General features: G+C 33.4%; 8 protein-coding genes across 12 annotated transcripts in view; 6 read left to right on the top strand and 2 right to left on the bottom strand.

The window, feature by feature from the left end:
• The window catches only part of LOC107468105 (receptor like protein 29-like), a gene marked incomplete at its 3' end in the record, with an annotated part of 1208 nt that extends 535 nt beyond the window's left edge, over positions 1 to 673 (bottom strand). Inside the window, exon 1 of the mRNA XM_016087340.3 lies at positions 1 to 673. This exon is cut by the window's left edge and continues 535 nt beyond it. Coding sequence (XP_015942826.3) covers positions 1 to 659 — 659 coding nt within the window.
• A 9194-nt stretch (positions 674 to 9867) lies between these two features.
• On the top strand, positions 9868 to 10907 carry LOC107468085 (uncharacterized). Its single transcript, XM_016087323.3, has one exon. The coding sequence runs from the start codon at positions 9932 to 9934 to the stop codon at positions 10802 to 10804; it is 873 nt and encodes a 290-aa protein (XP_015942809.1). The 5' UTR covers positions 9868 to 9931; the 3' UTR covers positions 10805 to 10907.
• Positions 10908 to 12730: 1823 nt separating this feature from the next.
• On the top strand, positions 12731 to 15823 carry LOC107468192 (protease Do-like 5, chloroplastic). 3 transcript variants are annotated; one of them, XM_016087447.3, is made up of 8 exons: positions 12731 to 13004; positions 13073 to 13198; positions 13292 to 13354; positions 13868 to 13957; positions 14178 to 14300; positions 14420 to 14507; positions 14590 to 14664; positions 14890 to 15818. In XM_016087447.3, the coding sequence occupies exons 1-8, from the start codon at positions 12786 to 12788 to the stop codon at positions 14994 to 14996; spliced, it is 891 nt and encodes a 296-aa protein (XP_015942933.1). In that variant the 5' UTR covers positions 12731 to 12785; the 3' UTR covers positions 14997 to 15818. The 3 variants fall into 3 exon arrangements, with proteins under 3 accessions (XP_015942933.1, XP_015942934.1, XP_015942935.1); XM_016087448.3 differs by having other exon boundaries at positions 12822 to 13004; positions 13063 to 13198; positions 14890 to 15823; XM_016087449.3 differs by having other exon boundaries at positions 12856 to 13004; positions 13104 to 13198; positions 14890 to 15823.
• A 564-nt stretch (positions 15824 to 16387) lies between these two features.
• LOC107468084 (uncharacterized) lies at positions 16388 to 17055 on the bottom strand. The gene has a single exon (XM_021132771.2). It carries the CDS (start codon positions 16993 to 16995, stop codon positions 16693 to 16695), a length of 303 nt encoding a protein of 100 aa, XP_020988430.1. The 5' UTR covers positions 16996 to 17055; the 3' UTR covers positions 16388 to 16692.
• A 548-nt stretch (positions 17056 to 17603) lies between these two features.
• On the top strand, positions 17604 to 23042 carry LOC107468145 (KH domain-containing protein At4g18375). Its single transcript, XM_016087388.3, has 8 exons — positions 17604 to 17764; positions 18257 to 18867; positions 19086 to 19577; positions 20180 to 20419; positions 20492 to 20764; positions 21425 to 21480; positions 21610 to 21706; positions 22465 to 23042. Exons 2-8 carry the CDS (start codon positions 18280 to 18282, stop codon positions 22594 to 22596), a joined length of 1878 nt encoding a protein of 625 aa, XP_015942874.1. The 5' UTR covers positions 17604 to 17764; positions 18257 to 18279; the 3' UTR covers positions 22597 to 23042.
• Positions 23043 to 33699: 10657 nt separating this feature from the next.
• On the top strand, positions 33700 to 36117 carry LOC107468157 (F-box protein At5g46170). The gene is made up of 2 exons (XM_016087402.3): positions 33700 to 35263; positions 35643 to 36117. Exon 1 carries the CDS (start codon positions 34051 to 34053, stop codon positions 35233 to 35235), a length of 1185 nt encoding a protein of 394 aa, XP_015942888.1. The 5' UTR covers positions 33700 to 34050; the 3' UTR covers positions 35236 to 35263; positions 35643 to 36117.
• Positions 36118 to 45901: 9784 nt separating this feature from the next.
• LOC107468108 (ABC transporter C family member 2-like) lies at positions 45902 to 59552 on the top strand. The gene is given in 28 exon segments (XM_016087343.3): positions 45902 to 46067; positions 46573 to 46994; positions 47203 to 47381; positions 47522 to 47561; positions 48542 to 48698; positions 49012 to 49126; positions 49213 to 49293; positions 49655 to 49679; positions 49814 to 49870; positions 50003 to 50068; positions 50335 to 50409; positions 50678 to 50785; positions 50893 to 51027; positions 51310 to 51416; positions 51508 to 51601; positions 52196 to 52507; positions 52711 to 52911; positions 53512 to 53610; positions 53723 to 53875; positions 54358 to 54737; positions 55054 to 55234; positions 55442 to 55765; positions 56447 to 57134; positions 57697 to 57818; positions 57954 to 58199; positions 58332 to 58670; positions 58673 to 58754; positions 59073 to 59552. Coding segments are annotated over 27 exon segments (4797 nt in total). The 5' UTR covers positions 45902 to 46067; positions 46573 to 46661; the 3' UTR covers positions 59171 to 59552.
• A 4118-nt stretch (positions 59553 to 63670) lies between these two features.
• The window catches only part of LOC107468107 (pentatricopeptide repeat-containing protein At3g09040, mitochondrial), a 9903-nt gene continuing 1887 nt past the window's right edge, over positions 63671 to 71686 (top strand). The window contains exons 1-3 of one of the 3 annotated variants that reach the window (XM_052255301.1): positions 63671 to 64310; positions 67657 to 70670; positions 71609 to 71686. The exon at positions 71609 to 71686 is cut by the window's right edge and continues 79 nt beyond it. In XM_052255301.1, coding sequence (XP_052111261.1) covers positions 67715 to 70670; positions 71609 to 71616 — 2964 coding nt within the window. In that variant the 5' untranslated portion in view covers positions 63671 to 64310; positions 67657 to 67714 and the 3' untranslated portion in view covers positions 71617 to 71686. Of the gene's footprint in view, positions 64311 to 67656; positions 70671 to 71503 lie in introns of all 3 variants that reach the window. The other 2 variants (XM_052255300.1, XM_016087341.3) reach the window with 2 other exon arrangements.

Below are 71686 nucleotides of genomic sequence, written 5' to 3'. Positions count from 1 at the left end.
GAGCTCAAATCCATCTTCTGAAGTTGTTTAAGTTGTCCAAGAGAATGAGGAAGATTGCCTTCAATTCCATTGAAACTAATGTCCAAAATGGTCAGACTCTTCAACCCTCCAATTTCCAATGGGATTTGACCACTGAAGTTATTGTAACTGAGGTCAAGTTGCTCTAGACAAGGCAAAGAACCAATCTTTCTTGGAATCTTTCCATGAAAGCTGTTCTGGGACAAGCTTAGGACCCTAAGAGAAGACACTTCAGCCAAACTTGAAGGTAGTTCTCCATTGAGGGTTGGATTAGACTGCAAGGCAAGGTGTTCCAAGGAAGAGAAAGAACCAAATAGTGTTGATGGTAGAGTCACAGGTGAATCAACAAAACAGTTGAAGATTGAAAGAGTTTTCAAGTAACTCAGCTTGATCAAGGATTTGGATATGTATGCAGAAGATTTGCAAGGTGGTGAAACTATATCAGGACCAATGTGGATCTTTGTGATATGAAATATTGGATTTTGAGGGTCATCAGTGCTAACTTCACACTCAACACCAGGCCATGGAGTTTCAGTGCATGGTTGGGGATGTGCTTGTGACCATTCAGGATCATCAAGAAGAGCTTCCATCACTTCAAACAACCCCAACAACTCTTCCTCTTCCATTGCCATTGCCATCATTTCAGCTGAAAACAAAAGGAAGCATACAAGGAAGAGAGGCACGGATGCCATTTGAGAAAATGCCACAATGGTAGCCCCACAAATGGAATCTTGAAGACTGTAGATACTTTTGAAGGGTATTGGAAGAAAAGGATCAAAATAAGGTTTTTCTTGAAGGGTGGTGGTGGCAAATGAGGAGAATGTAAAGGTAACGCTTAAGCATCTCATTTTTTTGTTGTGTCAGGAGTGAAGGATGCAAAGAAAGAAAGTTAGAGTGAGTATGACAGTGTTGTTGGTTTTGCATGAAAAAAGGAGTTAGTGTAAGTTTTAAATGGTTAATTCAGAATAAATGTAACATTGATTAGACATCACTTTGTGGCTGATCTTCTGGGACAATGTTATTTCTTCTTCTTTTCTCACACTTCAATCCGTGAACTCAGCCAACAACCTTTTTCAGAATTTTATTTTTTTTCACTGTTCAACAAAATTCATTATCACTATAATTTCTTAAAGTTTAAACCTTCACAACTAGTAGTAGTAACCTGTAAAGGTACCATTACCATTGATACCTTTTTTCTTAGGATTTTTTTATTTTAATATTGAAGACCAAATGGAATTTTACATTAATGTTATAAAAAATGGAGTTTTACAGAGTTTTAGAGGCGATGCTCTGTATAAGCACAACACGCACAACACATATTGCACACAATATGCAATCTGTGTATTGTAATTTAATATTAAAATATTACAATAGTAGTCTGTGTATTATCTTTATAAATTAAAAAAGGGTAAAATACTAAATTGGCCTCCTACATTTAGGCGTAATTCTGTTTTGATCCTTAAAATTTAAAGTGTCATATTTGAATCCAAAAAATTTTTATTTTGCTTCAATTTAGTCCCACCGGATGTCAAAGATAAATAATTAACGAAATGTCCAATAAAGTCGATAATCTAGAGAATAAGTTCAAGCTCCAGAGGTACAAAATCAACCGTAAATGCATCAATATATTTATTAATTATTTTTTTATAATTAAAATGAAATATTTTCTATAAAACTATAAAAAATGTTAAATACATGTATTGATGCATACACGGTTGATTTTGTGTCTCTGGAACTTATACTTATTCTCCAAATTATCAACCTTGTTCTTATACTGTTACCATGTAGGACATTTTGTTAATTTTTTTTATCTTTGACCTCATGGTGAGACTAAATTGAAGCTAAATGAAACTTTTTTAGATTCAAATAGAATACTTTAAACATTAACGACCAAAACAGAATTACGCTCAAACGTAAACGTAAGGTACTAATTTAGTACTTTACCTATTAAAAAAAATTGATCTAACAATCCGCTATTTGCGAATTGTACAACTCTCATAATTTTGCAAAACACTAATAACTTCTAATATTAAAGGATCTTATCCAATATCCAAAAAATAACCTTTTTCTTATCCTAAACAAAACTCTCAATATTAATTTGAGTGTGTTGTGGGTTGGGTTATAGAACAACGAAGACCAAAGACATAATGGACAACTTGGATTGGTCCAACTACAACAACCCAAAAGAAAAAAAAAAGAGGAGCTTAGCAAAAAGTGCTTAATACTCAATCTTTTATTAACAACTATAAACCAATTCAGAGAAATATAGAAATTAAGAGAGGTAAAGAAAAATAAAGGAAAAACATTTGTCACATCCTTTAAATGACTTGTAGTAATGGAATCATTTGACCATGCAAAATGTGAAGGAGGGATAAAAAATAATTTTACAGTTAAAAAAAAAACTAAAATAAAATTTTTAAAAGAAGGGCTAAATCAGATTTTATGTATAATAATGTTAGCAAAAAATTGATGGTGGAGAAGATCATTACCCCTTATCTTATATGAGAATCCACCTTGGCCTAGATTACTCAATTCTACCATGCATGCATGTTTAGCTTGTATCATTACTTTTATAATATTTAAATTGATCAATCACTTTTTTTTTATTGAACATAACACAAAGAAAAAGATTTAAGAGAAAGAGTAGCACTCTTCTCTAATAATAATGTCTAAATTATTAGGAGGTAGTAACCACTCTAGATACACTTGCTTGTTTAAAGCAGCAGTCTTAGCCATTAAATCAGCCGCTCTGTTTGTTGTGCGCTAAATGAGAACTAAAGTAGCTGTCCAATTGCGCTGGAGCATCTCTTTGATTTTGTCAAGCAAATCAGAGTCATTCCTAATCATGCTGGTTGTGCCTCGCGAAACAAGAAGGAACGCATCAAGATTATCAGTTTCACAGATGACCTCTTTGCACTCGCAATCCCAAGCCATAACAAGCCCTCTCCAAATAGCATGAAGCTCACAACAGAGAACACTAGAAAGAGGTATACTGGCAGAACAACCTTTTATCCAAATTCTCATGCTGTCTCTAATAATACATCCAAATCCAGCTAATTGCTCATTTTCAAAAACGCTTGCATCGCAGTTCACTTTACAAACATTCATTGGAGGTGGTTCCCAACTATATTTCAAAGAAGAAGGAATAATATATTTTTTTGTTGGTAACAACATTAGAGAAATCTCGAGTAGCATGTTTAACCAAGTGAACAATTTTCTCCTTATTCCATGGATCATCTTGATGGAAGATGTCATTGTTCCTATCCCTCCAAATCCACCAAAAAGCCGCTGCAAAGAGAAACTCATTTTTGTTGAGGTTAGAACGAATCCAAGACACAAAATTCAAACTAGAGTCCTCAGCGGTCATTCCCAAATTTAAGCTAATCCAAATCTGACGAGCTTTTTGACAAGTCCTAAAGCAGTGGTTAATTTCCTCTTGAGCAAGATAACATCTCTGACAAAAATCAGAAATAGCAAGACCTCTTTGAAAGCGGTAACTAGTTGTGGAAACTCCGTTATTGAGGCAAAGTCAGAGCAGACACTTTATCTTCTCCGGTATTCTCAAGCGCCAAAGCCAAAGCCAATTTTCATTATCATTCCAGCCAAATTTCTTCTTCAATAGCCATTCATACCCGCTTTTAGTCGAGTAGGTGAGAGTATTTGAGTTTGTCCAAAACTAACCTATTTTATCTCCTGCCTGCTTGATAGAATCAAAGAGCATCAAATCAAATTTAACTTCTTCCGGAATAATTGTGCAAAGAATATCCTACCGTCAATATTCATGGTGCCAAACATCTTAAGTATCAATATAATTATTAAATTAAAATATTAAATTTATTATAGATTATTACATAACATGTAATAATCTTTGTTTAGTCATATTTTAGTAAATCATATTCTTTAGGTGGTTTAGATATTATATTCCACAATTAAAAAAGAAAAAAACTATAGTTCAGTGATTAAGAAACAGGTAGAACATTGAAAGGGATAATTAATTAAATTGCATAATCTAAATATATCATATTCGATTTTCTTTGTACAAATATTTTATGAGAAAGTATAGGGAGTTAATGGAATATCTGTACAATATGTACAATGAGAATTTAGGGATATTCGATTCAGTAGGATATCAAATGTTTATTATTTTTGGTACTTAGATGGTTATTCTAAATAGTATGAGTGTATTGTGTTTGAGAAATTAATAAAATTTTACTTTGGATGTTCATTTTCTAACTCATAATGAACCAAATAAATAATCTATTATACACACATTATACAAATATTCTATTAGTTCCATAGCGAATACTTTATGACCTCCCTAACGAAATTTTAATAATAAATATTAATGATTATTGTATGTAATTAAGCAGAATAATACACAGCAAAAATATTAAATATGGAATAGTCATTTGGTTTTTTAGGGTACCAAAAACCAAATTGTCCTTGTTAATTAATGAAGACAAAGAACTTTATCAAGGATGAGACATAATAATAAAATTCATATAATATAGATAATAATCTAATCGAAATCATATTAATGATGAAAAGACTACACTCAAACAATATTAATTCGATGAGACGTAGATTTTTCCTACAACAAAACCGCTAATTTTAAGGACCCCCAACCTTAGTTTGTGAGCCCCCTTAGCTTGTTCACGGAAATTGATTCATTGAATTCCAAGCTAAGCAAAGTTACCAACCCTAAATATCAATGGATCCAATTAATTAATTATACTAGCTATATAAATAGTACGCACCACTATTTTATTTCGGTTCCGTTTCATTTGTCACTTTAACTATATGCATATTTTTTTCTACGGAAAAAGACTTGAACTTGTAACATTTTAGATGAGTATAGAAAGACGATATCATTTGAGTTATAATTCATTGACTTAACTATGTACATATTTATAACTAAGTTGGGTTGGTCTAATGGTTAACTCACTAGTCTGCTTAAGCAAGTGTCGAAGGTTCAAATTCCATCTTGTGCATGTAACAGCTCATTGGCTAGCGACAAACCATTAAATGAAATTCAGTACCGCGATGGATTAGTTATTGTCCTATCGGACTAAGAGACACCGTAGGAAACAAAAAAAATTTACCAACAATAATATTCAAATGTGAAATAATCTTAAAATAGTTGCACCCTAAAGTTCTTCAAAAATACTAATAGTAAATTAAAATTCTCATTATTATTGTGTTATTTTCTTATACTTCTCACAGTATTTCATATATTTATATATCATATAGTTTAGCGAGGCAAGGTAATTAAACCACAAATACAAATGATGATGATGATGATGATGATGATGATGATGATGATGATGATGATGATGATGATGATGATAGGGTAAACATGAACGAGACAAAGGAAGTTTCATCGTTATCTGGTTGTTCATGTAGTGTTCCTCTCATTACTACAAAACCCTATTCCAAGGGGGTTTTATAATGAACATATAATCTTGCAAGAAAGTGATAATTATCCAATTCTAAAATGACAACTCCTTTTTCCATTCTTGTATCCCACCAATTCTTGTTCCCTCTTTATCGTAAATAAATGAATTTTTTTTTATGACCAACTTCATCAATCAATCTAATTAATATAAGCATTTTCAAAATTAATCAAGAGCATATCATGGCAGAATTAAGGTGAAGTTATATAGGCATTAGGCTACGAATACATAAGCTTATAAAATGATGAACCAACCCCATCTCTGCCGTCAAAAATTATTTTAATATAACAAATATCTCGTTATTGTATTCATCATTATTGTTACATTGATTCTGGATCAAAATTGAAATATTATGTGCGCCACACAATCCTACGTCACCATCTTAGAATTGGCTATAATTATATAGTAAAATCTAAACATGATTAGATTAGTGCCACACACGATTGAAAAAGACCAAGCTAATTGAATTGGGACCCAAATTTCAGAGAGGCTGCACAAGTAGAATTTGCCACTTGTTCAATATGTCATGGCCTAAAGGTTTCATGATACATGTGTTAAACTTGGAGCATTACACAAATGAAAAGAGTAGTTAGAGATGGACCCCACAAAACGACGAAGGTATATATGTATTTGTAAAAAAAGTTATATGTCGCATTATTATTATTATTGAACATATTAATGAATTGATTATTTTTAAATTTTTTAATAAGCTAAAATAAAATTAATTTTTTTATAACAATAATCATAAACTTAATTGTTATTAAATTCGATTGAATCGACCAATTTACATAATCTACTAAATCGTAGTTTTTTTTAAAAATAAAAATCAAGAATATATTTATCTTTTTATCAAAAAATTTAAATATTATTCGATTTAAATTATATAAATCGATCAGATCAAATCGGGTCTAATAATTATGTTGCGGACAATTAAGTTTATTATTATTACTATAATAAACTAATTTTGTTATGATTTATTAAAAAATAAATTATTAACTGATTCAATAAAAATGGATAATAATATCGTAACACATATAAACGTGTTTAAAAAAGGACATTTTTAGTATTTTTATCGAAGTGGCCTCTATTAATTAATTTGATTATTTAACTAAGACGCGTTTAATTTGTTTCAATGATATAAAAATTAATATATATTAATAATTTGAAGGAATACTTTTAAAATTCTTGAAAACAAGTTAAAAAATATATAATATGAAGTCTTCTCAATATATATAATTATATGTTATCTATTGTTATTATTGAAAAATTTTTAATAAGCTTACATCCAAAACCTTATTATCGTATCATGAAATAAGGTTTTTAGGTACATTAGATTAGTCTGAGATAATATAATAAACCCTAAACATAAGTGGTTGAAGTAAGGAGCGAGGGAAAAAAGGAGTAAAAACCAAAGGACCCACAAGCACCATTATTATGGTATTAATTATATGTTGTGCCTAAGATTCAGCAAAGAGTAACGCAGACTTTTGCATTGATGATTTCTTGTCTTTGGTTGTGTGATTTTGGTTTTTATTTGTTCAATAATTTAACAAAGATATACAGCTAGCTAGACAGAAGCTATAACTAGTCATGTTGTTAATCATTCAAAGAAAACTTGAAATTTTTCGTTTCATCGCACAAGTGTCCATGTACCTCTCTCAAATTCACACGCGTTCATACATTTGGTTCAATCATATTTCGTTTCACTTTCCACATAGCCACAAGTTACTCTATATATAACAGAACATACATGCTTAGGAAATAGTCATATTTTTATATATTTTCTTTTAATAATAGAATATTGGGCCACACATTTTATATTAATAATAATACTTTGTATATATGAAAACCAAAACAAACCTCAGGAGTAATGTTAAATGCACTGCACTTATATATATTTAGGAAAACTTTTAGGAAAACCAACATATTATCCGCCAATTTCTGCTAACTCTTATTTATATTTGTGTTTCATGGAAGTGTGTTCGTAAATGTGTCTAATAATTAATATATTTTAAATACATATATAAAGAGACACATCCAAAAAATATATCTATAAAGACACTTCTATTAAACACAGTTATAAAAAAAACATTTTTATTAGACACATCTACGAACACACTTTCATGAAACACAATTATAAATAAGAGTTGGCAGAAGTTGGCAGATATGTTGTTGGTAACGTAGCAGAACCGAAACTTTTAAGTGTATCCTCTTACAGTAATTTTTAACCGTTGATTTTAATTATAAAAAAATATATAATTAAGATCAACAGTTAAAAATTACTAAAATACCAGTATAACGGTACACTTAAAAATCGTCCGTATGTTTATATCCTAGGAAAAAAAAATTAACACTAAGAAGGTTTCTCAATTGTGCCAATAGCATGCAAAAGTTTAGAAATACCACTTTAAAACAAAATAAAATAAAATTTTACATTAACCTCTATAGGAATATTGTTACACAATATTTTAATTGATATATAGTTTGCTAATAATATATATTTGAGGGGAATAATGCTAGAAGTTTATAGAAATGTATGTATGTAAGCTTTAATTTAATTTCATGTTTAGGGACAATTAACGAAATAGGAATATTGCACTGCCATTTCTATCATTATTTAAGTTCGCTATTAGCTAGCTCTCTTTAAATTTGTAAACGAATTTATTCACAAACTTTAATTTAATCACATTATACAGAATTAAGAAGAATATAGTATGTAAACTATTGATCAATTGTACATTATATTAATTTTGATATAATTATGATAAAAGCTAAGTAATTATTTTGAAGGTGTTTGCTAAATTAAATGATTCTATATAATATATATAGAGCAATGCTATGGGCCAGCAATTTTTGTGATTGTTAGCCATCAATTAGTCATCAATGATGATTTGATGGTGTGAGATTGGTGTGAGATTTCATCCAATGGCTCACCTTCCTCTGCTGGTTACATGCTGACCAAAATTCAATAAAACTGCTGGTCCCTAGATTTTTCCATATATATATTCTCTTAAACTAAATAAAAATAGAAAACAAGGATACCTATAGAGAGTACTGTATAGTCATTGTCCAAAAATGGTTTTCATTATATATATAGTACAATAATTGAGCAAAAGATTTGAAATCAATCTTTTCCAAGTACAGATTCTAGAGATTTCGAAAAGGTATATACTTCCCTAGAAAGAGTACCGCTACGCCTATCATTAATGTTTCTGTTTATTCTAATGTTTGAGAAGGGTTACGGTCCATGCAATTGCAATGAAACAAGTAACTTAATCTTAACTTAATAATAACATATATGTAGAGATCGACATTTCAGCATGCCGTATACAAATGGGGTTTGATACTTTGAGTTTGATGGCACGCACATGATTGTGTTCCATCAATGATTTATTATTATATATTAAATTCAAACTATTTATTCAATTCTTATACTTTATAATAATCACTAATCAGTAATTAGGCGCTGAATAATGAAGATTACTATGTGGACAATTTGCTACGTGTTTGAAAAATGCCAATTTATCATGACGTTTAAGGATCTTTTGACTTTCCCTCCTTTCTTCCCTTTTCATTTTCATGCATAATAATTTTTAACTTGCATACCTATCATTGTAAATAAATTAAAATAACAAGCGGAAAATGAATCCAACACAAACACACCAAAATGTCTTTTGATTAGTGTTAGTGTTCACTCCCTCATTCCACCTAATTAATAATTTTCTCCTCTCTCAAATCTCGTGAATGAATCTTACTAAGTGCATGACTTTTTTTAAAAAAGGGATTACATCTAAATATGAGAGCGAAAAACTAAGTAAATTTAGCGACGATTGAATAAAACTGCCGCTAAATATAAATATTGATTCGATAATTATGTGTGTAATTTTGTTATATTTAGCAGCAATTAATTCTAACCGTCATTAAATATAAAATTGATAGCAACTCCAATAATTAACGGTTGCATTAACTACTGTTATTTTTTATTTAGCAGCGAATTTTTATAACTGTCGTAAATCGATCGCCACTATCTGCTGAAATTATTGTAGTGTTATTTTTATTTCGGTGATTTAATTAGCCCATAAATTTGTCTATGATAGAAAAAGTAAAATAATTAAAATACAAGGATTACCAAGGAAGCAAAGATTCAACACAAATACATACATCATACAGTTTTAATTTAATGTACAAAATATTAGCTGGCACATTTGTGTTCAATATTTAGTATCATTAAATTAAATGATGAGATAGAGACCTTGCCACATAGGCACATATTGAGAATAATAGAGAGAGGGGCATGCTTGTAATTGTGCAATATCAATCATTTGCAACCTAATCATCAATCATACCCATATATAAAGGCCCATGTGAATCATTTAGAAACTCCCCACCAAAATCACATTAACAAAAAAACAAACACATACACATTCTCTCTCTCTCACATAAACTATACTATATACACTATGGCCAAACCATATCTTGAGGAAGATTATAATTATGATTGCATGAAACATTACAAACCAAAACCTCGTTACTATGCCCAAAAACAACAACATAGGAAAGCAAAGAATTTGAATTTATCTTTCTTTGCTTCTATATTTTCCCTTTTCATATACATATCCATCTTTTATATTTTCAACCTTTCTCCCTATGATCTATTGAACAACAATATCTTTTGGTTCTTCATGTCAAACACCTTAATCCTCATCATAGCTGCTGACTATGGAGCATTTTCTTCATCAAAAAAGAAGCAAGATCATCAAATTTATGAAGAGTATGTAAAACATAGCCAGCAGCAAGAAGAAGCAAGAAGCTATGAAGCTGATAAACAATGTATTATTATTAGTCCCAAAGAAACTGTGGATGACGAGAAGAAGAACAAGAAGGAAATTATCATTAATCATCATCATCATGATAATGAGATTACACAAGAACGTGTGTTGGAAATTGTGGCATACAATGAACCAAAGAAGAAGAAGCCTAGTGAAAAAGGCTCCAATAACAAGAATGAGAAAAACACTAAGCCTCTATTTCCATTGCATGGTGATGAAGAAGATGAGAAAGAAGTTGGTATTGGAAGGAGTTACTATAAGAGAAGTAAATCGGAGAGAGGTGATAGAACTAAGCGTGTTGTGATTGATGAGAGTAAGAACAGCAGTGTGAGGATTAGGAGGTCAGGGAGTGAAGGAGCAAAAGTTGAAGAAGAAGAAGAAGACAAAGAAAATGATGAGTTTTCTAAAATGTCAAATGAGGATCTTAATAGGAGGGTTGAAGAGTTTATTCAGAAATTCAATAAACAAATTAGACTTCAGGCAGCAGCTAGAAATAATACTTAATTAGATATATAATAAGGTATTATATATAGACATGTAATGTATGGGAAGGTGATATGCCAGAAAATTTTGCTATATCTTGTGTTTAGCTTGTGCTTATTTTGAATGGTGCATTTTCATCTTACCAAACAGATCGTGCATTTTACTCTTTAGATTAAATTACATCATAGTCTTATGATTTTTTATCGGTGGAAATTTAGGTGCAGTCGACCTTACGTGAAGTTAATATTTGAGAGTCGTTAGATAATTTGACTGATTTGACTAAATTTTCATCTAACGGCTCTTAAATATTAATTTCACGTAAAGTCAACTTCATCTGAATTTTTACAATTTTTTATCTATTTTCTTTCTTTTTTTTTGGGTATATATATATATACTAAAAGATTAGGGGAAAAGAATTCAGTTATTGAAAATAGAAAATTAAATTAAGGACCTTCTTTACAGAAATGAAATTGCAACCACAAATTTTTCATTTATTTTTTCTTCTTCTTAATTTGCGATCACAAAATATATAGATCCTTATATTCTCTAGAAACAATTAATATATTGTGTCAAGAAATTATTATTATTCTTAGTTTTTTTTTGTTATTAGAAATTATTATTAGCTAGCACTGAGCACCTTGCTTAATTTTGTGGGCTAGATTGTATATCCGTACAAAAGGCAAAAGCAATTATCAAACGTGTTGTATGCTTAATTTGTTTTCTTGTTCTTTTTTTTTTTCCGTTCTAATAGCAATTGATGTGAGATTAACTTTTCTTACTAAAACATAATTAAATTGATACTTTAAAAACTTACTAAATGATGTTAAAATATTAGTGAAACTATTTGGTAATATTGTGTATATAGACTAGTCCTGTATAAAGATAAACATTTAAGCGTTTAAAATTTAAATAAAAATATTTATATTTTTTAAATCGCTTTTAAAAGGTTATTGACTACTCTTAACAAATGGATTCCTTTGTGTTGATGATAATGAGTGTCCTATCTTTTCTAAAACAAAACATATAGAAGCTAGTACTATTGCTCCAATGGGCATAGAAAGAAGGCCCAAGGTCATGGGAGATAGCGGGTAAAGGTACCTGTCTTTGTAGACCCAAAAGAATAGGAATAATAATAAAAAAAACCCACCTGTCTTATCTCTAAACCAATTATTGTCGTGTCCGAAAAAAAAATATATTTTGTGACTATTCATTGTTATTACAAATTTTCATAAGATCTATTTTTCTTGGAACATTTTCCTTTTATTAATACTTTTAATATTTGAATGATAATATTATTCCGTGAGTGCAATTAGTTTGGCAAAGCCCATGAACAAGTTTCTTAGTTAAGCTGCTTTTGTTTACGAGAAAAGGACAAAACAAGCTACTGAGAACAAGATACAAAGGATAAAGACACAAATTTTATAATTTTATATTTTATTTGGTGATAAACTAGAATAAATTATGAAAATTTAATTTATTTTTTATTTAAAAAATTTGAGAAAAAAATATAATTATAAAAAATTTTACGAGAAAAGGACAAGACAAGCTACTGAGAACAAGATACAAAGGATAAAGACGTAAATTTTATAATTTTATATTTTATTTGGTGATAAACTAGAATAAATTATGAAAATTTAATTTATTTTTTTATTTAAAAAATTTGAGAAAAAAAATATAATTATAAAAAACTAACAAGAATAATAAAAGAAAAAATAAAAAATAAGTTATATCTCTTATTAGTGTTTCTGTGTCCTTTTTGTTAGGATGGACACAAAATACACTAATTCAGTGTCTTTAGACACAATATTTCTGTCTATATCTCATCTCTCAAACACGATTTTGTATCTCTATATCCAAATCTCAGTGTGTCCTGTGTCCCTGAAAACAAACACGCAGCCTTAGTTAACAGTAGAGTTAAAAGTAACGGAAGCAGTAACAGAAGGAGGGTGATCCGTTATTATGCTATCCTGTGTGTGAAATCTGAATTGGTAGGATTGAAGGCATGGCAGTGTTTTGTATCCAAAGCAACTTGTCTGGGTTGGCAAACCCAATTCCCTCAAGAAGAATTAGTAGGCGAGGAACCTTAGCTTTTGTCTCCTCCATTGTTGTTTCTTCTTGGCTTGGCCTTGCTAATCTCAATTCTACACCACCTGCACTTGCTCACAACCTGCTACAAGATGAGTTTCAGCAACAAGAACACCTTCTTGTGCACCTTTTTGAGGTCAGCAATCTACTACCTTGTTGCTTTATTACTTCTTTTGAATTTAACTTGGGGATAGATTATCACAGGAAACATCACCATCTGTTGTTTTCATTAAAGACATTGAATTGAGGATGCTGGATGAGGATGAGGATGCAGATGCAAAAGTCCAAGGCACTGGTTCTGGCTTCATTTGGGATCAATTTGGTCACGTAGTAAGAAAAGTCCAAGGACCGATCAACTTTGACAAGGAATTTCATTTCATTCTCTCTTTGATTTTCCTCATATTACTTCTTTTGATTCAACAGGTTACTAATTACCATGTTGTTGCCAAACTTGCTACTGATACAAGTGGTTTACAACGTTGTAAGGTATTTCATAATTCTGTTGCCGTTTTGGATTTAATTTGTTTGTGTGGTCAATTTCTAGCTATGTATCAAGAGTGTTTCCAATCATTCAAACAAGGTTTAATTATTCTGCTGGTACCTATAGTTCTACCAAATTTTTAATTATATTTTTTTTTTCTTTCAATTGGGTCTTCTAATTTTGTAATTACTTCCTTTTCATGTTAAAAATGTTAAAATTAACATAATATTTTTACTAAAATATATGCGGTCAAAGATTTAATTAAATTTTTAATTATAAATACCTTCAATTTGTAAAGAAATATTCAGTTAACTCTAATAACTTTTACACTAGAAATGACTTAATTACAAAATTAAAGCAGTGTAGGGACTCAATTGAAAAAAAAAAATATAAAGATCTAAGTAAAAAATGGTAAAACTATAAAAACTAACAGAATAATTAAACCTTCAAACAACCACCCTTTATCTGAGTAGCAGCACACCACTACTATTACTGCAAAATCATGATATTGTCTACAGGTTTTCTTAGTTGATGCCAAAGGGAATAGCTTCTATAGTGAAGGCAAGATAATTGGGTTTGATCCAGCCTATGATCTTGCTGTTCTCAAGGTACATTCTAATCCTTTTTTTTCCCTCAACAGTTGATTTCTTTATTTTTCAATCTTATAGGATTCTTCTTTATATGCCAATAACAATGATCCAGAGTTTCTTTTCTCTTGATCATGTTGATGTTGCATAGGCATAGCTGACATTTTTCCTTAACTTGAGGCATCAACACCTACCTTCTAAGGTTCTAAAAATTAACAGACAATAATTTTTCTATTTGCAGATTGATGTTGATGGGCACGAAATCAGGCCTGTGGTTCTTGGTCAATCTAACAAGTTACATGTAGGTCAAAGTTGTTTCGCAATTGGGAATCCTTATGGATATGAAAATACTCTCACAACAGGGGTAATTTTTCATGTTGTTTCCTAGATAGAACAAAATGTGTTGCACCTTATAGGTGTTACTTCATTGTATTGAAAGAAACGGATGTTATGATGGTGTATTGTGTGGTGTAACTTTTGCAGGTGGTGAGTGGTTTAGGGCGTGAGATACCTTCACCAAATGGAGGGGCCATTAAAGGAGCTATTCAAACTGATGCAGATATTAATGCAGGCAAGCAACACACCTCATTTTCCTGATGTTTCCAGTGCCAATGTTTGAATTGTGATGTTATGTATGCATGGATGGAAAACAGGAAACTCAGGGGGACCATTGATTGACTCATACGGCCATGTTATTGGCGTAAACACAGCAACCTTCACCAGAAAAGGTAACTGTTATGTGTATGCTATTCTTCACTAAAGTGAAAACTCAGGTGAAGTCGACTTCACGTGGAGTTGATACCTAAGAGCCGTTGAATGAAAATTTAGTCAAATCAGTCAAATCATCTAACGGCTCTCAGATATCAACTTCACCTGAAGTCGTGAGTTTCCACCTTCACTAATGTTCCAACTCCCCAAGAATACTTATTTTGCTATTTTTCACGCAATTTCAGGGAGCGGAATGTCATCAGGTGTTAACTTTGCGATTCCCATCGACACTGTTCTCAGGACTGTACCATATCTTATTGTTTATGGAACACCTTACAGTAATAGGTTTTGATCAACCATGTTCCATATCTTGTGTGACATTTTTTACAGTAATAGGTTTTGGTAACGAATGAATAACATGTTTGATTGATGTTCAAACAACAACCTTTACAAGCATGCTAAATTACTAGCAATATTAATCTCAAATATAATAGCATGACTTGAGGTGCATAAATCAACTATTCTCATGTATCAATATATCAATTGAGAAATCAACAATGAATGTGTGGGAGTTTTTCACTATCTTTCATTAAAAAAGAAATTGCTAATTGATGTCGAAAGTGAGTTGCTTTGTTAGAGGCAGGTATATGATCTATGCTGATTTTGTGATTTAGCACAAAATTCGACAATACAGATAGTTCGACTAAGATCGTTTGACCTAAAGGTGAGTCAATAATATGTAAGTCAAAATGTCATAGCATGTGAGTTGTTCCACGAGAATGTAGGTCGAAGTATCATAAGGGTTGTTCCATAAGAACTTAGCACAAGGATTCAACTTATCATAAAAGAAGCTGAGTCGATCACTTCTAAATGTTGAAATGAGTAATTAAACAAAGGTTTTATCCAAAAGCCCTTTAAGAACGTGGGACTTGAAGACTAATGTAAAAAAAGACACAGGACATCAACCTTAAAGTCAAGATTTTTCATGGTCAACCTTAAAGTCAAGATTTTTCATGGTCAAGGCAATATCATAACCTAAGAAATAGGAGGAAGTTAGCTCGTGGGAAAAAAAACACTGCAAATTTATCCTTTTGGACTATAAATAAAAGAAAGACATAGGTGAAAAAGAGACTTCAATGTGAACATCACACTATCACACAAAACTCTACAAAATCCAAAATTACACTGACGCCATAAATGTAAGTGTCCTGAAATTTACCTTTATTCTTAATTTTTTTCTCTTTTATTTTCAGTTTCTTTTGTTTTATTCCCTTTTCATTTCTTTGCGAATATTTTAATTTCTTTTATTTAGTTATTTTAAACTTTAATTTACTTGTTATTTAAATTACAGTTTGTATTTAGTTCTTTCTCTTCATGTTCATTTTATCTTCACATTGTTAATTTTCTTTTCTTTCAAGCATTTATTTTCAAGTTTTCACTTCATTTTATCTATTCCAAGATTTGGAGACTTAAACTAACCTATTTGGCTATAGTTTTAATCAAAACAAGATTTAAAGGGTTAAGTAGGGCATTGCAGTTTTAGGATATTTGTTCTGTGATTGTTAGTATCTTGTTTTGAATGTATTTACTTTTTGTCATGTAGGTGTTCTATCTGCACATGGAAGCATTGCACGCTTAATGCCCTTGCCCTCTGAAGTATTTTATCTTCACTGTTTAGTCTTATTTTATCACAACATGATTGCCACTGAAACCATAGTACCTAGTACAAAATTGAAGATCAAATTCTCAACCAAAAGGATAGAAGTTGATTCTGGAACAACATGTGAGGCTGCACAGAAAGTTTCCCTAATTGATCAAAGTGAGCTCTCTAGTACAATACCATTAATGAAGGACGTCTTAATTTGACTACAATTAACGATCAATAAAATGAATACAAGTAGAGTAGCCTCTGCTTTGAACATATATGCTTGCGTGACTCGCAAATTTAGCTGCTTCTTCTTAATAAATTATAATAGTAAAGTTTGAAGCAAGAGTTTTAATAAACATACAAGAGTAAAATGCAAGAAAGAGAAGACAATAATAACTAACTAAGTAAGAGATAGAAGGGACAACTGTTCGTCGATAGAGCAATCAACATGACACGTGGCGCGACAGGAAGGAGGAATGAGAATGAGGCCAAGGCACCTCTGTTCGAGGGGAGAGGGAGAGGATCGGCGAGTGGTACGATACTCGACGGCATCCTGGAGAATGATGTTGCCTTGCTTGTCGATGCAGTAGAATCCGCCCAAGAAGAATCTTCCATCCTTGATCCCCACCAGCATTCGCCGAAACAGCAGCTTCCTCGCCCGCCCAACCGCATCCGACCCTTCTCCAACTGCTTCTTCTTCCATCGCCCCCAACCACACACTATTTAGGTTTTCAACTAAACCACGACTTCCCCTATATCATTCTTCTTTTCGCAAATTACATACAACTCCCTTAACAACTTATAATAATTGTGTAAAATAATCTTATATTTTTAGTAAAAATTAAATTTTGAAGGGATAAAAATCTCTTAAGTTTTGTAAAAGTTTTTAAAACAGTCATAAATTTTGTTTTATTTCAATTTTTTTTAAAAGTCTTTTATTTGCATCAAATATACTCTACTCCGACATCTAATTTTTTGAAAAATTTAAGATCAATTTAACAATAATTTCATAAGAATAACCCTCAACACAAACAAATCAAGTATAATTTTCATGTATTATTGTTATATTGATCTTAATTTTTTTGAGAATTTAGCCATCAAAAATATATTTGAAGCAAATAAAAAATTTTTGGGACAAAATTAAAACAAAATAAAATTTAGAAGTATTTTTAAAATTTTTGCTAAGTTTAAAGGATAAAAATTATATTTTATCCGAATTTTAAGTAATTAATTGAAAAACATATAAAACCAAAAAATGGATTAATTAATAATGATTAGAACTACCGAGCGGGGTATTATAGGAAAACAACAAAATAAAGGAGGAAGAAAAGGTGAATAGATCCTGCCCTGCCTCCTAGAGAGATTCTCAGGGAAACAAGAAATCGAGTGCGTTTCTCGGCGAAATTCGAAACATCAGGGCTTCAACTAGCTTCGCTTCTTCTTCATCATCTTATCTTATATCTATTAATCAGGTACACAAGTCTCTTACTTTTGGTTTCACAAACTTCAATTTTTCTTAGCTCTTTTCCTTTTTATGTGAGGTTCCTTCCCCATTTAACACGCCATCTTATACCCTTTCTCTTTTCTTAAGCTGGTGTTGAATTATGCTCTCTCAATCTGTAATTGGTTCTTTTCATACGATTACACCCCCGGCCCCAATCATAGCATAAAATGTTGGATTCTCTTCACTCCACTCAAAGAGTGATATTTACTATACACCACTAATTTCCACATTTTCAGCTTTGCTTGTTTTCAATTTAAATATAATTAGAATAATTTATATGTTGGTGTTGCAGGCTCATCCTGCGGTGAATCATATTTTAATACCTTTACTTATCTATGTAAATCTGTTTAATTAGTTGGATTATTCTTTCATTTAAGATTGTTGTCACAAGGGTGGCATGGGAGAAGAAGTTTGGTGAAAGAAAGTTGCAGTATTTATTTACTTGGCTTTTTTCTCCCAGGAGTCTTACCGGTGGTTTGTAAAATGGGGGAGACTGGGAAACGATATCGCAATCAAAGGGACCATGATGGAAACGGGAAGAATCAAAAGCGGCGTCTGAATGACAAAGTTGAAAGGGGAAATGATGAATTGATTATCTATAGAATACTGTGTCCAGATGGAGTTATTGGGAATGTCATTGGTAAGAATGGAAAAGTCATCAATACAATAAGGCAAGAGTCTAGGGCAAAAGTCAAGGTGGTGGATCCATTTCCAGGTGCCAAGGACCGGGTTATAACAATTTACTGCTATGTTAAGCAGAAGGAAGAATTTGAGGTTGATGATGAGCTCAATAATATGCAGCCTTTATGTGCTGCCCAAGATGCTCTTCTCAAGGTTCATTCTGTCATTTCAAATGCCATGGAAGCCGTCGGAGATTCTGAAAAGAAACAGAAGGATAAGGAAGAATGCCAAATCCTTGTTCCATCAAGCCAGTCTGCAAATATCATTGGTAAGGCTGGGGCTACCATTAAAAAATTGAGGGTAAAGACAAGGACAAATATCAAGGTTATTGCAAAGGATAGGGCCAATCCGGCACACTCATGTGCTATGGACTTTGACAATTTTGTGTTGGTTGGTACATTTAATATTTTTAGTAGCTTACCTTAACAGTTTTCTTTGCTGATCCGTTAAACATTCTTAGTACTTTAGCTTTGGGATCTTACAATTTCTATATGTTGAATGACATTTCAACGTGGATATTTTATTTAGCTATTAAAACAAATTCTTTTGCAGTGAACTTTTACGTTACTTTTTGGCCTTACTACATTCATTTACCCCATTGTGAGTAGATTACTGGTGAATCAGAAGCTGTTAAAAGAGCATTGTTTGCAGTTTCTTCTATTATGTACAAGTTCTCTCCAAAGGAGGACATCCCTCTTGACACGACAGTACCAGAAGTCCCTCCTAGCCTTATTATTCCTTCAGACATTCCAATTTATCCACCTGGCAGACTATACCCAACTTCAGATCCTATTATCCCACCTAGACCTGTTCCTCAAATCCTAGGTGCAACAAATGTACATGATCTGCAAGGTTATGCTGATTCAGGAAATGCATGGTCTCTGTACTCATCTACACTTCCAGCCGTTTCTGATCCTGGTGGTTCACAATCTGAGGAATTGATTGTTAGAATGTTATGCCCCTCTGACAAGATTGGATGTGTCATCGGGAAGGGAGGGAGTATAATTAAAAATATAAGGCAGGCTAGTGGTGCTCGTATCGAGGTTGATGATTCCAAGGCTCGTTACGATGAGTGTTTAATCACTATAACTGCAATAGAGGTATACTATATCGGCTTCTTCCACTTGTTTCAATGATTGAGCATTTTCACTGAGATGTATTAAACATGGTAGAGTCTTTGATATATCCCTATTGAGAAAGTCTAGGGGGCCAGCAACTTTTGTGTTTTGTGGCCAGCACTTAACCATCAAAAGAAAAGTGAGTGATCTCCCACCATTGGATGTAATCTCACACCATTAAAAACACTATTGATAGCCAATTGATGGTTACAAAACACAAAAGTTGCTGGCCCCCTAGCACTCCTCTATCTTATTTGCATGGAAACGCTTAGACTTTTGCGTATTATCAATGTTTTATTTGTTCATTTTTATAAGTTCAATTTCCAAATGTATATGTTAGTATGAGAAAAAGGAAAAATCACATTAGACATGGGTATTGAGTTGAGGAGTTGCATGTTTGACATGAAAGCTGCTCCAAATCATTGAATTTCATGATCGATTTCGTGTTTGGTTTACCAGTTGTTGGAGTTTGTTGATACCTAAGTACTCTGCGTGCAGTAGGTTTTCCCATTATATGTTTGTGAGCTGTTGTTTCGTATAATAAAATGAGTAAATAGTCATGCAGTATGATTTGTATTTTGTAGTCATCAAGTGATCTGAAATCCATGGCAGTGGAAGCTGTTTTGCTTCTGCAAGGGACAATAAATGATGAAGATGACACCCCAGTTTCAATCCGGCTCCTAGTTCCATCCAAAGTTATAGGATGTATTATTGGGAAAAGTGGCTCAATCATAAACGAAATTCGGAAGCGGACTAGAGCAGATATTCGAATCTCGAAAAGCAATAAGCCTAAAATTGCTGATGTGAATGACGAACTTGTTGAGGTTTGAATTCTTTTTTGTTTAATAAGTTTTCTTGTCTACTTTGTGTATGTGTTTATTCAATGTTCTCTTTAGGTGGTTGGTGGAGTTGATTGTGTGAGAGATGCACTAATCCAGATTGTACTAAGACTGCGGGATGATGTATTGAAAGAAAGGGACACTGGCCGTAATCCTCCCCCTATAGGTTCTGAATCGTTTTATTCAGGTGGTTCTGTTCTTCCAGTGAGATCTGTCATCCCTCCAGTTCCTGATGTCCCTGCTCCATTGGCTTATGATCAGAGGACTGAAAGTGGAACTGGGCTAAACATGCTTTCTTCCAGCAGCCTGCATGGTTTTGGATCTTATTCGGTATGTTTTGCTGCTATTTTAAAATTCAATATCATATCATATATGCTTCTGATTTGAAGTTATTGGTTCAATGTATGGCTAAAATTAGTTATCATTTATTGGTACTTTACTGCTTATGATATCAAATATCTCACAAATCTTTATTTATTTGTTTGTCATTTTTTTAATGGTGAAATGTATTTGTTTTATTAGTTTCTTAAGATTGAGACAATTTATTTCCAATGTATATGATAATGGATTCTATTCTCTGGAGAAAATTATTATATTATGGACACTAGATAGTGACCTTGATTTATTGGTTCTGCTAAAATTTAGTGTATTTTACCATTGTTTTTAAATTTTATAGCTCCTTGGTCATGTGCTGGGATGGTATATCTGGATTAAAATATTATGTTATGATGATATGAATATATAGTGAAGTTGATGTAGCGAGTGCTGATTAATTTCAGCATTCTCTTCTCTTTTGTTCTTAGAGCTGTTCCTTTTATTCAACACATCCTTTCCACCTGTACTGTGTTCTCTTTTCTAGTACAAGAAGTTGGCAGCTGCATTAAATTCATTCTGTATTCTTCTTCTGTCTATTGTTAAATATCCACTCTCTATTTTTAGTTCTTAAATGTAGGCCACTAGCATCATGTATTGTTTGCTTCATTGTAATAGATGGGAGAAAATGGCTATGGATCTATGTCTTCGTATGGCTACAAGCTATATGGAGGGTTAGTATATAGTTTTATCAATGTTCTACATACATTTTTATACTTTGCAACTACGTTACTCCCCTTTTTATGTTAATCTGATTAATTCTTTTCAAATCATGTTTCTGCGCCTTCATTTGTTATACTCAGTTTGCCTCCTTCATCAACTATGGAGATGTTGGTCCCAGCTAATGCTGTAAGCAAAGTGTTAGGTAGAGGAGGGGCAAATATAGCTAATATTAGGAAGGTTTGTTCTCCAGCTCTGAATTCATTTTCTTTCACTGAATGTTTCAGTGAAGTAATTATTGTTTTGAAAGATGCATTTCTATATTATCTGTCATACAAAGGGGTTGGCATGTGATGTTGCAAGGTTTATCATCGTAGGATTTAATTTTGCTATTTTCATTTATTCTTTATTCAATGAAGATGCCTCGTATAAAAATTCATATTTCTATACCGGTCTACATGACCAAGTCATTTTGGTAATTAAGTTCAACCAAGGTGATCCAATAGTTTAAGGATTGATAACCAAAAATTTTAGTTGAAGGAGGAGGAGGAAAGGCATAAGAAGAAGAAAAGTCTTGGTTGGACTTGATTACAAAAATAACTTGTTCACATAGCATTTCTCTTTCTATACTTATCTTAGTGGCAGATTCCATTACATTGTCATATATATGCTGTATCATGTCGGTCCAACTTGCAAGAATGTAAAATTAAGAAACTGAGTTTCACCATATTAAGTGAGTATTGAGTTTTCGTAAGAAGGAAGCAATTACTTGTGCAGAAACTAAATGGAAAATTTATCAAGATTTCTCATATTTTTTGTCACACATCTGATGGACCATAAGATGTTCATACTCTCACTGTCACTCACTATCATATTAGCATTTAGTATTGAATACCAATTTCTTTGTGCTTCCGTACCCATTGTACCTGAATATCTTAGCAACTGGTGCCAATATGCTTCATTGAATGTGTATTTTATGTCTATTTCCTTTAATCCAGATTTCTGGAGCAACAGTAGAGATTTCTGAAACCAAATCTTCCCGAGGTGATCGTATAGCTCTTATATCGGGTACACCGGAACAAAAACATGCAGCTGAAAACTTGATCCAGGCATTTATAATGGCCACATAACCTGATGGAGTTATTTCTGGTGTTTTAAGATGAAAAATTAATCCTGAAGCATGTCCAGGTTCCTGTCCATAGTTCTTGTATCTTTGGTCTGGAATAGAATATTCTATAGGGTTCTTTTGCTGAACTCCTGTTTCTTCCATAACATTAACTAGCAAGATTCTGCTGGAGTATCCATGGCTAGGTCTGTATGTAGGAGCTATACTTCCTTTCATTTCTTTTTCTTAATCTATTCTTCTTCTGCGCTCTTGTCATAGTAATTTAGGATCTTTCTATCCATTCATGCTGTATTTCTGTTGACCAGTGTGAGACCATCCCCATAAACTATTGTCAGGGGAAACCATAAAGGGTTGATGTTTACTTTGTTCTGCTGGATCAACCTCTTATTCTTGTTTCTTGCTGGAAGTGTTTCTCCTAATGATGCTAATAAAATGCAGATTCTCTGGTAATCTCCTTTTTCTAACTCTTGCTCTGCAAGTACTTTGATCAGAAGTTGGAAAATTGCCTCATGAATTAGAGAATAATGCAGATAACTCTGGATCATTTTCTTCCCTCTGCTAGTATTTTCCATATCTTGTAATCCTAACGTAATGGTTTTTGCAACTATATATGATCATACATTTTTTGCTTGACTTCCGGCTTCTGGTTGTGCTTGTTATCACACTGAGCACACTCCGTTGTTTACCTATTATCTGAAAAACCATTAGAATTTATTTTGTAGAGCTTGTATTCGTGCTTTTCAGTTTTCACCTTAGTTGTCATGTGCCGGATGCCGCTCACAAGAAGATACTTTGTTTCTGCTGCATTTTATTGAGGCAGCTCATAACTGATCCAATGTGTTTAAAATGATATCAGTGAATTTCCTAATTTTATCGAATTAAATTCATTTTATGATCTTGACTCTTTATCTCTGTTGCCTGTGGCTTATCTACTATCCTGTTTGCAACTTAGCATTTATTATCTCAGATGAACTTGGATTATATGGTTAATCAAATTTTGGTGACCTAGAGAATATCCTATCTAAATTTCAGTGATTTTCCTAGTGGTAACTAAATTTGTAGGGAATAGATTCTTTCCTATCCTTAAGGTATCTGCTTATTTCTCAGATATTGCTTTTTGACTAGTATGAATAATCACCATCACATGCCATAGGATTAAATCATCCTCTTTCGATTGTCAATCTACTATATATCGGTACTCAGATCTTCTCTTGAGAAAGATTCACTCATCCAGTTTTTCTGCTGCTATGTTCAAAATCTACAATAAGACCAGTGTGCTCAAGACTTCCTTTCCTTTTCATCGTCGCAGAGCGCTGTCTAGCTTTCTTTACATAATTAGTAATCAGCTAGATATTTTTCAATGGGAAAATCATACAAAGCCAGAAATCCCTCCGGAAATATAATAATCCAACTAAGTTGGCAGGTTATGAGTGGTTTAAGTAAGATTGTTATGTTTCTCTCTACAATTATTATCTTTGCCATGGGTGTCCGCCAATGAATCGAGGCAGTGTAGCACTGCTCTTTCCGATGATTACAGTGACATTAAACTTCACCTTTCCTAGCAAATTGTCAGTATATTTAGTTTCTTCATTTTGTGCTAGTGTAGTTTCTAGATTTTGTTTCATAAACTCTCCCTATTCTCATGTCAGCAAAGTTATGCTGACATGTAATGTTTTTTATTTCTTTTCCCAATCCTTTTCATGTATGTTTGGGAGTTCTTCTGAGGTGGGAGTCGAGCCCTTAATGGCACTGAGAAAAGGGAAGGAGTGGGTGAGAAAGCCCTTCTCCTATTTGGGAGCTCCATGAAGACAAGGGACTGCAGTGCCTCCATATCTAAGCACCCACTTGTCCCTGCCACTCCCTCCTTACCTTGCCCTTCCGGCCACTGCTCCCAAACAAAGCCTTAACCCTTAAGGATATACTATACAGGTGGGAAATCCTCCCTGTTCTAGACTATGATAGATTCTAAGTTTACAATACCCCCCTCTCAACTCAGTATTATAGACTCTAGATCACTATCCGTTTTTATTATTATTACCCCACCATTCTTATTAAAAGGATGTCTAGTTTGAATTTGGTTATTGGGTGTAGGTCAATTGCAATTTGCAGCCATTGTTATAAGTTGATGTAGTTCAATAGAATTTGGATTGATAGTCATTCGCTTCAGGTATTTTTGTTTATCTTGGAGATGATATTTCCTTTATGAAGGGGGTATGGTTCATGGGAACTTAAGGCCAGAGATCTTGTTTGTTGTAACTATTTGTATATGAAATTACTTTTAGATTGTATATAAAATTATAAAGTAGTGTTAATAAATTCCTGTGCATACAGCTTTCTTCAGTTTTGTTTTCAACCAGGAATAGATTGTAAATATTGTGAACTGTGAAGGTAAATTAGTTTTTGCTTTTCTTGGTTACACTGCATTTGTTCAACCAAAAGAGGAAAAGAAACATGCAAATTGAACTTATTTGTTAACAAAGCAGAATCAGGTATCCATTAGGTCTGTTTTCTGCACAGTAGTAGTAGAAAGGTTGCATGATGATGTCACTTTGGCCGGTTAAGTTCATTTAAATACAATTCGAGAAGACAGATGTAGAAAATAAAAGGCACTTTTGGATTCTCTCCTCCTCCTCCTCCTCCTCCCTTGTTTGGGATTTATAAAGGGGAAAAAGTATCTTTTATATTTTACTATATTTTTCCTTCAAAATTTTATAAACAAGAAAAAACTGAAATATAAAAGTGGAAACTAAACAGGTCTTAAGTCTCTCCTCAACACTAATATAGTTAGAAAATGTTGGTGTATTAATGAGCATATCGTCCTATTTCTTAGTATTTCAGAAGAGCTAATGACAGTATTATTATGCTTCTGAAAATAGATAGTTAGATAGTGTTAGAAAAATTTCTCTCTTTTTTCTTCCTTTATTCAGGCCACATATTAGTGGATCAAAAAAGATAATAGAAGGATGTCTCCATTATAGAACCGAATTTTATTTGACAAAGATTTGAAGATTTTACTTGAAAAAGTGATTGTATATCGATATAATGTTCGTCATATGACTTACTTTCTAGAATGGGATATTTATGAGAATGACTTTCTCTAAAATTTAAACTTGTCAATTTCAATTTTCCACTAACCAATCCACGAGGACTTGGACCACACCAAAACAAGCAGGCAGGTAGATGAAGTAGTAGCTTCTAATCATAAATAAAAGTGTATTTAATGGCACATGTAAAACAGCTATTACTATTACTATGACTATTGTCTATTCATTTTCTAATGGAGTAGTATTGCATTAAGTTAGTGTCCTATAGGTCTATGGGACCTTGTGTGAGTTGTGTCGTTGATAGGAACTTTCAATTGCTCTCACATCTACTCGTGTTTGCATCAAGAGTTTTTTCCATTTCAATTCTTTTTTTATTGTTTGTCTTACCTAAAACTAAAAGTCTATCTCATAGATAATGTTGGTAGGGTCCAAATTTGGAACATTTTCTACCAATTGATCCGGGATATTTTCAATAAGTAAGGAGGATATTTGTTTCTCTCCCCACATTTCTCAAGTGCAAAAGTGCCTTTCAAGTATAAATTTAGAGTTCAACGTGACAGATGAAGTTATATACCATGTCCAAAATGAGTCAATTTTGTTTTAATTGTGTTATTACAAAGTGAAAAAAAGGATAAATTGTACCTTTCCAACTTAATATTAATTTTTTCCCAATATTTTAGAGACGAAGCGATGTGTTCATGTTACTTGTGACAGTGGATGCTGTCTCTGTATTCAAGTTTAGACTTGACCAACTGAATGTCACTTTAAGCCTAATTCTGACTTAAACTTTACAAAATCGCCAACAAAATGTCTTATTAGTTTGGTTTAAATAATGCATCATGAGAAATTAGCTGAGACGTAATACCTTAACAAAAGGTGAAAACTCAGGTGAAGTCGACTTCACGTGAAGTTGATACCTGAGAGCCATTAGATGAAAATTTAGTCAAATATACCTGAGAGCCGTTAGATGAAAATTTAGTCAAATCAGTTAAATCATCTAACGGCTCTCAGGATCAACTTTACGTGAAGTCGACTGCACCTGAATTTCCACCTTAATAAAAACTAGGGTATTAATTTCATCTCCAAAGCATACGCCACATTCCATATGTTCAAATATAATGTAGATAACTAATTAAGCATTTTTCTTGTCAAATATTCATGGAAGCTTTAGTTCTAAATTGATGGAAGGTGAAGGAGGGTTGCTTAAATGACCTTACCAGTTAAAATCTCTATCCCAATATTATGTCATTAACTCATAGTAGTTCTCAAGAGCTTTCTCCGCAATACCCCTAATAAATATTTTGAGTTCCAACTTCCAAGCATACCAATGAGAATTCATGCAAGAAGCCAAGTTTCAAGAGCTATTCACAAAGGGACCTACTTAGATAGTAGTTGTCTTCATTATAAAAAAATATTTTTTTTTTGTAAAAATAAAACATTAAATACCGTGCTGATTCACATTAAATGGCAGGTGAATTTCATTTGAAATGTAAAAAAGAGCAAATACTAAATGAAATAAGTAATAAAGAGCAAGTTAATGCTAAGATGTAAATATAACATGACTTCAACTATATGAAAAGGTGCGCATATACTTTTTAAAAGAGTTAAAATTCATTGAGATTAAACTATATAAAATGGAATTAAGACTTGCACGGTGACACAAATAACAATGTTAAACTATATAACGATGAATCTAATGACATGTGGGAATGTAGAAGAAATACAAACTAGGAGTTACGTTGACCATAATAATTTCAGTTCCAAAGATGATTGTATAGTAGTGGGGACGTAAATGCTGAGTGTCTGTACTTTCATAAGAGTACGGACGGAAATTAAAATCTGAAATATGAATCATCGTGAAAACTAGCAAATGGTAGTAGTAGATACTAGTGTGTTCATCAAGCATAAGCCATGAACGCACACATGCCAAAACGTGCGCGTGTGTTCCTACTATTTTGTTAGTAAAAATTTTGAGTGAATACTCAAAATAATCCCTAAAATTTGACTTCGATCTTAATTTTGTTGTCGAAATTTCAATTGATTTAAATTGAATCTCCAAATTTCACAAGATTACTCACGTTAGCCCTTTCGCTTATCTTCGTTACAGTGTACTTAATTGGAACGTTAAGTGATATGCTATCAATTTCTAAATAACGTTGTTTTAGTGTTGATGTCTTTCCCACTAAAAAGATACTCTTTGAGACAATAAGAGATTAAAACACAATTTCACCTCAGTTTCATGATCAAAACATGGAAACAGGGATACTTTTCTTCTGTTTTATTCTCTCACATATATAGTGGTGAGAAAGGTCAATGTTGCTATTGTAGATTTTCGAGGTTCGATTTAGTCGTTCCCTCATAAATTACAAAGAAAAGCATAAAAGGCATAAATCATACAAGAAAATAATTTATGAAGAAACGACTAAATCGAGTTTCGTCGAAGATCTACAATAGTGACATTGATATTTCTCACCACTATGCATGCGAGAGAATGAAAAATAATAGTCTCTCTATTTTAGTATTTTGATCATCAAAATTGAGGTGTATTTGTGTTTTAATTCCTCAAACGACGGCTCTAAATTAGGCACCAACACAAAAACGACATGGTTTAGTAACTGCCAACGTGTAACTTAGTATTTATGGAGATAGGAAAAAGAGTTAACGTAAAATTTAGAGGTTCAATTTGAATCAATTAAAATTTCGAAAGCCAAATTTCAAAGATCATTTTGAGTATTAATTCATAAAAATTTCTTGGATCCAAATTTGAATTATGGAGAAAAATGTTTATTGCACATGCCATGTGCCCATATGGGTTACAAAACATGCATTTCTAATGCTTAATACTAACAAGTTTTTAGGCCATCACCACAACTATATCCCAAGAAAAAATATAGAGTACCAATATATTATCTGTTAATTTATTGTCAATAATAATTAATTATTATATTTTAATTACAATTAGCATTAAATTGACCTAAATTAATAAAAAAATTGAATTATAAGGATTTATAACCGCGCCAAGGAGAGCTGCGGCGTGAATTCAGGAAGGTATCACCGAATCCTCTTCCTCAACAACCCCTAACTGCGTCGTCGTCACTCATCCCTGCATTCTCCCTCATCCCGGTATCAGTCGGCGTTGCATCCTCTGCCTCCACCGTTGTTGTCCCTGCACGACGTGCCAAGCATGCTCTTCACAGAGCCACCCGCATTATGCCTCCGCGTTCACCACGTCGCATCCCCTCCGCCCTGTCGTCTTCGTCATCATACCGTGGAGCCTTCACCACCATCGTCTTCACCGCCACGCGGAACTCCCTTCCCGTGGAGCTACCGCTGTTGTGTCGCGCCAATGGTTGCACTGCTCGGAATGTGTGCAGTGGTTCGCGTCTGCGCTGCCGCCGCGGCCTCCACCCCAACGATCCTCTGGGCAGTGCTGGTGCCCTCTGCAACCAATCGCGGTCGCCGCAATGGCCATTTTGTATGCACAATTGTCTCCTTTGCAGGACACAGCAGCACCTTTTCCTTGCAATCTGCATTGCCGCCGTTCACTGCAGCGCGTTTTCTCTATGTTGTTTTCATCTTCTCAATTTGATCAAAACATCTCCATTAGAAGACACATGTATAAGGAGACACATCCATAAAGATACATCTAGGAGACACAATCATAAAAAAGATATTTTTATTAAACACATCCACAAAGATACTTTTATTAAATACTGTCATAAATAAGAATTGACAGAAATTGGTAGAATCTTTGTTGGTTACGTAGCAAAAATTGATATCCCAATAACTTAAGATACAAATCAAATAAATCTCGCATTATTAATTACATTGTTTAGGAATAATGGTATATACTGTAGGAGTTGCTTTGCCCAGTTATTTTGAGGACTTAATGATTATCTGTCTGTATTTTATTAAATTACAAAATATTATACCGCACGTATACCGTATACGGCTATACGCATTCATTAAAATATTACCATTTGCCAATTGCCATACGCCCATTCATAAATAACAATCAGGGTAATAATGGTGATTTAATTAGTACAGTTAAGTAGTTTGTTTTACTGTACTAGTTTTCAAAACAAGTGTAGTTATTTGCTAGTTTTATTACTAACTTTTAACAGGTACAATAAGATTGAAAGCTTTATTAATTAGTTTATTGTACTGAAACAAATTCTTTTCAATTCTCCCTCGCATATTCTTTAATTTATTCATTTGTTTGTGATGTGTACTTGTGTGTATGTATAATTGTATACCAAATATAATAAAATAGCAAATAACATAGTCTTAATGATTTCAATCCATATATTATTGGTTGGTGGGAGACGTCAAAATAATAAAATAAAATTAGAGGATCAGATTCATTACATAATAACAGGGTGTATTGCAACCACGTTAGAGGGCTAAGATCGAAATCAGATCCAGCTCAGCACTGCAAGTCCAAAATATACATTGTCTTGCATGGATACCGTTTCATATAACCGAAATGGATCAACTCCATAGCTTTAATGAAAAGTGTAACATTAGTCAAGTACTCACGTAAATTGAAATGAAGTTTGGTAATAACAAATTATAAGTTCTTTCCTCCAAGTTAATTAAAAAATATATTTATTTAGTCTTTTTAACTTTTATTCCTTTAGGTATTTGATTATTTGACTTTAGTTATAGCCTGCAAATAAGCAGCAATCATAAATTATATTGTGTTATGATTAAGTAAGCTAATTGAAGGCTGTATGTGCTAATTAAGTTCATACCCCATTCTTCATATCCTAAGAGAGAGAGAGAGAGAGATACTACCTATACTTTTCTTATTTATATTTATATTATATAATTATATAAAGTGGTTTTATTACCCCCATGACTTTAGCAATACTTGAATTAGTCTAACATGTTGTACCCAAAAACAAAAATACAAATAAAAGAAAATAAACAAAATCGGTGGAATATACAAAGGTGAGAAAAGTTTACAGATTTTAGGTTGCATTTGTTTACAGAGATAGAAAACTGAAACAAGAACATAGAAATACAGAATCGTGAATGACAGAGAAGACATGAACAGAAACAATGTGTCAAGAGACACTGAATTAGTGTATTTTGTGTCTATCCTGACAGGAAGGATACGGAGACACTAATAAGGAACACAATTTATTTTTTATTTTTTTATTATTCTTATTAATTTTTCATGATTATATTTTTTATTATTATATTTTTCATCTCAAATTTTTTAAATGAAAAAAATAAGAATAAATTGAATTTTCATAATTTGTTTTAGTTTATCACCAAACAGAATACAAAAATACAAAAATTTGTGTCTCTATTTTTCAGTGTCTTGTCTTATCCTATTTTCAATATCTTGTCTTGTCCGATTTTCAAAAATAAATACAACCTTAAGGATTGGTTGGAGTCTATAAATATTATGAAGAATTGAAGAGTCAAATAAACATATAGTATTAGCAAGTAGCAAGTAGCAAGAAGCAAACAAGTTGAATGTCTTGACTAAAACATAGAACCAATTAGGAATTAGCACTTTGTGTGTTATTACACTCAAGCTATGAGAGAATTGAGGACCTTTTTATGTAACTACACTACACTTGCATCCAGAGTGATGGAACAAAGTCAAGAAACATCAGCAACAAGTTGAATTAAATAAATGGGAAAAAGAGATGCAACAACATGTCATCAACATATATATTGTCACAATTTAATTTGCTTTAAATTTGTCCCTTAAATCAATAACTACATCCACATTTGCTTTTAACCAGACAAGTAGGTGCACTTTGCTACCCAATTGCATATACACAATATATCATAAGAACTTCAACTTCTGTTACTTTATTATGTATCTACTTAGTAACTACCTTAACAACGACTGTCTTAGGGAATAATTTTCTTTAAAAAAATAAATAAATAAACTATGGTAAACGGTTAGCCTAATGAGTTTTTTTTTTCAGTATTTAAAATCAGGTTTTAAAAATTAGAACCTAGTAACCAACTAGAATCTTATTATTTGGAATCTTTCTCACTTATTGGCAAAATCTATTACCAAAATTTATATTGAAGAGTGCTATAGAAATCTTTATAGGTCAATTCGACATTTTTTCATTCTTAATTATCAGAGAATTTGGCAGGAGGCCATCACAAAGTCACAAGAGACATTCCAGTTAAAAAAGTCTATTTTTATATCAATTAAAATTTAGTCTTTATTTACACTAGTATTTTTAACAGGACCAAAATTGTCTATTAAATTATTTAGCACACATCTATATTTTATTTGTTTATAAAATAACATAGAATTAAACTATTATTTTTTCATAGAGTTTTTTCAGTCCCTAACATCTCATAGGCAACTCTCTAACAAAAACCAAGCAACACAAGAAGAAGAAAAAATTAAATAAAAAAAATGATGAAAAAAACGAAAAAAAAAAGGAGATAAATGATACAAAAGAAAAATACAAAGTAAAGAAAGGTGGCTTCTAGATGAAGTAAGAATTAAAATTTTTTCGGCTATTTTATTTAATATTTAAATAAATTTGGTCAATTTAAAATTTATTTTATTTTTTATTGTTATTGTTATATAAAGTATAAAAATACTCCTCAACAATTACCCTAAATATAAAGACATAAATTTACTGACACAAATGATGTGATCAAGAAGTGTCCTCTCTAATATACTTTGCAAAAGTGTTAAAAAAAATTTGTTGATTACTCATATTTTAATTAATAATTAAAATATTAATGTATATTATATCAAATAATTTAATTAAGTATATAAAGAATAAACTATCATTTCTATTCACAAAAGTTAAAAATATTGATATATTTATCTATAAAAAAAATTATTATTTGTACCCATAAAATATGAATTTCATACAACAAAATTATCCAAACACTAAAAAATCACATAAAAATCTCAAATTACCCTTATCATTATCGTTTTCAACTTTTCATTGAACTCAGAACAGAGTGCTACCACCTAATGTCCCTGTAACATATCAATTGCCAAACTTAAACAGGTTATGTGGAGAATTGAACGAATTGAACAATCTTCACTTGAGCCAAATTCTGAGAGGTAAGGGTAAGCTTGTTCTGTTTCATCTCTGTTTCGACGAGAGAGACGTTAGCTATGGTAGTTGCTTTGAAGTTTTGGCTACTGAGAAGCTAATGATGATGGTGACATTGCCGGCAACTTGTTGGAGTAGAAGAGAGAGTGAGAACATGGGATGAGTTAGGGTTCGGTGGAGGAGGTGCAAGACTGGTGAGTGACTCGCTAGCGGTAGTCTAGACCGAGAGAAAAAACGACTAGGATGGTGAGGGTGGTTCGAGTTCGTCGCAGATAGAGGAGACGATGGTGGTTCATGGCAGTTCTTGCTGCTGAAAGTGTGGATGGTGATGATGGTAGGGTTATGATGGTGGTTCTGAGATCTCTGGTTCTTGAAAAAGATAGAAGAAGGGAAAGAAGCGGATAAGTGAAGAAAGGAGGGGGCACTGCGACTCTAAGGTTGCTAGCGGCGGCGAAACAGGGGCTGGTGCGAAGGTCCCTTGGTTGGCGAAGACGAGACAAGAAAGGAGAGAAGGAGGGACCCACGGCGAAAGAAGACGGCAACGGATGGGGTTAGTGGTGGTGATGGTGGTAAGGTGAAGAGCAGACGAGGATGATAAAGTGGTTAGTTGGGAGGAGAAAGACGATGCGGATAATAATAGGGATAATTTGAAAATTTTATGTGATTTTTTAGTATTTAAATCATTTTGTTGTATGAAACACATATTTCATGAGTATAAATGGTATTTTTTTTCTATGAATAAATATGTTAGTATTTTTAATTTTTGTGGAATATATAAAGAATTTAAATCTTCTAAATTTTAAATTTTTATTTTAGAAGATAAAATATATCACTCACCTTAAATGATTTTTTTTATATTTTTTATCTCAATTAAAAAATAAATAATAAAATATTATATTTTATACTCTAAAATATATGATTTTGTATTTAGTTTTAAATTTTCACGTTGATTTATAACGTTGGAGAGCTCAAAGCATAGATTATGCAGCAAATATTAGTCATGACTATGAGTGACGGAGAGAGAGGCTCCTCTCTAGTGTATAGACTATAGCAGCAGTGATTCACCCTTTCCCTTTACCCTCTTCACTTATTCTACGCGCATCGCATAATATCTTTCTCTCTCTCTCTCGAATATATGTAGAGACAAAAGCAAAGCCGTGGATCTGCCTCCGACACCCACCCATTTCCACTTGCATCTCCTCCTCACAACTCCTCCTTCCTTCCTCCCTCTCTTCCCTAACCACCAAATCCCTTCAATTCTCCAACCCCATCTCACACCCACTTCCACACTTCTTCCCTTTCTTTCCATCTCTCAACAAATAATTAAAACCCTAATCTCTCTCCACGAAAACAATGTCATCCCTGCGCGCAGATCTACCCTGCCGGATCTACCCGGAGCCCGATTCCATCGAGATCGACCACTTCGACCGCCTCCCCGACTCCCTCCTCCTCCTCGTCTTCAACAAGATCGGCGACGTCAAAGCCCTAGGCCGATGTTGCGTCGTTTCCAGAAGGTTCCATTCCCTCGTCCCACAGGTTGAAAACGTCGTCGTTCGCGTCGATTGCGTCATCTCCGACGACGATTCTTCTTCCTCCGCCGCCGCTTCTGACAAATCCCGCGGCCCCTTCTCCAACCTCTTCCGCTTAGTCTTCGGCGGCATCGTCAAGCCTCTTCAAGCCCTGGGCCAGTTCCTGGGCCCAAAACGGGCCTCATCCTCTTTGGGCTCTTCATCCGGCCCAGGTCCATCGTCTTCCGCGTCTTCCTCGCTTGCCGTGGGCAGCGAGGACGACGGTGACGCCGATCAAGGAGGCGTTACCCACCACTCACCGACACAAGTCCTCAAGAACTTCAACGAGATTCGCCTCCTTCGGATTGAGCTCCCAAGCGGTGAATTAGGGATCGAAGACGGAGTACTCCTCAAGTGGAGGGCAGATTTCGGCTCAACCCTTGACAATTGCGTGATCCTCGGAGCTTCCTCTGTAATTCAGGCTAAATCATGCGACAATGTCGCTTCTGAAGTTGTTGGCGGCAACAATGGCGAAGACAACGGAAGCATTCCCGATTCGTTCTACACAAACGGAGGGTTGAAGCTTCGCGTGGTTTGGACCATAAGCTCTTTGATCGCGGCGTCCGCGCGGCATTACCTTCTTCAGCCGATAATTTCGGAGCATAGGACATTGGACAGTTTGGTTCTGACCGATGCCGATGGTCAGGGAGTGTTGTATATGAACAGGGATCAGCTTGAGGAGCTCAGAGTGAAGCCCCTTTCGGCTTCGTCGGCTTCCAAGAGGACCCTTGTTCCGGCGTTGAACATGAGGCTGTGGTATGCGCCGCACTTGGAGCTGCCTGATGGGGTTGTTTTGAAGGGCGCCACGCTTGTCGCCATTAGGCCGAGTGAGCAGTCGCCAGCCCCTGCTGCAAAGAAGGAGAATTCTGATGTTTCTTGGGTGTCTACTGCTTTCGAGGAACCGTACCGGACGGCAGCTAGGATGCTGGTGAAGAGGAGGACTTACTGCCTTGAAATGAACTCTTTTTGATTGATGATTAGATGTTGGATCTTAAAAGGTATAATATTTTTGGAGTTGCGTATTTGAGTTTGTTGCTGTTGTGAAGTTGCTTAATGGTTTTGCACTAACTGAATCTGCTAAATCTGTGTTTTTGGTGGACTTTGCTTAGTGATTGGATGTAATTTTTTTTGCCCCTGCAATGTAATGCATGTTATATTTCCTTTTTGTCCAGGATCTCTTTAACTCAGGTTGGTAGCTTTATTGTGATGGCCTAATTGTATGTGTGATATTGTTTGTTAGTGGCTTTAGAAGTGATAGAACGATGATGTACAATTTGTTAGGGTAGTTAAATCTAATATGAGCTGACTGAACAAGATTTGCATCGAGTTTGTCTCCCTATTATTATCTTCTAACCTTGTGATTGCTTGGATTTCCAGGGAATGCAGAATCAATTGAGAAATGTTGAGTTTCTCTGGTATAGAAGGGAATCAGAATACACTAATTTTAGTGAAGTTGAGGCGCCTTCAAGTCCCCGGCTTCTGAAATTGCAGCCGACATTTGAGTAGTTGTTAAAAGGAGCTGCAAATCATTCACCTAATATAATGCTATGAACTGAAAAATATGAATGCATCTGCTGGTTGTTTTAATTTGAGGCAATGCTTGTAAGAAAAGAATGCATACTGCTGCAAAACTAGGGTGATGGTCTTGTTAAGAGCTTTGGATTTGCAATCATTTGCTCTTTTTTTTCTTCTTTTCCCTCTCCTCTCTCTGTGAATATCTTAGGTATCAGTTTGCTATGCTTTGTGATATATTCTTCTAAAAGTTAAATGAGCAAATTTACTTTGCTCTTCTGTAATTTTAAATAACTTCTGGATGAGTCAATCATCATACCAATGCAATACGTGTTCTGAACTTGCATTTGAGTTTTGACTCTGCACTTCTCATGAGGATTTGATAGGATGTGTTTAGTTTTCAGTTAGAAATTTTCACAATTATGGCTTATGCAAACTGTAATATTTGCTAATGAGAAATGTTTTGACCAAGCTATGATTAGTTGGTTCAGAATAGTGTATGATTGATAATGGGTAGTAGCATAATTTGCAAGTTGAGTGAGTAATTGGTGTCCTTTGTTGCGGTACACGGTAGTGGATGAAATTGGTTAAAGCTAAAGGGTCACGTGGGGTGAGTTAGCCACAGTTGTGATTGTAACTTGTTGGATGCTTCGTGTCAATGGCTTAATCATGTGGCTTTTAATTTTGGTGAGTATGGTCCCCCAAGGGATAGGTAGTGGACTTTAATACACAGATAATAAAGCTATTATGTATGCAACTCACTGCGTGCATTTCTCCATATTTTATTTGCAAATTTGTTGATGTGGATCTTTTCTAGGACTCAGTTACAGTGGAGCCTAGGCTGGTTTCAGCTCTGTCACAAGGATGTCATCATCATCACTTGGTGGCATTATTATTCAGATTGTTGCGTTTCAGCTATTATTTGTTACAAAATCAGTTTCACCTTTCACTAACTTGCAAACCGACACCAGTGACCCTTCTAATGGAAATGGAAAGAGAAAGGGTAAAGGGTGGAATCCAAGATCTTGTAGATTCATGTGGTATCTTTTTGCAATATTATAATGATGTGGATTGTCGAGTATTTTTATACGGGGATGACAATGAAATTCTTAATTTTAACAATAGTTAATGTTGCATACAGTCTTCCGATGATGTACGGAAATATAGTTTCTAAATGGGAAGGGCATCTTTTAGCCTATTCACATGAACGCTCTTAGGTTGTGGCTAAATTCAAGGTTTTTTCAATTGATAATGATGGAGATCACTATTGTAAAAGTAGCCATCCTTTTAGCATATCCATGGATTATCATTTCTAATCATAGATCTTTGCTGTTCTAAACTTGATGCTAATGATTCATTTGATGAAACTCATTGATTTATCTAGACCAATTATTTATTACTTCATATGTTCTCTTTTTACATGCATATATATATTAAGCGAAGCACTTATCAAAACGTGATGATGAATTGATGATAGATAAAAGAAAATGAAAGAAATATCAAACTAAAGGAATTTCTGTTATACTTGTATATTTTGGTGACTCTACACAACTTGTTGGATTACCATTGTTAATTTTAGTGACTAAGCTACACATAACATGGATATAATGACATGTTTCAAACTTCCAACCAGCAAGTGGGTCAAAGTTATAAAGTTCTGTTTTGAAGGTTTATACCTTGTATGGAAGTAGGATGATAAAATGGAAATTTGAAGAATTGAAGGCAAGTTTGGTGCATTATAGAAAAGCATGTGTCACTCTCAATAACATAATAAGAGATAAGGTCAAGGCTATATATGCCAATACAAAACATGGATTGAACAAATTTAAGAGGCCATCAAGAAGGTTGAGCTTATTTTGAGGCCCTTAATTAGTGCACAGGTTTAGCTTTTCTGTTAAAAATTTGATTAGTCATTGTCTAGTGTCTACAATGACCAGTTTCCCATTCCATTAAGATTTAGACACAATGGAAGACATGAATATGTGGGTCTTAGAGCTTTGTTTGGTCAATTACATTACATATTCACCTCAATCTTGTTGCTTCCTAAACTAGCCATTATTGTAGATATTCAGGAGGCATTGGAATTAGATTCTTAATCTTCATATTCAATTCAGCCTCAAAATGTTAGTTAAGCTAGGCCCTCTTAATAAATGTTGCAAAATTTATTTCTAATAAAATGTTGTTATATACAAGTGCCATAATTAAACTTCCAAGTTTTATGAATTTTATTTTGAGTTGGTGAAAATATTTTTTTCTCAATTTTGTCATTAAAAGTCAATGATATTCTAACAGGTATTCATGTATTATTAACTTGAAAGACAAGGCTTACTTTAATTTTAAAGGGAAAAAAAAAAAGAAACAAATAGTATCCCTAAAGTTTTATGACTTTTATTTGATTGGTTTATTATTTGCCTGCTACTTAAGTTTCATGGCCAAACCGAAATTGCAGGCACATTACAGTTGTGATGACAAGGAAAGGGTGCTTCTTAGAACCAACCTCTGTTCCCTTTTTTTCTCTTAACAATAATTCACAAAATTAATAAGCTTATTATTATATTTGGCTAATTAGCTGGTTGTGTTTGTAACTTTATCTGTTTGTCACATGACTCAGGTACCTTAGTTATGTAACACTTTAACAATCCACGTGAAATAAGTTCTAGACTTTTAATTTATGACTCACACTACAAGAAGCAACAGCTCTTTGTTGTTATGATGTTGCACTGATTTATTTGTTTTTTCATTACATGTACATTGGTGATTTAATATAATTAGAAGCCATATCTTATATATATTATAATTGAAGATGTCTCCTTCTATTTTATTCTTCTCTAATGTCTTATATTAAATCTTAAGAATAGGTACATTCAAGTTGGGGAATAAATAATATAGGGAGGGAGTATGGGACACACCAAATTTTGTGAACAAGGTCCCACATACTAATATTTATGCCGGTAGAGTTTGTGATAAAGAGGAAGTGGAATCATTGGACAAAACTATTATTAATATTACCTAAGCATGGTATTGACTCAAAATTGATAAATTTTAGAGAGTACTAGTAATAGGGTTATACTATCTAATAATTGCATCTGGAAATTGGAATCATCACTATGCCCATCTTTTTTGGAGTTTTTTTTGTGTTTTTTTTTTAAAGTAGAACTTGGAAAGACTGAATATGAATAAACTTTATAAGTTTTTTATAGCTTTTGGTCTAATTGCATTTGAAGTAGCTTCCTTCTTTCAGTTCTTTTGACTTTTAAGTTTGAAGTTATTAATTGTAATTAAAGCTTAAATAGCCTAAATTATTATTTTAATTACATTGGCACCTATAAAACAGGGGATTAACTTTACTTCTATTGTAATTATTTTAGTTTCATCCTTTTTTAATACTCTTTAAAAAGATACTACTATAAGGCTTAGTTAGATAAAATTTTTACTTTTCAAAAGTAGTTTATAAAAGTTAACTTTTAAAAGATGGATTTTTAAAAGTTGTAGCATTTATGTTTGGTAAATCAAATAAAAAATAGTTTTTAATAAATACAAGCAATATCAATTATGTTTGGTAAAATAGCTTTTAAAACTTAAAAGTACTATAATGGATATAAATGTAAGCGTTAAATTTAAAAATTAGTTAACATATGAAGTTATATTAGACTTTTAAATTTTGAAAAACACAAGCCAATTTTAAAAAGTTCTATTTTAAGTGCTTTCAAAAGTATTCCGATCTTTTAAAAACTGCAGGCACAAGCACATGATTTTTTTGATTTACCAAACATAAAATAAGAAACTTGAGCTTTTAAAAAGCACAAATACCTCTTCAAAAAGTTTTACCAAACTAAGCATAAGTGTCACCGTGCTTAAAATTGTTGTCATTACCTAATCTATTGATTTAAAATAATTACAAAGTTTATCATTTTATGTTATTACTTTAGTTCTTAAAGAAGATTATAAAATTTGTCTTTTGTGTTATGATTTAATTCCTTTAAAATTATAAGATTAACATATAATAAATTAGTGATACAACATTTTATATGGACTAAAATGTGATTAGCCATTAACTGTTTTCTTTAAATAAGACCCGTACCCAATTCCTTTCTTTCATTTTCACAGCACGCAATACGCATCTATGCAATAGAAGCCTTTAATTAATTTCATTAGCATCTCCTAAGATTTGTTAATAATAATGATGTTGAAGTTTGCAAAGAAATTTGCACGTATCTCTAGGCTCTTGTTTTTTTTTTCCCTACTTTCCATGTTTTAAGCTAAAGCTGCTATGATATGTCAATTTAAAGTGAATATTGCCATCATTGATTATTCCTTTTTCTTGCCTCCATTAGGCGAGTGGTGGGGTTGGTGAAAATTCTCTAAACAAAAATCATTTCTAATACTTTAGAGAATGTAATAACTTGTATGCACATGCATCCTGTAATGTCACAAGCTTGAAGATGAAGAGATTGCATTGCATTTGCAAAACAAGTGAAAATTCAAGGTTTTAGGGGGGAGGGGGGAAACCAAAAGTGTATGCTACAATTATATCAACTAATAGTTCGAAGCTTAATTTCTTTCATTATGAACGATATATTAATATTATAAGTTCAAATCAAATAAAATTAGTGAAATGAAAAGAGATTAAGAGCTCGTTTGGAAACTTTAGAAGTAACTTTTTTTATTTTTGACTTATAAAAAATAGTAGTATTAATGTCTGGTACAATTTTTAAAATCAAATTGTAACTCTCTAAGAAGCTATTTAGGAGCTTATAGAGAAGTTAAAAAAAATGAATTCTCTCATAATACTTCTATTTTTCATCATATTTCTATAAAATAAGTACTTTTAGAATTAAAAATTCAAACACAAAATAATTTATTTATAAATTATTTTTAACAGAATCATTTATTATTTAAATTATTTTATTAAAAAGAGTTTAATTAAGTTAATTATCCAAATTACTAAATGGTGAGGTCAACCACAAAATTAAGTAGTACATTTTGTGTTCCCAAAACAAATAGTGGTGCATTGGGTCCAAGACAGAACAAAAAACGTTGTTAGAATATTAGATCTAATCGATAAAAAAGAAACATTTTATGAGGCCCATTTAAGGTTGTGGCCTTGTTAAGAGGTTGGATGGAAAATCCAATGATGATGCCCCAAAAGGTCATGCCTTGAATAATTAGCAAATTGCCATGGAAAAAAAAAAAAAAACATCATCGTCAAAAGGCAGTTTTGGTCTTCCTTTTTTTCATAAATTTTGGAAGATATTAGCACTCTTAGTCTTAGGTCTTACCATCTTTGAAAATTGAATTAATTAGGGTTACCTCCTTACGGTCTTTTGAAAATACCACACCTGCCCAATAATTTCATTTCAAAGTGGATAGCAGATTTACTTACATTTTGGCTCCGAAGTTTAACTCACCTTTCTCTTAACATTAACATACAACGTGATAACTTTTCTCATCTTGTAATTTTTATTAGAGTAAATATCCATCTAAACCCTGACAATTATCTCGAAAGAATAACGAAGTTTTAAAAAAGAATACATCTAATTCAGCTTCTGATCCTTTTTTTAGACTGATTAGACTCTATAAAAAAAATAATATTCACTTTTTTTACACAGAACTAATCAGTCTCATAAAAATAAATTTCAAATATCAGATTAGATATTTTTTATTTAAAGTTTTATTATCTTTTAAAATAATTATCAAAACTTGTTTTAAATTTTTTTTATTACTATTAACCTAGTTTTTTCTATGATGCAGCCACACCAATAGCATAGAGATAAATTATATGTAACATAGGAAACAGGTTCTTAAATTTTCTAATGAAATCTTTGACATTGTGACACTGACAACTGACAACCAATAGTTCATGAAAAAAGTAAATAAATTTCATGACGCTGACCTAGGTAAATGTATCAATATAATGTTTTTTATATAAAAAATAGTGTTTCATTTAATTTGGATATTAGGGAATGCTTCAAATTAGAGACCCCTTAGTGAAAGAAGAAACCTAATGCCACTCGAGAGGTTGGTAATTTTTTAGGTGTACAACAAGGTGGGAAAATGGTTATTAGAGGGTGGTCATTTGATACATTATTCATTGATAATACATCTTAAAGAATAAAGTATTATTTTTATTTTTATTATTTAAAATAAATTTTAAAATTGTTTTTAAAGTTTAAATTATTTTATTTAAATTTTTAATATTTTAAAATTGATTTAATATTGTCCTTTTATTAGAGATCTATTAACAAAATTGACAGCGGGATAAAATTGAGACGATTTTAAAACATTAAAAATTTAAATAAGATGTAAATGTTGGAGACAAAAATGATATATAAAAATAAATTTTAATTTTATCCTTCAATAATATTAATATTTTACGGTACATAGTTATTCAATTATTTTTTAATCACATCTAAGTAAATTACACTTAATCACATTACTTTCATTTTAAATATTTTTTTATAATTTTACTTAGATGTGATTAAGTATAATTTATTTAGATGTGATTAAAAAATAATTTAATAATAACTATGTACCGTAAAAGATTGATATTATTAAATGATAAAATTAAAATTTATTTTTATGTATTGTTTTTGTCCTATTTAAGTCTCTAATATTTTAAAATTATCTTAATTTTGTTTTACGGTCAATTCTGATTAACAGATATCTAATGGCAAGACAACATTAAATTAATTTTAAAATGTTAAAAATTTAAATAAGATGATTTAAATGTTAAAGACAACGTTAAAATTTATCACAAAGAAAATATTTACTCTCCATCTTAATTATGTCTTTTGAAATCAGCACGCAATTCAAGGTTGCGTATGTCATTTGAAGCATTTACAAGTTGGAGTGCAACTTTGGTGGGAACCATTTTTGACCAAATAACAACAACTAGTTATATTATATTCAATTGTTAATCAACGACTAAGTTAGTTTATATAAATTGTGGCTGCATTCAGGGAAGTGCTCTCATTGAATTTCTGCTAGCTAAATTGATGTGGAATTGTTATATGATATAAGATGCAAATGACTTACAAGAAAATATATTTAAAAATTCTAAAATATTAGAATTTAATTTTAGTACACTTAATAGAATAAATTTAGTTTTTATTTGTCTTAAAATTTATTATAATAATATTTCTTTTACTTTTAATTCTACAATATCCTACGAACATAAAAGTAAAAGAATTTATAAAAAAAGAATTTAATTTTAATATATTAATAATATAAAATATTTTATACAGTAATTTAATTATGTCTTTTTTTAAATAATTAGTTATGCGATTAATATAAAAAGTAGTTATTTTTATTATATAATTAAATAGATTTAATTACTCTATTGGTCTTTATAGTTTTACGAAATTTTCAATTAGGTTTCTATACTTTTTTTTCTTTTTAATTAGGTCCCTACACCAATTTTTTTTTCAATTAGGTCCCTCTTAATAATAATTGGCTTAATTATACAGAGACTAACTTGGAAAAAAAATTGGTACAAAGACTCAAATAAAAAGAAAAAAAATATAGGGACTCAATTGAAAAAAAAATTGGTATAGAAACCCAATTAAAAAGAAAAAAATATAGAAATCTAATTGAAAATTTTGCGAAACTATAAAAATCAACAGAGTAATTAAACCAATTAAATATATTTATAAAATTATTTTATCAGAAGAAACAATAATTTTGCATGGCCATTGGAATCTTATCCATTAAAAGGAAAACCCACCAATCAATAGTGGCAATAGTTTTGGAATCAGTTCAGTTCAGCTTGATCACACTACCCTACATAGTTGATAGTACATACATCCTCATAAATTCTTCTACACTCAGTTTGTCCACGTCGTAATTATGAACCTTAAAAGTTGGACTATTCATTACTACACTATAAGATAAAAAATGTTACTTAACTTATTTATATAGTACAGGTAATGAATAATGCCATTTTAATTTTATTATTAAAAACTTTATAAATATTATTAGGATTATTTTTAACTGAAAATTCTTTTGATAAAATTAGAGTGCATTTTACTTACATATATATCCCATCATTGTATGTATATTTTATGTTGTTAATATTAATTGATAATAATCTCAAGCCAAGACACCAAAAAAAAAAAAGGATAGTTAGTAATCACAAAACGTTAATTTTTGTCACGGACTTACTTCAAAACACATGTCCCTTGTTTTTTTATGTGACCTATAATGTGTGTAATAAAATAGGGTAATTCACGTAAATAAATTAACATTTATCTAATATTCCCAAAATGAAAAGTGTAACATAAATTATTCCAATCATATTTTTATGTAGATCAAAATAGATAGACTAGATTTAGTTCTCAATATAAATCGAAACAGTTTGATTCGATTTATACATATTTACATGTTGTGATAGTAAATCTAATCAGGCTATTTCGATTCATACATACATACATGCTGTCTTAATAAATCTAATCGATCTATTTAGATTTCCTAAGATAGTATGCATGCATGCATAAATCAAAATAATCTGATTAGATTTACGTTTCGAATTTTAATTTGTAATTTGAAAAAAATGACTAACATATTATATCAACAAAATTATCATAATTTATGAAATTAAGTATAAAAAGTTATTTTCTTAAAATATCAATATAGTCTACCTCTACTGTTATTTGAAATCATCTATTTAAATAATTCAGTACAAATAAATATAAAAATGTTAAATAAATTTATTAAAATAATGAACCATAATCTCAGATTTTAACCAAATTTCAACTCTTCAATATGATTATTGAATCAAATTTTCAAATCTCTTTATTCTTTTTTGGTTTATAATAACCATTTAAATCTATCAAGTTAATTTAGTATATGATTCATTGAGATTAAATTTGTTATGTTTTATCTTAAGTATTTCATAATCGATCTATATTTATATTATAATTTTAAAAATTAGTTCAAATCAATTGATTGATCAACCGAATTAAAATTTGATAAGTCTAGTAATTCAATTAATAAATATAACTGTTTAGATAAAAAGTTATTATTGCATTGTTCAATTAGGCGAGAATTATCTAGTAAAATCAAATCGAAATTCAACCAATTTTTATAGAAGAGCCAAAAACAACATTGTTACATTCATCAAAAAACAAAACATAAAGCTCTAATTTTTTCCTAAACTCAGTAGTCAATATCTTATTCTTATAATTTTTTTTCATTACTCCTTTGACAAAGCAAAATCTTCTCATATGCTCCGTTTAGCCACCGCTGTCGTATCTGTTCAAAATCGTTGTATGTTTTCACTGTGTTCGTCTTTGACACTATTTAAAATCGTCGCCGTCATTGCAACTCGTCTCTCTCGTCATTCTTTTGTTGCATAATTGCTGTTCTGCTATGCTGGCTCTATTTCATCGCTCTTCAGCACTTTTTTACTCCAATTTCGTCGCGCTCCAACCTTCATTTTCTTTAGTTTCGCAATACTAACAACTTAAAAATCTTAAACCAATTAAAATAATAATTACAATAAAAAAATACCTTCTAGGACACAGATGTGAGAGGGCACGACCGAAGGTTGGACGCGACAAAAATTGAAAAAGAGGTGGCCTACAGAACTGAAAATTTTTTTTGATGAAAAAACAAAGAATACATTCTTATTTTATGAAGTAGTTAAAGAATAATAAATTAAAAAATACAAAAAATATTTTGTCTCTAAAGCTTACACTTATGAGCTATAAATTATATATAATCTTTAGTAGCATGAAATAAATTATAAAAATTTCTATCAATATTAATTTTATTATTTTATACTAATTAATACACATGCATATAACAAAACTATTAAGGTAAATATTATATTTATAGTTAATTATGGGTGATTGATAATTAATATAATTAAAATGATTGATAATTACTATAACTTTTATTAAATATTGATTTTTATATAATTATAAAAAGATAATTTTTAAAATAAGTTAAAAAAAGAGTAATAATGCATCGAATCAATGTTTTGGGTGCCAGAATATTACTTGTTTAGAATAATATAATGATCTAATAATGATTATGATTACACCCTGAGGGCTGAGGGCAATAAAGCCTCCTTGACTCGAACAGAATAAATAAAGCTTTAATTTGTTAATTGATTTTTGAATAGAAAGAAAAGAAGAAAACGATTCGTAAGCTGTGACGTATAACACGTTGACATGTTCTTCCAACTGAATTAGAGTGAAGACGACCACTCTTCTTCTTCCTTCTTCTTACAAATAAATAAATTGTGTGTTTCTGAATCTGTCACTCAACTTCACTCGCCCCACTCACCAGGTTTGTTAGATTCGCTTCTCTCTTTCTTTTTCTCTCTCCTTCCTCGCTCACACTTTCTTGTTCTTTTCGCCCTCCATCTTATCGTTATTTACTCACTAACTTTTTTCCTTTTCCAGAAAAAGCTAAATCTGATAACTTTTGTGTGCGTGTGTTGGCTTAATCTTCACTTCACTTCCAAGTAAATATACTGCAACTGATGATTAGACACTAAAACACAGCAATAAGAATCTTATGCTTGAATTATGCTTCTGTTTTTTTATTTTTTATTTTTTTTTGGGGATATGCTAAAACAAATTATACTGAATCTGATGGAGTAGAGCGATGGAATTTGATTCTATACATGGAAGTTTTCGTCTTCAAAGTTGGTATCTTTTGTTTGGATATCTTCTTACTATAATATTCATGACGGTTTTACTTACATATTGAAAATTGAAAGTGTAAATGCTTGTTTTGGATTATGCACTCATTCGAGGCGCAGCTGATTCTGATTGGTTATTGGGTTTAGGGTCTCCTCTTGCTGCCAAAGGAGAAAGAGGGGAGCTTTTTGTGCTGATGCTTTTTGCTTGAACTTCTCCAGTAAAGAATTTTATAGCAATGGCTTTTGAGCCATTGGATTGGTATTGTCAGCCAGTTGCAAATGGAGTATGGACCACAACAGTTGACAATGCCTTCGGAGCTTACACTCCTTGCGCGGTTGATTCTTTGGTGATCTCCGTTTCTCATTTGGTGCTTCTAGGCCTGTGTGTCTACCGGATATGGTTGATTAAGAAGGATTTCAAAGCCAAAAGGTTCTGCTTACGGTCAAAACTCTATAATTATTTGCTTGGGTTGTTAGCTTTGTATTGTGTGGCCGAGCCCTTATATAGATTGATTGCTGGACTATCAATTCTAAATTTAGATGGTCAGACTCAACTTGCGCCATTTGAGGTGAGCTATAATTCTGATTACGCATATGCTTGTATGACTTGATTATTTTATTGTATGAATTTGCATGCTTTTGAAATCTCAATGCTTCCCCTTGTTCAATATGTTTGCATAATCATTCTTTGCACACTATACCTTTCCTTTCTTGTGGTTAATCCTTTCCTGGCAGATGTTGACTCTGATAAATTTAAACGTGTAATAACATTTACAGATCACTTCACTGGTCATTGAAGTTCTTACTTGGGGTGCTATGCTGATTTTGATTGGCGTCGAGACTAAAGTTTACATTTACGAATTCAGATGGTTTATCCGATTTGGTTTGCTTTATTCTATTGTCGGGGATACTGTTATGCTCAACCTTATCATCTCTGTGCAGGAGTTGTATAGCAGGTTTGACTGTTTAACCATGCCGTATTTATCGTACTAAGTGACTCATTGGGTGATTATGACATGATTTAACCATGTCATCTTGTATTTCAGCGCTCATCTTTGTTTTTCTCAATCTCATATCTTTTACTTCCTTTTTACAGGTCAGTGCTGTATTTGTACATAAGCGAGGTGGTCTGCCAGGTATATTGTGCTCTTTAAGTTAATGTAACCTTATGATAGGTGATAATGCATTTGTTTTTAGTAGCTGGGTTATTGATGCATAACATTATGTTTGTTTATTGGCTCTTGCATAGCTTCCAATGAGAAAGCTGTATCTAAAGTTGGTAGTAGCCTTTTTTAATCTGTACTGGGTTGACATTCTTACAAATTTGAGCTTTCTTATTTGATTTATTGTATAAACTTGTGACATATTGTACAAAGGAACATATAAAAAAAGAATACTGTAAATTGTTATATACTGTGATGTGCTGACATAATATAGTTAGGTGTATTACGCATACTTGTATTTTCATGATAGTAAATTGGATCTAGGAATGCTTGAACAGACCCATCCTAAAACTCATGATACACACTGACCAGATAGTACACTATATAATTCCAGCTGATATATAGATGTTAATCATGCCAGGCTGTTTTATTCCTTTCTGCCAATTGCCTGCATAAAAATTTCTGCTACCTGCCTTTGATGTGTTTGGATAGTATTCTGTTTTTTCGCTATCTATTTTGAAGCTGATTATCTAAAGCATTAAATTAGGTTGCCAATATTTGGTGGCTGCATACAATCTTTTCAATTCTTTGTTGCAATTTGTTTGAGTGAAACACATGCATTGTATAAGGTGTCTCTTTATCATTAAGTCTATTATACTTAAAGGTTGTCTTTATGGATTTTGTTTACTATTGTAGTCAAGTGGTTTGTGTGTGTATGTATTGTTTGTTTTTATTTTTTTAGTATATACTTGTTTTCTTCCAAACAAATCTGGGCGTCTTGCTGCATTTTTGAGTTCATCCTCATTCTAGTGATTTTATTTTTTCTGTTGCTGCTTTAGAGAGTATCTATTTGTTCCCATCCTTTTAATTTACCCCAGTTGGAATATATGGAAACATCTATCTAAAAGGATAAATAATAAAGAAATAATATTTTGTCTCTTCTACAATTCCAGGCTTTGTTTGGACTACTTTTGCTTGTGTATATACCTACTTTGGATCCTTATCCGGGTTATACCCCTGTTCGGAGTGACTTGGTTGTTGATGCTGCATATGAAGAACTGCCCGGAGGAGAGCAGATATGTCCTGAAAGGCATGCAAACATATTGTCAAGTATGTAAAATTGTATTTGCACATAGGATATCAAGGATACTTTCAAAAATGTTATAATGCTAAGTGGGTTAGAACTTTGAAGTGCTATGTTCTGGGCTGATTGTGCTATAAATTTTTCTGTTATTGCTGCTTCTGGTATTACATTTAGCTAACTGAAGTAAAATTTGCCAAGATATGCTGTATGTGATTAGGAGTCCTGGCTTTTATTTCTTGTGTTCATTAATTTTGGAGGTAGCATAGTGCAAATACCATTCATAGTAATATCTTGCATGGATCCTCGCGGTTTCATTCTTGTTTCTTTTTCCTCATGCAGGAATCCTTTTTTCTTGGATGAATCCTATCATGAATCTAGGATATCAAAGACCCCTTACAGAGAAAGATATATGGAAGTTAGATACATGGGATCGGACTGAGACACTGAATGAAAAGTATGAGTTTTCACTTTGCTTAAGCTTTCTTTTGGCATTAATTGTTGTATTTCATGTTTGCTTTATAGTGCCTCTTGATTCTGTAGGTTCCAGAGATGTTGGGTAGAAGAATCTCGGAGGTCGAAACCTTGGCTTTTAAGAGCATTGAATGCAAGCCTTGGTGGGAGGTATGACCGATTTGTGTTGAACATGATAGAGTGTAGAAGATAGACAATGTTTTCTGGTGTTACTTTATGATCACTTGCATAAGTTGAGAGTTGAGACCATCAATAATGGCTCATAATGAGAGGGCAGATATTGAAGTAAAATGGTGCTTGGCACTGATAAGTTAATCTTGGCCGACAAACTTAGACTCTATCGTCTGTGTAGTAAAATTAGTTCGTGATGATGAAACCACTTATTGTACAATATATAACTGAATGTTCTTTACTTCTTTTTTTTCCTGACTTTGTTTATTTTTGTTCATGTATCTCATTTGTGTTTATGCGTTCATATATCTTTGTGCTTCGGTTTTCTTGTGCTTTACAGGTTTTGGTGGGGAGGATTTTGGAAGGTAATGTTCTATTTCTTTTGTTTATATAATCATTTCATTTGGTCGCTTTCAATATTTACATGAGTTAAACTTTGCTGTATGTCAAAATGCATTGTCAATTTTAATATCTTTGTTAATCTGTTTACAATATGTAGATTGGAAATGATCTCTCCCAGTTTTTGGGCCCACTAATATTGAATCAGCTGCTAGAGGTCAGTTACTGTTTTACTGAAATCACTGGTTAACCACCTCCAGTACAAGTTATAGTGCTCTAACAAATTCTTCATTATTATTTTGTTCTAACAATTCTCTATCACTTGATGTGTCCTATTAATTGCCTGCAGTCTATGCAAAATGGTGATCCAGCCTGGATTGGATACGTTTTTGCCTTCTCAATATTTGTTGGAGTGGTATGATACAAAATCTGATTAAATTGTAGATGATAATGTTGTATTCTTAATTTTCTGTGATTAATGATACCGCTGGTTGCTTCATATTCAAGGATTTAAATTTGAATGTGTTTCTTGTACCCCTTTTCTAATTGCTTCTGCATAGTTGGATTGCTGATAAACATTGAAGACGCCATCCGTTTTTGAATAAACTAGGGCAAATAATTTAAAACATATGTAGATTTTACTAATTAGGATTCTTTCCTATCTGAATTTCTGTTTGATAGGTCTTTGGGGTGTTATGTGAAGCTCAATATTTTCAGAATGTCATGCGTGTTGGATTCCGGCTAAGATCAACACTGGTAATTTTATTATTGTTTCATTTCTTTGTGTCTTAGATCTTTAATTCCCACCTAGTAGGTTGTCAAAGAATTGCTTGACCTAAAAGCTTAACTCATAAAGTTAGTTGCCAACGATGATTTTATATGTGAAATCCCAATAGGCTTGGAACAGAATGTCTTACATGCTGAAACTAGATGCTCAAACAAGTAGAATTCATTGGTCACTCAATCACACTCAAAATACTGAGTTTGTTATTCAATTTTTCCCCTTTTATTTTCTTTGTTGTAGGTAGCTGCTGTATTTCGCAAATCATTAAGGCTTACCCATGAAGCTCGAAAGCAATTTGCATCTGGAAAAATAACCAACTTGATGACTACTGATGCCGAAGCACTTCAGGCATGGTTTCCTTCTATTGTCTTGTGCCACAAACATTCTCTGAATATGTTTGATGCTTTAATACTACTGTTTTGCAATTAACGTCTGGGTTTTTTTTACCCAAACAGCAAATATGCCAGTCACTTCATACTTTGTGGTCAGCTCCGTTCCGCATTACCATTGCCATGGTTCTTCTTTATCAACAACTAGGTGTTGCTTCCCTTTTGGGCGCTTTGATGCTAGTCCTTATGTTTCCATTACAGGTACAGGAGTTCACCTGATTTCTCTAGTTTGTTTTATCCCGACATTGCTTTGAATCTATTAGTTAAAATGCACTCTTATTACAGTATACTGCTTCTGTTCCTCTCTGCATATCTTTTATTTTCTAGTCTCTTTGCATTAACGTACTGAGGTGGTAATGGATATAACTTTATTTTTTGAGAAATTCATTCATAAGCTAATAGTCTGGGTTGTTAACCATACTGAAAAACTTGAATTAATTTTATAAGATTCCCTGAACTTAATGTTGCATTTTGTGGGAGCAGACATTTATCATCAGTAGAATGCAGAAGTTGTCTAAGGAAGGATTACAACGTACAGACAAGAGAATTGGCCTTATGAATGAAGTTTTGGCAGCTATGGATACTGTAAAGTATGTTCTTTTGAACTTTATAATAATTTATTTTTAAATTTAAATATCAAGTTCTAACCATTCTGTTGTTGGCTTTTCTGACATGGCTTAGATGTTATGCATGGGAGAGTAGTTTCCAGTCTAAAGTTCAGAATGTCCGAGATGATGAATTATCATGGTTTCGAAAAGCATCATTACTTGGAGCGGTATGACACAAAGCCAATATTTAATATTCTTGTTTCAATCATTTTTTGGACTTCAGCTTATTTATCTTGGCTCCTTTTTTCAGTTTCCCTAAGAAATTCATGTCTGTATTGCATTCATGTGCATCCATTAAGATAGTATAATAGAACGAATGGTGGCCTGCACTGTATTAAGATGGTGAAAGTAAAAGGATAGATTTAACTCTAGCCAAATCTATCAATGTTATAAATCTAATTTAGATCAAGTACAATACTACTACTAGTAGACACTTAAGTTCACTGGTAATGGCTGTCATAAACATAGTAGAATTCAACTGACCTCATGATGCACTTTTGTAGACTGACCTTTCTAAATACCTATCAGAAACTAGATAGCTGCTTCATGAATGTGGTCACCATTTTATTTAAATCATATTCTCTCCAATCATCGTGAACAAAAGAAAATGCTTTATTTCTGATATTTGCTAGCTTTGCACTGTTTGAATTTTTCTTGAAATTCAAGTGTTGAGCATGGAAAACGTAAATCCAATGTTACAACTTTTTCTCATGTTCTTACTGACTCCAGCTGTTTTTGTTCTAATTTTTCTTTTTTGGCAGTTAAATGGATTCATACTGAATAGTATTCCAGTTTTTGTAACTGTGATTTCATTTGGAATGTTCACCTTACTTGGAGGGAATTTGACACCCGCAAGAGCTTTTACATCACTTTCTCTGTTTGCTGTGCTTCGGTTTCCTCTCTTCATGCTTCCTAATATTATAACTCAGGTTATTCTCCATTGTAATTTTCTTTTGTTTTGTTGATTTACCAGCAGGATAATGACATAATGCACCCTTCAACCAAATCCACCGCTTGAGCCAGGATTACCAGCCATCTCGATCAAAAACGGAAACTTCTCCTGGGATTCCAAGGTCCATGGTCTTGTCATTCTATGCTTGCATATTTCATCATTCTGCATAGTTGACTTGCACAAAGGACATCTGTTCATCATTACCTTTTTGCTGTGTGCAATTTTTATCTTCTATGGCCAGAACTGAAATGAATTGTATGATATTATTGTACTCGTATTATATATCTTCCTGGTAGCTCTAAATCTCTTGTTTTCTTTATTCAGGCAGAAAGGCCTACATTGGCAAACATAAACTTGGATATACCTGTTGGTAGCCTAGTTGCAGTTGTTGGAAGTACAGGAGAAGGGAAAACATCACTAGTATCTGCAATGCTTGGAGAACTCCCTGCAGTTGTAGGTTCAACTGTTGTTATGAGAGGGACAGTTGCTTACGTACCCCAAGTCTCTTGGATTTTTAATGCAACTGTAAGTTAATAGTATTCATAATCATGTATAGTGATGAACATGCTTAATAGTTCTTAATTTTTTTAACAGAACATATATATCTATTGCTATTGGTATGCTCAGCTGATAATTGACTCATACAACTGTTTCTTCAGATGCATTACAAATGACCACTTCCACAAGCACTATAATTTTTCTCGTTGCTGCTACTATAACCTTTTAATTCGGAATTATGGTTTGCATATGAATTAGGTTAAAAAAGAGTTATGGACAGATACTATATTTTTCAAGTTTATTTCAAGCTATCTTTTATGTAAGTTGTTGGGAGGAGACATTGGAGAGCTTATCCAAGAGATCTTGCTATCTTTTGAGAATTTCATGTAATCTTAAAATCCGGCGACAGCAAGATGATTTGGACAGGGCTCTCACTTTTCTGATGCACGTGGAATAATTTGTGTTCCAATTCAAAAAATATAAAATTAATCTGAAAAAATTCAAAGTCGCCGAAAATTTCTTACTAGTTATGAATTGATTTTATGGTTTTGGTAAGGGTAACAAGGTTCAAGGCTGTTAGCATGCCATTATGATACGATATGTGGCTTATAAAAGTTATTTCTGCAGGTGCGAGATAATGTTTTATTTGGTTCTGCCTTTGACCCAATAAGATATGAAAGGGCAATAGATGTGACTGAACTACGACATGACCTTGAGTTACTGCCTGTGAGTATATGCACTACTTATTGCATTTAAGTGGAATATAATGTGTCAAATTCTTCGTTAAAAGTTGGTGGCATTTGCTTGTCCTTTCTCTAACATGCCTATCAATGACTAGGGTGGTGATCTTACCGAAATTGGTGAAAGAGGTGTGAACATCAGTGGTGGTCAAAAGCAAAGAGTATCCATGGCTAGAGCTGTCTACTCCAAATCCGACGTGTACATTTTTGATGATCCCCTTAGTGCTCTAGATGCACATGTCGCTAAACAGGTTATGCTGAGTGATTCTACTTTACATACCTGTTGTTATTAACAGAATGTTTTCTATACGCAAGATATGGTACATATTAACATATACATGTTTGTACTTTGCAAAGTTACACATTATGAATGATGCATGTGATTGACTGCTTCAGTATTGCCTTTTAACTTAGTCTACTGATTCTCTAAATCCGTTCTTAAAATTCCTCCAACAATAAAGAAAAAGGAGAAAAAGACAACAATGCTGCTAAGGTAGAAAAAAACATTGCCTCATGGAAGAGGCACACCTAAACTATCCAAGTCACAGAAGCCTTGCAATGCCTAATCTTAGTACCTTTGATCATACTTTCTAATAGCGAAATAGTTGCTGACAATGTTCTGATAGTTGTTGGGTACTGTATGCAATTGATCCCCCGTTTATTGCTGACTGTAAACTGGGTTCCATTTATTATCTTAACGTTGTGTAGTATTTTCCACTGCATGTCATTTCAGGTTTTTGATAAATGCATCAAGGGAGAATTGAGAGGGAAGACCCGAGTTCTTGTTACAAATCAACTGCATTTCCTTTCACAGGTGGATAGAATCATTTTGATCCATGAAGGTACTGTGAAAGAGGAGGGAACATTTGAGGAGCTCTCTAACCAGGGGCCATTGTTCCAAAAGCTTATGGAAAATGCTGGAAAGATGGAGGAGTATGAAGAAGAAACGGTAGATACTGAAACTGCTGATCCAAAGTCCTCTTCAAAACAGGTGGCCAATGGAGAACTTAATGATACTGCAAAGAGTGGGAGTAAGGCAAAAGAAGGAAAATCTGTCCTTATTAAACAGGAAGAACGGGAAACAGGTGTTGTCAGTATGAAAGTTTTAGCAAGGTAACATGATTCATGCAAATAGTTTTGTATTGATTGCAATTTAGTGGTTTGTAATCATTTACTAACTACTGGATGTCTCCTTTTGATACCCCTACAAATTGTTAGATGTGCTTATGCACATGCACAAACATTTACACTGTGAATATGCTTCTTAATCGCCACTGCCATGCTCTACTTATGCATAATCCTGATGGAAATCTATTGGAAAGTGTATTATTTTGCGAATTTTATGTAGTGATCCTGTTTTCTTGGTCTTTTTTCCCCATTTGCTCCTCTTTTTATCATACTATCTTGAATATTATTGTTGTCCTTTCAGATACAAGACTGCATTAGGAGGTCTTTGGGTGGTTGTAATACTCTTTGGATGCTATTTCTTAACAGAAGTGTTACGAATTTCAAGTAGCACATGGTTGAGCCATTGGACTGATCAGAGTGCTTCAGTGGGCTATGATCCTGGATTTTATAATCTGATATATGCAGCTCTATCATTTGCTCAGGTATAGCTCTCTTGTAACATGACTGAAGAATATGGTGTAATTATTCCTTTTGCTTAAGTTCTCTTTCATTTCTGTCACATCTGTATCAGTGCAGTGTCTGCTTTTTGTCCCATGAGAATCCATGTTACTCTAAATGCCTGCATTCCTACTGAATTACATCTATGGAATATGATCATTTGGTATTTTTCTCATTATTTTCCCTTTCAGGTTATGGTGACTTTAACAAATTCTTATTGGTTGATCATATCAAGTCTATATGCAGCCAGAAGGTTGCATGAAGCCATGCTTCACTCCATATTACAAGCTCCTATGGTTTTTTTTCATACAAATCCACTTGGAAGAGTAATCAACAGGTTTGCAAAGGATTTAGGTGACATTGATCGTAATGTTGCCCCATTTGTCAATATGTTTCTGGGTCAAGTGTCTCAGCTCCTTTCAACATTCGTCCTGATAGGGATTGTCAGCACAATGTCCTTGTGGGCGATAATGCCGTTGTTGGTACTGTTTTATGGAGCATATCTCTACTATCAGGTATTGACATTGTTTTCTTGCTTACACCGGCTTCTATTTACTTTCTGAAACCCTAAACGGTATCCGGCATTAGATAGTAGAACGTATGGATTTGAAGTCTGTCTAAATATACTTTGCTTACATGCTAGTTTTCTGGTGATGTAAAGCTATCTTATGTATTGTAGAAATTGAAATACAAACAAGTTTGTAGGTCATACATTTCTATCGACATATGAAAAATGTTCCTAGTGATCTGATTTAGCAAAGCTATCCATTTAGGAAAAGCTCAAGTTGACATATAGTTTTTAGTATCCATCATCAATAACTATGAAGCAGTTTGGTCTAATTACCTTTTATATCATAAACCAGCCTTTGTACCTATTGCAATTATTATTATTATTGTTGTTGTTGTTGTTGTTGTTGCTTTGCGATGGATGATTGTTACTAAACCAGCATTTGTACCTTATGCAATTTTGCTATGGATGATTGGTTTAATGCACTCAAAATCTGACCCTTATGCGAGTTGAAATAATTTCTAGATTAGGACTGTTAACCACGAAAAGATTTTTAGTAGTGTATTTATCACTAATTCTTTGATTTTTGTTCTGGTTTTCTCACAAATTTCAGTAGTAGAATTCATTATTCTGTTTGTGAAATTGAATTTTGAGGAACTCATGTCAGCATCATTTTATTCATTTATAGAGCACCGCCCGTGAAGTAAAGCGCTTAGATTCAATTAGTAGATCCCCTGTTTATGCACAATTTGGAGAAGCACTTAATGGTCTATCAACAATTCGCGCTTACAAGGCTTATGACCGCATGGCTGATATCAACGGAAAGTCCATGGACAACAACATACGATTCACTCTGGTGAACATGAGTGGAAATCGATGGCTTGCAATTCGATTGGAAACTCTGGGAGGTCTCATGATATGGTTTACTGCAACCTTTGCGGTAATGCAGAATGGGAGGGCCGAGACTGGTGTGCTCAGGCTTGCTAGTTTGGCTGAGAATAGTCTAAATGCCGTTGAGCGTGTTGGCACTTATATAGATTTGCCTTCAGAGGCACCATCCATCATTGAGGATAGTCGCCCCCCTCCAGGCTGGCCCTCATCTGGATCAATCAGATTTGAGGATGTTGTACTTCGATACAGGCCTGAACTTCCTCCTGTCCTTCATGGCTTGAATTTCACAATTTTTCCAAGCGATAAGGTTGGCATTGTAGGAAGGACAGGAGCTGGAAAATCTAGCATGCTTAATGCTTTATTTCGAATTGTGGAATTGGAAAGAGGAAGAATATTAATTGATGATTGTGATATTGCAAAGTTTGGGCTGGCTGATTTGCGTAAAGTTCTTGGCATTATACCACAGTCCCCTGTTTTGTTTTCAGGTATTTAAAATATAATATTTTCTATCGTATTTTCATATTCGCAACTTAGGCTATACGGATTCTGTTCTTTTGTTTCCAAGTTACCAACTGACCTGAAGGAAGAGTATGTTGAGCAATAATGTTGTAGAATGGACTTATTTCTTTTTATTATTATTGTTTTTTTTTTTTTACTTATGGTAAAATGGACTGTAGATCTTGAATTTTTTAAAGCTAAGAGATCTGTTTTGGCCATAAGTGGAAAGAATCTTTTGGGCAGGAATGGAATTCTAACTCCTTTTAGAGCCACATATTAAAGGTTATTGATCTTTGATTTTTATAAAATACAGTAAGGGAAAAAAAAAAACGAATGAGAAAATAAGGATAAATATGTCAACATGAAAGTCAAGAAATTCGTTGATCTACTTCAGTGAAGATTGGAATACTTGTGATGTCAAAACTGGAAAGCAATAATACGTGATGGTGGTGTTGATTTTTATAATTTTTACTCTCTAAATTGTGAAGCATATTAATCTTTGAATTAATGTAATTGTATTTATATTAAGCTTAATTTAAATTTTTGTAGGAACTGTAAGATTTAATCTTGACCCTTTTAATGAACACAATGATGCTGACCTCTGGGAGGCTCTGGAGAGGGCACATTTGAAGGATGTGATACGGAGGAATTCTTTGGGGCTGGATGCTGAGGTAAATTATGATTTCTTGATTACACTGGCTTTTTTTGTACAGAACCATTTCTATTGCTGAGTATTTTTACAATGGTCAATAAGTGATGTTTTATTGAAAGCAATATAATATTTATGAAAAATGTTCTTTGTTTAGGTCTCTGAGGCAGGCGAGAACTTCAGTGTTGGGCAGAGGCAACTGTTGAGTCTCTCTCGGGCATTATTGCGTAGATCAAAGATATTAGTACTTGACGAAGCCACTGCAGCAGTAGATGTTAGAACAGATGCCCTCATACAGAAAACAATTCGAGAGGAATTTAAATCGTGCACCATGCTCATCATTGCTCATCGTCTTAACACCATCATAGACTGTGATAGGATTCTTTTGCTTGATGGTGGTAAGGTAAGCACTGTATTTAAATGGTACTGCTGGTTAAATCTTATCATATGGTTATCCTTTGGCACTAATGTAAGTAATACTAATGCTAATTATACAACATAAAATAATACTGATGCTAGCTTCTTATGTTTAAAGGTTCTTGAATATGATACCCCTGAAGAACTGCTATCAAATGAAGGCAGTTCGTTCTCTAAGATGGTGCAAAGTACAGGAGCCGCAAATGCCCAATATCTACGCAGCTTAGCACTCGGGAGTAAGTCAGATAGGGAAGAGAGTAAGCATAATGATGGCCAGAAAAAATGGCTTGCTTCGTCTCGCTGGGCTGCTGCAGCTCAATTTGCCCTTGCCGTCAGTCTCACCTCATCACAGAATGACCTAAAAAGATTGGAAGTGGAAGAAGAGAATAGCATACTCAAGAAAACAAGGGATGCTGTGATAACTTTGCAGGGGGTTCTGGAAAGGAAGCATGATAGATTGATAGAGAAATCGAGGAATCTTTAGACCAATACCAAATATCCTCAGACAGTTGGTGGTCATCACTCTACAAGATGATTGAAGGTATGTATAACTTTGTGCCATCTTTTACATAGCCTTCCCTTGCAATGAAATTTTTGAAAGATTAAATTCTGAGACCACTTCATTTTTTGTCCATGAATGCATTATCCTCCCTCTCCTTTTTCTTTCCTTTTTTTCTCCTATATATGTTGTCTCAAATATTTCTAAGTTAGAGATAACCCTGGAAGATATGGTATCAGAGCTAAATGAGCTTAAATTTCTAAGATTAAAGAATCTCAGGATTTTCAATGTGGTTGGAGATGAAGTGTAAGCTTCTCACTGTGTAGATGATGTAATTGCATGTCTTTTTCGTTTTTGTAGGTCTTGCAATGATGAGCAGACTGGCCAGGAGCAGGCTTCATCAATCAGACTTTGATTTTGATGATAGATCAATTAACTTTGATCAAGTTGATATGTAGCCAAAGCTGCACTGTTATATATTACCACTGCTTCAAAATAACTGTTCATTTGGACAAACAATTATTGTGAATTGCAGGGAATATAACATGTGCCACAGTCCCACCAACTGACTCCCATACCCAAGGTTGTGCTAACTCTATTTTTGGCAATAGCTCCATCACTTAGCCATGAGACCTGAGTTCGAAAATGCAATAAGTTTCATTTTGATCTTAATCCAGAAATTAACCCAATTTCCCTTATCATTTGTAATGTAATTTTTATTGCCCAAAATATATTAGGGAAAAAAAAAATTATCTTTTAGGTCTTGAATACTTGTGTTTGGATTTTGGAAAAAGATTCTCTAAAACTAAGTGAGAATATAAAATGTTAATTATTCTTAAATCAAGGTAATAAGATTTACATACGATGAAAATTATAAATTCAGTAGTGATCAAATGTTTATTTATTTATTCTACTAATTTTTTTTATTTTAGAAAAATTTCCTTTTTTGATCATGTTATGCCACAAACTTACACTAGTACTGTTATATTCAACTATTCCAAGCATGTTTCAAAATCCCAAATCCTCGTCAATCAAGCAATTATACTCAAATGTCTTACATGGAATGGAAGACGAAAAAGAGTCTCTTGCTTTTAGACCCGGTGTGTGAAAATTACCTTTATATTTCCATTTTTAGAAGAGCCAGATCATCTTAAAATTTGTTAAACGCTAGTGTTGTATAACTTATTATTTCCTAATAATACAAAATAAAATAAAATAAAAGAATGAGTTGATAGTTAAATTAATCTTTGAAGAATGGATTATTTTTTAAATCAATAATACTAGGGAGCTAAGATGGTTTCAGCCAAAAACTAGCCAAATGCCTTTGGGTGAATCTAAAATCTCTACGTGGATGGTGTTTATACTAGGCATTAGAATGTTTCTTTTCTTTGTAAATTGGATGATTCTGAATATATTTTCTGATTTATCATGTTTTAGGCATTTGGAAAGGGAAGGGGATGAAGAGACGGAAATTAATTGAATCAGTTTCTGTAATTCACATTGCAATGATATTGAACGTATCTCCTCCTAATTTGAATGTGGTAGAATATTTAATAACTAATATTTTAAATCATAAATAAATAAAACTAATTACTATATTTATAATTAATTAAGATATTCCATTCTTGGTTGATTTGGAATTAGTTCATATACTTTTTCTTTTTAAATTTATCCACGATTGAAACGTTAATTATTTGAACGTAAACAACAATCAGCCCAAACAAAATACAAAGATAAGCTCATTCACAACAACAAACCCAACCAACCAATTGTTAATTCATTGAATAAATTACTATTTGTACCCATAAAAAATACAGACACTGATAAATTTACATATGTAAAAATAAAATGACAATTGTAATTACGGAAGATGACTTTCGTGTGCCAAGAGTAGCCTAACAGACTAATTACGTAACCATCGTGTAAATCATGTTGCTTGTATGCGAAGTTTGTATTCGTAGGTTTTGATGAATGACAAACCAACAAACGACATGAAAAGACAAACCAACAAACAACTTGAATGAACAAGCATGAAGAGTTGAAAGCAACACAACAACAACAAGAAACTCAAGTCCACAACATTTGAAGACAAGTATAGTGTCTTAGGACTTAGGTAACTTCTTGTTAAGAACCAATTGCTAAATCTCTCAACACACACTCACAAAATGTTTTGATGCACATCTTGCAATTTGATGCTAGCCAAATGGTTTAAAAACTTGTTTTTCAAAAGTACAAAAGCATAGGAATTGACTCCAACAAGTTTGAGATCAATCCTAAGCATTTTGAAGTGATTTTAAGCCATTCTTTAAGGTTTGCATCGATGCACACTCATCTTGCATCGATGCAAAGCATGCAACGACTTGTTGCATCGATGCAAAGATGTTTGCATCGATGCAACCTAGCTGAAAATTCAAATTTCAGCGTCAAAGACACATTTGCATCGATGCAAAGTGTTATGCATCGATGCAAATAATTCAAAAACATAAAAAAACGGCTAGTTTTGACAAGAAGAGGAGAAACCTCCCAAATCCGAGCTCAAACCATTACCACCATCCCAGAAATATGTATTTCTGGGAGAAGGTGACACTTTTCCTGTAATCACAAGCTCTACCTTAGAGCCACAGGAAGAGGAAGCACTAATTCAAGTGCTGAGGACACACAAGACAGCTCTTGGTGTAAATCATGTTGCTTGTATGTGAAGTTTGTATTTGTAGGTTTTGATGAATGACAAACCAACAAACGACATGAAAAGACATACCAACAAACAACTTGAATGAACAAGCATGTTGAAAGATCAACCAACATCCAATGTTGAGGAATGAAGAGTTGAAAGCAACACAATAACAACAAGAAACTCAAGTCCACAACATTTGAAGACAAGTATAGTGTCTTAGGACTTAGGTAACTTCTTGTTAAGAACCAAATGTTAAATCTCTCAACACACACTCACAAAATGTTTTGATGATTCAATGCTAGCCAAAAGGTTTTAAAAACTTGTTTTCAAAAGTACAAAAGCATAGGAATTGACTCCAACAAGTTTGAGATCAATCCTAAGCATTTTGAAGTGATTTTAAGCCATTCTTTAAGGTTTGCATCGATGCACACTCATCTTGCATCGATGCAAAGCATGCAACGACTTGTTGCATCGATGCAAAGATGTTTACATCGATGCAACCTAGCTGAAAATTCAAATTTCAGCGTCAAAGACACATTTGCATCGATGCAAAGTGTTATGCATCGATGCAAATAATTCAAAAACATAAAAAAACGGCTAGTTTTGACATAAATGCTTCATCCCATTAATTCCCCAACGTTTCTAAGGTTTGGAAAATCTATAAATGGATGGATTAAAGCCTTATTTCACAAGTTTTTGATTCAGAAAAATACCTCATTCATATTCTTACATTCTACACATTTTCAAGTGATATAATACACATTTTGAGAGAGTAATATCAATTGGTTCAATAGTGCTAAACTTGCAATCATACACTCTTCTAGAGAGTACTCATTTCATCTCAACAAATCTTTAAGAATTGTTTTCTTGTACACTTTGTAAATTGGAGTGTGATCTCCAAGGTTGAGTCAAGAGTTATAAACACTATAGTCGGTGAGGATACCAAAGAGGTATACTAAGTACTCAAGGCAAATCTTAGAGAAGGTATCTCTAAGTGGAGTGGGTTAGTATACGAGTGGTGATCATATACCGTGAGGTGTTAGAAACTAAGGACTCGGATTGTAAAAGGTTTTGCGCGAGCACCTTGAAGCTTGGCAATAGTGGAACTTCTCAATTGCGATTGAGAAAGAAAGTGGACGTAGGACAAGGATTGTGCCGAACCACTCTAAATAGCGTTTGCATCTCTCCAAACTCATCTCTTCAATATTATTGTCTTTTACCTTTAAGCAAATAAATTGTGATCGTAAAGTAGCTTCGTAAGTACTTAAGGAGTGGCTTAAGTCCGATTGGTGAAAAGCTTGATCAATTTATTTGAGTTGGTGTCTATTGGAAAGTAAAAGCTCCTTATAAATGCTTAGCAATTGAGTTAAGCTCTTGGAAAAATACTAGTACAATAACGCTTTTGTATATTGTCTTTAACTTTCGCAAAAAGATTCATTGTTGTTGCATTACTCAATTCACCCCCCCTCTTGAGTAATTGTGCATAGGTTCTACACATCGTATGGGTACTCTTGACACACGGAGGTCATCTTCTCTTATTACAATTATCGTTTTATTCTTATATGGGTACATTTGTTACCGTCTGTATTTTTTATAAGTACAAATAATAATTTATTCTATTTTGTCTCATTCTCACATAATACATTCTTCTAAAATTAGTGAGTTTGATAACTCATCATTTTGTCAGCAAACAATTTTTACGTCCATTCTCCTTTCTTCATTGGTTTTAATACGTTGAATTGGACGCTGACCAATATATACATATATATATATATATATGAAGATTTATCAAATTAGTTCATTTATTCAATTACATAAACTTTAATTTCAATCTAATAAATTGATATATTTTTATAATTATATCCGATCAACGTCTAACTAAAAATGTTATGTATTATATATTCTATTAATTGACGTTTTATATCATTAATTGACAAAAAATATTAATAAAATGATAAAAAAATAAAAAAGAATTAATTTATTATTTTTTAAAAGCTAATTTAATTAACAAAATTTTTTATAAACAAATTTAAAAAATAATTCATCTTTTAAAAACTAATCTAACCGTTAACACGTAAATAATACCAAGCTGAATATCTTTTAGATAAACCATTGCTAAAAATAGCTGCATAAATACGTGGAATAGACACCAACCTTTGGTACACTGAGGGGATCTTGTTATCAATCATAGTTATCAAACTCGTCTCGATTTAGCCGGTTCAATTGGAAATTTGGTTATTCAGTTATCTAACCGGATTGAGCTATTTGTCAAACCGTTTAAATAATGAATCCGGTGAAAATCAGTTCGATTTGGTCGGATTTCATGAAAATTGGTGATTTGGACCGGTTCATGTAATCCAGACCGATTTTTTAAAAAAAAAACGGTGACGTTCTCTCCATCACTTACTCCCCTGCATTGTGGTGCCCTAACTTAGAACCAACACCCATCTCACCTCTCTCTTCTCTCGCCAGTCGCCACTCTCTCCCAGTCTCCCTCAAGCTCGTCGCAGCTCCTCAAGCTCGTTGCTGCCTCAAGCTCGCGTCGCCGCCTCAAGCTCGTCGCAAGCTTTGTCGCGCTAAGCTCGTCTTCCTGCTTCGGCCATCAACGCTTCCTCCGCCGTGAGTCTGTGTTTAGGGTTTCAGCTTCGGCCCAGATCTTTCATCAACGCTTGCTTCGTCTCTCTGAACTCTGAAGCAAAGTTCAAAATCACCCAACCAAACCCTAGGTTGTCCCTGCAACGGTTCTGCCGTAGTGCCGCCGCCGTCCATGCTGTCGGCGCCTCCGCGTTGTCTCTTGTAGCCCAGGCCCTCTCTTGTAGCTCGACGTCCTCCTTCCCCTATCCCCGTCCTCCCTGGCTTCTCTGTTCGAGGCTTGGAGCAGCTCGCCGTCGTTTCGCCGATTGCCGTCCGTGTCTCCGTCGAAGGTTAGTGGCTGCTTTCACTTCTTCGGTTCTTCTCTTCCTTTTATGCTCTCTGATTTTTGAATGTGAAGTTGTGAATGGATTAATGAAAATCAAATAATTGATTTTGTGCTGCTGCTCTTTTTTTAATTCCTAAAATTTTTGGTGAAATTTTCTTGCTGCTGCTAAAAATGGATTAGGGATTAGGAATTAGGGATTATGCTATGTTAGCTTTATTGATTTCAGGTTTAGTGTGATTAGGGATTACTTGTTGTTGTTTTGTAATTAGGGATTATGTTCTGTTAGCTTGATTGATTTCAGGTTTAGTGTGATTAGGGATTACTTGTTGCTGTTTTGTAATGTTTGTTGTTGAATGCTAAAATGGAAATCAACTTAAATGCTGTTTGTTGCTTCCATATATTTTCTTTGATAGTATTTTCCGGATTATAAATTCTGGTTGAGTCAAAACTTTGTATTTGTTTTGTCTGTAGTTTGATTTGAGATCATTAGATCTGATCCGATCCGATCCTATTAAGTTCATACTATGCGTTTGGATTTTTGGTGTAGAATTGTTGGTTACCTGTTTGAACTATAGTTATCAAACCCGGCTCGATCCGGACGGTTCGACCGGAAACTCGGTCTCCCAGTCATCTGGCTGGGTTGAGCCACTCGACGAACCGTTTAAGTAATGAACCCGTTGAAAACCGGTTAATCCGGCCGGGTTTTATGAAAACCGGTGACCCGGACCGGTTCATATAACTCGGACCGGAATTTTTTTCCCCAAACGGTGTCGTTCTTTGTTCTCTCCCTCACCCACCCCTTTGCGTGGTGCCCTAACCCATAATCAGAACCCATCTCACCTCTCTCTTTTCTTCGCCACTCTCTCCCTCAAGCCCGTCGCCGCCTCCTCAAGCTCGCGTCGCCACCTCAAGCTCGTCGCTGCCTCAAGCTCGTCGCCGCTCAAGCTCTGTCGCCACCTCAAGCTCGCGTCGCCGCCTCAAGCTCGTCACCGCTCAAGCTCTGTCGCGCTCTGTCATAGTTCGTAAGCTCGCCTTCCTGCTTCGGCCATCAACGCTTCCTCGGCCCTGAGTCTGGGTTTAGGGTTTCAGCTTCGGCCCGGGTCTTCCATGAATGCTTGCTTCGTCTCTGCCTATGTGAGTTTCAGATTCGGCCCTGTTATTCCTCCTTCAATTTTATTGCGGTAAATTATTAGTACATCTTGAATTTATTGTTCAAAGTTGAGTTTGTTGCTGAAATTATGACTTAGCTAATGTTAATTTGCTGTAAATCAAATTTGGAGAATTGGAGTTTTTTTGTTGCTGTCTGAAAGTTATCATAGTTTAACTTTTTGTTGCTGCCTGAAAGTTATCATAGCTGAATTTGTTGCTAGAACTCTAGAAGTAGAATTTGTTGTCAGCTGTAAGTTGAATTTGATGCTGAACATATCATAAATGTGGTTGCTGCTGGAAGTAGAATTTGTTGCTGGATAATTGAGTTGAGTTGAATTTGTTACTGAACCTTGTTGTTGTTGTGTTGAATTTGTTCCGATCTCTGATCTTTCTCTCTTTTCTAACTCTGTTATGAATAAAGCTCTTGCATCCCTCTAAGAAGTGTGTATAATTGATTCATTGATGGAAGAATAAGATGAAGTTAATTCAGTTTACTAGTTTCTTGAAGCTCTCTCTTCAAACTCTTCTTTCTCTGTTTCTGATGTTCTACATAATGCAATGTTTCTTATAGAAGATAGAGATGCAAATTAAAATGGGAAAAATATTGATCAAGCTCTAAATTTGTCCTATAAAGATATGAAACTCCAAATCTGTTTCTGATGCTCTAAATTTATACTAGAAACTACTTTATTATCTCTTTTTACATCATTAATTATGTTTAAAAAGGAATATTTGATTATTATTATTGTTTGTAAAGACTTACATTTTAATTTTTAATACATGATTGTAATTTTATTTATATAATTTTATATTTTTTTAGATTATGACCGGGTCAACTGGGTGAATCAGTGACCCACCGGTTGAACCAGTAATCCAGTTGACCCACCGGTTGATTGCCGGTTCGGTTCTAATAACTTTAGACTGTATTTCTTGTAATTGGATCTGTTTTGAACTGGATTGTGATTTTATGCTGCATTAGATGTTGATAGTTCATCTTGGGTGTAGTTTTGGGATCATTTACTTGTTAATTCTCGGGCATTCAGTTTAGTGAGGATCTTCTTGTACAAATTTATCTTTTTTTAGGTTCCTTATAGATTTATTGGTAATAAATTTATATAAATGCTGGATCATTTTGAACATGTCTGTTGGTGTAATTTCACTTTGTAGTATATATCATATCTTAAATGGTCTCTGAAGTCTTATCTTTGAACGAGGTGTTTTTGTACTCTTTATTTTTAGTTAGGCCATTTTCAAGATGGAGTATTAATTTTTTTTTCTTTTCAGTATATATAACATTATTAGCTGTTTTTATCTCTCTAGGTGGCCACAAGTCCACAACTGAAGGAGCATATAGGTTATGTAATATTTCTACAGAGATTCAGGCATAAATATGAACAAAACTTCTGTTGGAATAGCATTTCTCATCTTTTATTTGTCTATAGAGATTCAGGCATAAATATGAACAAAATTAATATTTGATTATTATTATTATGTTTGTAAAGACTTACATTTTAAATTTTAATACATAATTTTAATTTTATTTATATTATTTTATATTTTTTAATTATGACCGAGTTAACCGGGTGAATTTTTTTTGGAGTATTTTTGTGTTTTTATTTTAAGTGGAACTTGGAAAGACTGAATATGAATCAATTTTATTAGCTTTTTATAGTTTTTGGTCTAATTGCATTTGAAGTAGCTTCCTTCTTTCAGTTCTTTGACCTTTAGGTTTGAAGTTATTAATTGTAATTAAGGCTTAAATTGTCTGGTGGAACTTTGAAGCTATTAGATGCACATTTCCAATATGTTTTTTAAAGCCTAAATTATTGTTCTAATTGCATTGGCGCCTATAAAACAGGGGATTAACTTTACTTCTATTGTAATTATTTTAGTACCATCCTTTTTTGATACTCCTTAAAAAGATACTACTGAAATGTAAGTGTCACCGTCCTTAAAATTGTTGTCATTACCTAACCTATTTATTTGAAATAGTTACAAAGTTTATCTTGCCATGTTATTACTTTAGTCCTTAAAGAAGATTATAAATTGTCTTTTGCGTTATGATTTAAGTCTTTTAAAATAATAAGATTAACATATAGTGAATTAGTGATACAACATTTTATATAGACTAAAACGTGATTAGCCACTACCTGTTTTCTTTAAATAGGACCCTTACCCAATTCCTTTCTTCATTTTCACAGCACGCAATACGCATCTATGCAATAGAAGCATTAACAAGGTGGTTTTGTTTGTTTGTCGATGCGTCTTGCAGTTGCACCTCAAGTCCAAGGTTTCTTATTCTTAAGACCTTATTCACTCACCATTCAGCACTGCCCTTCCCCTTCTCCTCCTTCCATCTCACAAGTCTACGACGACCTTCTCCGCATTTGCTTCCGCTTACAACAAACTAAAACTAATCCCCATCACCATCACGACTACCATGTGTTCGACAATATTCCCAACCACGGCGACGGGGAAATGGCCAAAGTTGTTCATGCACACGCCATCAAACACGACATTTCCTCTGATGGCTTCCTCGCAAGTGCCACCATCGATCTCTATGCCGCTGCCGGCAATGTCCCTTTCGCTCAGAGGCTCTTCCACCAGCTCCATCCCCGTCAGAGACATTTATCCGCTTATAATTCTATCATTTCCATGTACTCAAGGCAGGGGTTATTCCAAAATGCACTCCGTTGTTTCGTTTCTATGATGCGTTTTGGCCAGTTGCCTGACCAATTCACGCTTGCCATAGCTCTCTCTGTTTGTTCAAAGCTCAGGAATGTTGAATGTGGCACGCTGCTTCACTCCTGCGTGATCAAGGCAGGTTTTGAGTCCAATCCGTTCTGCCAGGGTGCTCTTATCGATCTCTATGCCAAATGCGGCTTTCTCCGCCATGCTAGCGCCATATTTGACGCCGCAGTCCACTTGGACACTGTTTCTTGGACGGCTTTGATTTCTGGTTATGTTCGAGCCGGGCTGCCGCAGGACGCCCTCCAGGTGTTTGACAAAATGCAGATAGCTGGCTACTCTCCTGACCAGGTGGTTTTTGTGACTGTTCTCAATGCTCTTGTGAATTTGGGTAAGCTGGATGATGCCTGTAAATTGTTCCGAGACATGCACACTAGCAATGTTGTGGCATGGAATGCGATGATCTCTGGTCATGCTAAGAGGAGCCATCATAAGGAGGCCATTGAGTTCTTTCTCGAAATGAGGAAGTGTGGTATAAAGTCCTCAAGGTCCACGCTGGCAAGTGTTCTTAGTGCGATTGCCAGCTTAGCTGCGTTGGATTATGGGTTACTAGTCCATGGAGAGGCTATCAAACAAGGTTTGGATTCTAGTATATATGTGGGAAGTTCTTTGATCAGTATGTATGGGAAGTGCGAAATGTTAGATGCTGCAAAGCAAGTATTTGATGTCATGTCTGAGAAAAATATGGTCACTTGGAATGCCATGCTGGGAGTTTATGCACAGAATGGTTATTTCAATCATGTAATGGAGCTATTCCTTGATATGACACGGCGTACCATTGAACTGGACGAATTTACCTTCACTAGCATTTTGAGTTCATGTGCTTGTTTTGAAAGCTTAGAAATTGGTCGTCAGGTGCATTCAGTTGTTATCAAGAGAAGTTTTGCAAACAATTTATTTGTGAACAATGCATTGGTAGATATGTATGCCAAGGCTGGGGCTTTGAAGGAAGCTAGGAAACAGTTTGAGCGCATGAAAACCAGAGATACCATTTCTTGGAATGCCATTATCGTTGGATATGTGCAGGAAGAAGAGGAAACTGATGCTTTCAAAATGGTCAATAGAATGAGGTTACATGGCATAGTACCTGACGAGGTAGCTTTGGCAAGCATACTTAGCGCTTGTGGAAATGTTAAGCTATTAAAAGCAGGATTGCAGTTCCATTGCCTGGCAGTTAAGTTGGGATTAGAAACAAACCTTTTTGTTGGAAGTTCTCTTATTGACATGTATTCTAAATGCTGGTCCATTGAAGATGCACGAAAAATCTATTCTAGCATGCCTGAATGGAGCGTGGTATCCATGAATGCTCTGATTTCAGGATATGCTCTGAAAAATATAAAAGAAGCTATTAATCTTTTTAGTGAGATGCTGGCATTGGGGCTCAAGCCATCTGAAATTACATTTGCAAGCCTGATAGATGCTTGTAAGGGTTCTCAGGTAAATCTAGGGTTGCAGATCCACTGTGCTATAGTTAAGAGGGGTCTTTTATGTGGTAGTGAGTTCTTAGGTACCTCTTTGTTGGGCATGTATATGGACTCACAAAGGATTGCAGATGCCAACGTACTTTTCTCAGAGTTTTCGAACCTTAAAAGCATTGTTATGTGGACTGCTTTAATTTCTGGGTATACTCAAAATGATTGCTGTTACGAGGCCATAAATTCATACCGAGAAATGCGGGACAACAATATCTTCCCTGACCAAGCAACATTTGTTTCAGTTCTTCGAGCTTGTGCTCTCTTATCAGCATTGCAAGATGGGAAAGAGATACATTCTCTAATATTCCATACTGGTTTTGACTTGGATGAGTTAACCAGCAGTGCACTCATAGACATGTATGCTAAATGTGGGGATGTAAAAAGTGCTGTGCAAGTTTTTGAAGAAATGGGTACTAAAAAGGATGTGATTTCTTGGAACTCAATGATAGTTGGATTTGCAAAAAATGGTCATGCAGAAAGCGCTCTGAAGGTCTTCAATGAAATGGCCCACTCATGTGTTACACCAGATGATGTCACATTCCTCGGAGTGCTCACTGCTTGCAGCCATGCAGGGTGGGTTTCCGAGGGCCGTCAAATTTTTGATCTCATGGTGAACTGTTATGGCATTGAGCCCAGGGCTGATCACTATGCTTGCATTGTGGATCTTCTTGGTCGCTGGGGTAATCTCAAAGAAGCTGAAGAGTTCATCGACAAACTAAATGTCAAACCGAATGCTATGATTTGGGCCAATTTATTGGGAGCTTGCCGAATTCATGGTGATGACATAAGGGGAGAGCGAGCAGCTAAAAACCTTATTAAGTTAGAACCTGACAATTCTTCCCCATATGTATTGCTTTCTAATATGTATGCTGCATCAGGACATTGGAATGAAGCTAGATCTTTGAGGAGAACTATGATACAAAAAGAAATCCAAAAGATGCCTGGGTGTAGCTGGATTGTTGTAGGACAAAAGACAAACTCATTTGTTGCAGGTGATATATCACATCCTAATTATGCTGAAATTTCACATTCTTTGAAGCATTTGACAGCACTCATGAGAGACAACAGATTCCAGGATGATGGAATTTTGCTTGTTGGTTAAATTTAATTTTTCACAGTAATAGGAAATCAAGCAATCAACTCAGATTTGCATTCTGACAAAGAACAAATCGTACATATATTCCATTGTTACTGCTTTCTGGCAAATGGAAAGCAATATATTATTATTTGCATTACTTATGAACTCTTTGTTGTCAATTTGTTATGCATATTCATGTGTTTGAATATAAGTTTCTGGTTAGAACTTAAAAAATAAAAAGTAAACCCTCACGTTACCTGGATTAAGCTCCTCTACTTTTACTCCTATCTATATTTTTCTTGACTTAAGATGGTCAACTTTTGTGTAGTGCTGATAAGCTCAAGTTGACATATAGTTTTTAGTATCCATCATCAATCACTATGAAGCAGTGTGGTCTAATTACCTTTTATATCATAAACCATCCTTTGTACCTTCTGTAATTATTATTATTATTATTATTGCTATTGCTTTGCCATGGATGATTGTTATTAAACCAGCATTTGTACCTTACGCGATTTTGCTATGGATGATTGGTTTAATGCACCCAAAATCTGACCCTTATGCAAGTTGAAATAATTTCTAGATTAGGACTGTTAACCACGAAAATATTTTTAGTTGTGTATTTATCACTAATTCTTTGATTTTTTTTCTGGTTTTCTCACAAATTTCAGTAGTAGAATTTATTATTCTGTTTGTGAAATTGAATTTGAGCAACTCATGTGAGCATCATTTTATTCATTTATATAGAGCACCGCCCGTGAAGTAAAGCGCTTAGATTCAATTAGTAGATCCCCTGTTTATGCACAATTTGGAGAAGCACTTAATGGTCTATCAACAATTTGTGCTTACAAGGCTTATGACCGCATGGCTGATATCAACGGAAAGTCGATGGACAACAACATACGATTCACTCTGGTGAACATGAGTGGA

This window comes from Arachis duranensis, chromosome 10, assembly GCF_000817695.3.
Source record: "Arachis duranensis cultivar V14167 chromosome 10, aradu.V14167.gnm2.J7QH, whole genome shotgun sequence".
Taxonomy (NCBI): Eukaryota; Viridiplantae; Streptophyta; class Magnoliopsida; order Fabales; family Fabaceae; genus Arachis; species Arachis duranensis.
The sequence above is the reverse complement of the archived record's forward strand: the minus strand, read 5'-3'. Positions and strand labels throughout refer to the sequence as shown.

Excerpts from the sequence above, each read along its gene's own strand:
- LOC107468084 (XM_021132771.2), bottom strand. The coding sequence starts at position 16,995 with ATGGAAGAAGAAGCAGTTGGAGAAGGGTCGGATGCGGTTGGGCGGGCG.
- LOC107468157 (XM_016087402.3), top strand. The coding sequence starts at position 34,051 with ATGTCATCCCTGCGCGCAGATCTACCCTGCCGGATCTACCCGGAGCCC.
- LOC107468085 (XM_016087323.3), top strand. The coding sequence starts at position 9,932 with ATGGCCAAACCATATCTTGAGGAAGATTATAATTATGATTGCATGAAA.
- LOC107468145 (XM_016087388.3), top strand. The coding sequence starts at position 18,280 with ATGGGGGAGACTGGGAAACGATATCGCAATCAAAGGGACCATGATGGA. Across the intron at positions 19,578-20,179 it reads TCACTATAACTGCAATAGAG|TCATCAAGTGATCTGAAATC; the intron begins GTATACTATATC and ends TGTATTTTGTAG. Across the intron at positions 21,481-21,609 it reads GGCTACAAGCTATATGGAGG|TTTGCCTCCTTCATCAACTA; the intron begins GTTAGTATATAG and ends TGTTATACTCAG.
- LOC107468192 (XM_016087447.3), top strand. The coding sequence starts at position 12,786 with ATGGCAGTGTTTTGTATCCAAAGCAACTTGTCTGGGTTGGCAAACCCA. Across the intron at positions 13,199-13,291 it reads GGGATCAATTTGGTCACGTA|GTTACTAATTACCATGTTGT; the intron begins GTAAGAAAAGTC and ends TTGATTCAACAG. Across the intron at positions 13,355-13,867 it reads GTGGTTTACAACGTTGTAAG|GTTTTCTTAGTTGATGCCAA; the intron begins GTATTTCATAAT and ends TATTGTCTACAG.